Source organism: Eretmochelys imbricata, chromosome 23 (assembly GCF_965152235.1).
Source record: "Eretmochelys imbricata isolate rEreImb1 chromosome 23, rEreImb1.hap1, whole genome shotgun sequence".
Classification (NCBI taxonomy): domain Eukaryota; kingdom Metazoa; phylum Chordata; order Testudines; family Cheloniidae; genus Eretmochelys; species Eretmochelys imbricata.
Window position 1 is genome coordinate 16,114,117 of NC_135594.1, and position 69,135 is coordinate 16,183,251.

The window sequence follows — 69,135 nt, forward strand, 5'->3', positions numbered from 1 at the left end:
TGCCCTGCCTGAGGTATGGCTCACCCGCCCATCTCCCACCGCTGCGGGGAGTCCCACGGGCTAACGGCCCCGCCCCCGTTCTTCATCGCCCTATGAAAGGTGTTCCAGCGCCCCTTCCCGGCTCTCATTTGCATACGATCCGCCCACAGGGCGTGGCTTAGCCTATATTAGCCCGCCCCCTTCAGCTTCCCTTCCCCCCCCCACCCGCGGGCGGCAGCATAGAGCAGGTGGGATACGGCTGGGGCGGGCTGCGGGGAGCCCCTGGGCCGCTTGTGTGTCTGCCCCACACACTGCTTCCTTGGGGGTCCCCCAACCCCCGGTTCCCTCCTTCCCTCCGCCCCCCAACTCCCTCCTCCCCCCCAAACCCCCGGTTCCCTCCTTTCCCCCGTCCCCCAACTCCCTCCTCCCCCCCCAAACCCCCGGTTCCCTCTTTCCCTCCGCCTCCCAACTCCCTCCTCCCCCCCCAAACCCCCGGTTCCCTCCTTTCCCCCGCCCCCCAACTCCCTCCTCCCCCCCAACCCCCGGTTCCCTCCTTCCCTCCGCCTCCCAACTCCCTCCTCCCCCCCCAAACCCCCGGTTCCCTCCTTCCCTCCGCCTCCCAACTCCCTCCTCCCCCCCCAAACCCCCGGTTCCCTCCTTTCCCCCGCCCCCCAACTCCCTCCTCCCCCCCAACCCCCGGTTCCCTCCTTCCCTCCGCCTCCCAACTCCCTCCTCCCCCCCCAAACCCCCGGTTCCCTCCTTCCCTCCGCCTCCCAACTCCCTCCTCCCCCCCCAACCCCCGGTTCCCTCCTTCCCTCCGCCTCCCAACTCCCTCCTCCCCCCCCAAACCCCCGGTTCCCTCCTTTCCCCCGCCCCCCAACTCCCTCCTCCCCCCCCAAACCCCCGGTTCCCTCCTTCCCCCGCCCCCCAACTCCCTCCTCCCCCCCAAACCCCCGGTTCCCTCCTTCCCTCCGCCTCCCAACTCCCTCCTCCCCCCCAACCCCCCGGTTCCCTCCTTTCCCCCGCCCCCCAACTCCCTCCTCCCCCCCAACCCCCCGGTTCCCTCCTTTCCCCCGCCCCCCAACTCCCTCCTCCCCCCCAAACCCCCGGTTCCCTCCTTCCCTCCGCCTCCCAACTCCCTCCTCCCCCCCCAAACCCCCGGTTCCCTCCTTCCCCCCGCCCCCCAACTCCCTCCTCCCCCCCAAACCCCCGGTTCCCTCCTTTCCCCCGCCCCCCAACTCCCTCCTTCCCCCCCAAAGCCCCGGTTCCCTCCTTCCCCCCCGCCCCCCAACTCCCTCCTTCCCCCCCAAACCCCCGGTTCCCTCCTTTCCCCCGCCCCCCAACTGCCTCCCCCCCAAACCCCCAGTTCTCTCCTTTCCCCCGCCCCCCAACTCCCTCCTCCCCCCCCAAACCCCCGGTTCCCTCCTTTCCCCCGCCCCCCAACTCCCTCCTCCCCCCCCCAAACCCCCGACTCCCTCCTTCCCCCCGACTCCCTCCTCTTCCTGCCCCAACTCCCCCCGCCCCCATTCCAGGCCCCGCCCTCGCCACACGGTGCCGCCCCCGTGGCCACGTGACTGGCCGTTCCCGGCCCCCCCCCCGCCCGGTTTCCGGTTCCGGTTCGAGCCCCGCGCGCCGCCCGGGCTGCGGCCGCTGCTGCTGCGCCACGAGCGGGGCCCGCGGGATGGAGCCGCCGGCCCGGGGGGGGCCCGGGAGCCGCCCAGCGGTGAGGGGGGGCGCGGCCGGGGGGGTGTCCCGGGGGAGGGGGCTGCAGGAGTTGGGGGGCCGGGGAGAGGGGGCTGTAGGGGGTGAGGAGGTTGTTGGGGGGCTGTGGGCTGGGGGGGGAGTCAGGGGGCCTTGGGACGGGGTGTCCCGGGGGAGGGGGCTGGGGGTTGGGGGGGGAGGACTGTAGGGGGTGAGGAGGGAGTCGGGGGGCTGTGGGGGGGGCTGTGGGGTGAGGAGGGAGTGGGGGGGCCATGGGACGGGGTGTCCTGGCGGAGGGGGCTGGGGGGGGAGGACTGCAGGGGGTGAGGAGGGGAGTCGGGGGGCTGTGGGGGGGGCTGTGGGGTGAGAGGGAGTGGGGGGGCCATGGGACGGGGTGTCCTGGCGGAGGGGGCTGGGGGGGGAGGACTGCAGGGGGTGAGGAGGGACTCGGGGGGCCTTGGGACGGGGTGTCCCGGGGGAGGCAGCTGCAGGAGTTGGGGGGCTGGGGAGGGGGAACTGTAGGGGGTAAGGAGGTTGTTGGGGGGCTGTGAGAGGGGGCTGTGGGCGGGGCCTTGGGACGGGGTGTCCCGGGGGAGGGGGCTGCAGGAGTTGGTAGGCCGGGGGGAGGGGGCTTCAGGGGGTGAGGAGGGAGTTGGGGGCTGTGGGGTGAGGAGGGAGGGGGGGGCCCTGGGACGGGGTGTCCTGGGGGGAGGGGGTTGTAGGCAATGGGGGTGAAGAGGGAATTGGGGGACTATAGCATGGGCAGGGGGAGGAGTCCTGAGCAGGGAGTTGGGGGGCCTAGGTGTCAGGGGCGGGGGACAGAGGGAGTTGGGGGTCTGGGGTGAGGGGGGCCCCAGGGGAGTGTGGATGGGGGCTGGAGGCCTGTGGCAGGGAGGAGGGAGTTGGGGGGCTGTGGTATGGGGGGTGCAGGAGGGGTTGGGGGAGCTGGGCAGGGGCGTGACTGGGGGAGGGGTACCAGGAGACTGTGGGGGGCTGGGAGGGGAGTTGGGGGGGGCAGGAGCAGTGTGGGAGGTTAATTGCAGTGGAAGGGTCTCGGGGGGTGCTGGGAAAGGGGGCCCAGGCCTGAGGACGTGGGGAGACTAGCTGGGGGGCCAGGCCCAAGGAAGGGGGGGTTGGGAAAGTGGGATGTCTGGGGAAGGGTTGGAGGGCAGAGGGGCTTTGGGGGCTGGCTCCGTGAGGCCCTAGGATGAGGTGGGGTGGAGCCCAGATGACCAGGGGGCGGGGGGAGCTGGTAAGTGGGGTGTCCAATAGGGGAGGTGTTGAGAGAGTTGGCTGGTGGTGGGGGGTGGGGCCGAGGAGCTGGGTGTGTGAGAAACCCGGAGCAATTGGGGGGCACTGGGTGAGGGCCACTGGCTGGTGGGGGCAGGTCTGAGGGAGTGGGGGGCAGTGGGAGGTGGTGTCTGCAGAGACGCTGCAGGGGTGCTGGGAGGGAGAGGAGTAGGGGAGTGTCAAGGGGGCAGGCATTGGGGAGCTCTGGGGTGATGGGGCTGTTGGCTGGGAGGGTCACCGGGGTTTGGGGTGCTGCAGAGGGAGAGGACTTGGAGAGGGGAGTAGGGGCACCAGGCAGTTGGGGGGCTGGGGAAATGGAGGCTGATGTGAAGGGTGAGGGGGTGGCAGAGGATTGGGGGTAGAGGCTGTGCCTTCTGGGGGAGGCATTGGGGTGGGAGTGGGGTGCACTGGAAAGGGAGGGGTTTGGGGACAGAGGGAAGTGGGAAAGGCCCTGGGGGAGCGAAGGGGAGGAGTGGGACGGAAGTGGGGCTGAAGAGGAATGTGGGGGGGGCTGGGCAGGGAGCCCTGTGGCCAGGTTTGTGGGGGGCAGCTGGGGGTCCCTGCCCCTAGGCATGAATCTCTCTCCAGGCGTGATGTTGGATCGGGGCCCGGGTCTTTGTGGGCAAACAGGGAGTGGGGGGGGGGGGCCCGTGGGGCGGCGATGGGGACAGCTGGAGGGGAAAGGTGTGGGAGTGGTACCGATGCCCGGAGGGCTCGGGCTGGTGGGAAGCCACGTCAGGGACGCAGGCGGGTGGGCACGCACGGGTGATCTGGGTCGGGGCCGGGGGATCTGGGCTCAACCCGGCTCCGGGGATGGCGTGTGGGCACCGGCTCGGCGGCGCTTGGCCCCGAACCTGGCTCCGGGCTGGCGTCCGCTGCCCTCCCCCAGCCGGGCCTTGGCGTTGCTGCCCAACCTGGTGCCGTGTTTATCTTCCTCCTGAGCGGAGCAAGGCCGGGGCTGGGGGGCAGGAAGTGCCAACCCGGGCTACCTAGTCTTAGGGCAGGGAAAACTCCCCGACGCAGTCGGTAGGTGTTGTCCCGTGCCCTGATGGCGTCTGTTCCCCCGACTTCAGCTGAATCGCTCCCAAACTGAGCTCCGAAGGGCCCCAAAACATGGGCGCTTCGCCTCTCCCCCGTTAGCTTGGCACAACTGGGGCCATGCAGCACCCAGGCGCCCGACCATCGTATGGTGTCTCTGTGCCAAACCGTGATGTCGCAGCGACTTGCTGGGTTCCTGCCGCAATCTAGCATCTGCCGCTCCCGCGGGGAGATCGGGGGTGCCCCATACTTGCCCGTCGCCGGGTGGGTCCCCCACAAGGCTGGCGGTGACCCCGACATTCCTGGCTCTGCCCAGGCAGCTCAGAGCCGCGATATCGCAGCTCTGGGGTGCCGGCCGCTATGAATCAGGCCTTGTTTCGGGGGTTTGCCCGTTGCCCTAAAAAAAACCCATCGTCGCCTGGCTTATGGCAGCGCTCCGGGTCCCTGGCTGGGGGCCAGACAGCCTGTGTGTCAGGGCTGTGCATGGCCCGACTGAAATTGGGGGTTCCCCGTTCTTGGGGGGGGCTGGAAAGACTCAATCTAGAGAGAGAGCAGAGCGGGGGGTGGGGCAGGAGAGGCGGGACACGGAGACCTGGGGAAGCCTCCAGAGTGCAAAATAATCTTGCTCCTAACTCCTTAACGCTCGGATTCCTCGGCCGTGAAATGCCGTCCGGCGACACGAGCTGCCCGCGCGCTTGCTGCCGGCCCGTTTCCCGCGAGCCCCTTGGGCTGCCGAAGGGCCCCCGCTGTGCGGAAGAGCCCGCCCCTGGCAGGTGTCCACGGCCGGAGCTCGGTGGTTTTCAGCTGTAACTCGGCTCGTGACGTTGGGCTGGTTTTTGTGCCCGACACGCTCTGTGCGTTCTCCTCTCGGCTGGGAGAGGCTGTCGCGGCTGGGGCTGGAGCTGCCAGTTTGCCTGTTGTTTAGGTCTCACGTGGTGCGGGGTGGGGGGGGGAGGCCCCCCTGTCGGAAAGGGAAAACAAGGGGGCTGAAACGCGTGAGCTGGCAGGATGTCTCTGGGCCTGGGCTGCCGCCATCTGAAATGGCGTTAAACGGACACGCAGAATTGGCTGGCTTCCCGGTTGGTGGCAGTTCAGCAGCCCCCACAGGCACGGCTCGCCTGGCACAGAGCCGCAGCTGGGGAAGAGCCGCACCGCGCCCCGCGCCCTGCCGGGTGATGCGGTGCAGCCACCTCTGGGCAGGGGCCAGCTGGGGAAGAGCCACGCAGTGACGCCATGTGTGGGTGGCTTGCGTGGTGCTGAGAGGCGGGCCAGGTCTGGAGTGCGGGCCCTGTTGGGAACAGCGCACGTGCGGCTGCATTGGGTAGGGCTTGACCTGTGCTGAGATGCAACCGTTTCTGGGCAGGGGCAGCTGCAGAACAGCCAAACATGATGCCGCATAGCGACAGCTCTCCCGGCACTGCAATGCGGCCAGCTCTGGGGCAGGGGGCAGCTGGGGGAACAGCTGCACATAACGCCTGCTCTCCCCGGTGCTGAGATGCGGCCAGCTCTGGGGCAGGGGGCAGCTGGGGAACAGCCACACGTAACGCCGATAATGCCTGCTCTCCCAGTGCTAAGATGCGGCCAGCTCTGTGGCGTGGGACGGCTGGGGAACAGCTGCCTGTAACGTCGCATAACGCCGGCTCTCCCGGTGCTGAGATGCGGGCCACCTCTGGGGTGGTGGGGCGGCTGGGAACCACCGTGCTGCCGAGTGCTGACTTCGGAGAGTGCTCCCTTATCTGATGGGGGCAGTGTTGGGCGTGCCAGAGACGGGCTGTAACTGCTCACGCTGGAATGCGGCCAGGCGTTGGAGCAGGAGCGCGGGGCCGGGCTTCCCACTGACCTTGCGGGCCTGAAAGCTGAGCCGCCGTATTGGGCCTTATCTCCTCCTCCCTTCCCGAGAGCCCTGGCAGGGTCCCGGGGCTGCAGGATCCAGCCTGGTTGGAGACGCCCACGTCGCTCGCCCCTCCGCCGAGGAGCAAGGCATGCTGGGCCCGGGCCTGCGGAAGGATCCAGGATCAAAGCCTGAGCAGCGTGAGTCATGCTCCCCGTGGGTGCTGGCTCCCGGCCGCTCCCTGTGCCCGGAAGGAGGGGGTGGTGGAAGGACAGGCCTTCAGTCTGGGCGCCCTGAGCCTGAAGCCGGAGCCCTCCCAATGGCCCTAGCGCTTTGCTCACAACTCGGCGCCTGGCGAGGTGTTATGGGCGGCTGTTCCTGGCTGCGCCACCCAAGAGGTGGCTGCATCTTGGTGCTGGGAGAGTCATCCCCAGGTGGCGTTATGTGCGGTTGTTCCCCAGGTGCCTGCCCCAGAGGTGGCTGCATTTCAGTGCTGGGCAAGTTATCACTGTCGATGGTCGGTACTGTTGTTTGTGTGTCCAGTTGTCAGGGTGATGTGATTTCTTAAGCTGGAGCCTCATTACTCCCAACCTTTATTCTGGGATGATAACCCTTCAAGGAGGGTCACGTGAATTAAGTGTCCCAGTAGCTGGACTCCTAGAGTCTATTCAAACTGTGGGAGTGGGGTCTGGTGATTAGAATGGGGGGCTGGGAATCAGGACTCCTGGGTTCTCTCCCTGGCTCTGGGAGGGCAGTGGGGGCTAGTGGTCAGAGCTAGCCCAAGCCCTGGGAGCGGGGTGTTAGTACTGGTAAACAGGCTTGGCCTGAAATGTAGAAGCTGTTCCTGGACACAGAGCGTTGTCCACCCGAGCCCTGGGCGGAGGGGTGGGGGCACAAGGCCAGTGGGGAAACCTGACCCCCATCCAGCTGTGCTGACTCCCCCGTCTCTGTCCCCGCAGTAGCCGCTCTGCCACCGCTCCCCCAGCTCAGCGCCATGTCGGAGGGCTGGGTGGACTGCCCCACCCTGGGGCCCGGATGAAGCGCCGCGAGGCCTACCGCCGATCCGGGGCCACCTGTGGACGGACGGACACCTACTATCAGGGGTACGGATGCTGCCTCCTCCCTTGGGGGCAGGGGGAGGGGCTGGGCAGCCCCCGCCGCAGAGGGTCGGGACGAGGATCGTGTTCTGCAGAGCCACAGTGACAGCCGGTGTGGATGCGGCATGGGGAGGGGACACTGAGGCACAGGAGGGCCTCAGCTGGTCAGAGCCAGAACTCTGGGCTCCCCTGGGATTCAGGCACTACCCCCTGCAGCCCCCTCGCTCCCTGGATCTTCTCCCCCCCCTTCCCTGGCCTGGCATCTGGGATTCAGGGGCCTCCAGCCTCGTCACGCAAGGGTGCTGGCCCTGACCCCTGCCGGCCCTGGTGCTCCTGTGGGAGAGGAGCTGCCTGTTCCAGCCATGCAGCCCCCTCTGAAGACAGGGTGCGTCTGTCTGCAGCTGGAGATAACTCTGCTCTGCCCGCCCCCACAGGAAACCGGCTCCGCTGGATGGAGTCTATTTACCTTCTCCAAAGCCAGCTGGGTTATAAAGAGCAGCTTTTGCTGTGGGCCAGGACTCCTGGGTTCTCTCCCTGGTTCTGGGAGGGGAGTGGGTGTCGAGTGGGTTAGAGCAGGGGGGGCTGGGAGCCAAGACACCTGGGTTCTATTCCTAGCTCCGGGAGGAGAGTGGGGTATGGTGGCTCAGAGCAGGGGGGCTGGGAGCCAGGACACCTGGGTTCTCTCCCTTGCCCTGGGACAGGAGTGGGGTGTGGTGACTCAGAGCAGGGTGGGCTGGGAGTCAGGACTCCTGGGTTCTCTCCTCAGTCTCCCCCCTGAGTTGTCTGCGTGTGGATCAGGGTGTGCGTCTCCCTCCCAGCCCCCGAGTCCGTTGCTGACATGTGTCCTTTTTCAGTTAAAACCCGCATGTTAGGAAATGAAACCGTCCCCCCTCTGTCCCCTCCCCCGCCCGCCCTCAAGGCATCTCGTTGGTTGTGCGGTTCTCCCTCCAGCCACCAGAGCCTCGGCGTAGCCACCCTGGCTGGGCCGAAAGGCAACGTAGCGCTGCCCACCCCGGTGGAGTGCGTCTCTTCTCCCCACCCCCCCGGGTCTGCTCTTGTGTTGCATTGTTAGCCGGGTCACAGTAGTGTCTAGAAACTTGGGGGGGGCTCCCTGTATCCCACAGCATGTCTAGTCCTAAACAGCCTAGGAGGGCAGGACTTTGCTGAAGGATAGACCCCCCAGCGGCTGCAGCCTTGGCTTAGGGCCCTCCCCCGTCCCTGCACGCCGCCTGGCCGTGACCATGGTCCAGGGCGTCTCTCCGCCTCCCGGCCCCTGGCATCCGTGAGGCTCTCAGCTGGCTAGAGCCTTCCAGGGCAGCCCAGCCGGGGCCCTCGCCGGCCTGGCTTCCTTGCGGCTTGGGCCATGCACGGCGCGTCCGGGAAATCCGCGCCGGAACCGCTCCCCGCTCCCTGCCAGCCCGGTGGCGAAATCATCCTGGCTCTGCCGAGAACCAGGGGCTGGGAGCTGAGGCGTGGCCAATCCGGGTTATAAACTGACTAGTCCAAAGTGCAAGGCCGTGCCGCCGGTGGGGTTAGGAACGAGATGTTCTGCTCTGAGCCGGCATGGCTCAGCTGAGGAGTGATGGCGGAGGCGACAGGGCTGGGTGGAGCGGTCGGTCGCAGGGGGCATGGGCGAGCCTCGGACGGATCAGGCGCAATGGAGAAATATTAGGCCTCTTGAGTCACGCTTCCAGCTCCAAGGGGAAACACAAGTGGGGGGTCTGGTTGCGTCAGGAGGGAAACGAGTTAGTGAAACGAAAGCCCGTCGTCGGCCCGAGGGGCAGTGCAGGCTGGGAAGGAGAAGGTTCCCGACAGACTGTCGTGAGTGTGGGAGCAGCCAGCTGAGATCTAGGCGGTCTCGGAGGCCGAATTAGCTGCGTAGGGGGCATGTTTTGCCGTGTGTGGGGCAGCTGTAACTGCTCGCCGGCCGCTGTTTCCTTCCGCCGGCCGGTCCTTCCCTCTTAACGCCCCCCGCTCGTGGTTGTCTCCTGGGGAGCCCTGGCCCCCCAGATCCCTGGAGGGGAAGATTATCCAGGCAGCGATCCTCCGAGCTGGTTTTTTGTAGCGCCCTCACACCCTCCCCTCCTGCGGGGTCAGAGAGGAACAGATGGCTCCAAATGGCTGGCTGGCACTTCATTTATCCCCCTGGCTTGTCAGACGGCTGTCCGCACCCTGGCCTGCTCTTCCGCTGTGACGGGGGGAGTCGGATTCAGTAGCCATGAGTCCCCCGTGCCCCACTTCCCAACTCCTTTTAACCTCCTGTCCTTTTCACCTTAAAAGAGAATTCTTCTGCTGTGAAATTCCCAGTCTCCTGTCTGAGCCCTTCCCTTCCTGTAGGGGGCAGCGTCTCCCTCCTCCCCTGTAGCGATTGGCTCCAAAGCAGAGTTGAGATTGCGTCTCGGGTGCTGAGTTATTTCATCCCTGCCAGTGCCCCCTGGATATTACCTTGTGGCCGTGAGTTCCACAGCTAACCCTGCACTGCCTGAAAAAACGGCATTCCGCGAGCGAGCCTGTTTCTCCCGGCTCCCTTTGGCTCCAGGCAGGAGCATCACTTCGCAGGGCTGGGTATTCCCAGCCCCCCAGACCAGGCTGGGGTGCCCTCCCTGACGCCAGCTCTGTCTCTGCCTCCCCCTCCTGCAGCCCCAACGGCGAGAAATTCCGCAGCAAGATCGAGCTCACCAGGTTCCTGGGGCCGTCGCAGGACCTGACCAACTTCGACTTCAAGAACGGTGTGCTCCGTGACCCGCCCCCCAAGGTACCGGGGCGGTGGGGACTGGAGCGCACACAGGAGGGTCGGAATCGCTGTGCCAGGCCTGACCACGAAACTCGGCTGGGTTTCTTGCCAACGCAGGTGCCCCCTCGGCTGACCCGGAGCTGCGTCCCCTTTTTAAATCGATGCCCAAAACAAGTCCAGCAGTTCCTAATTGGCCCGAGACCTCCCCATCCATGATCCTGTTGCTCCCCTCTCCTCTTCCCAGGGCCTGTGCGTTCCTGCCCCTTAGGAACGCCCTGAGGTGATGAATTACCATCCCCTCGTGCTTAGCCGGCACTGAGGGTTGGTGATTGTAGCTGTGCCCGGGGCTCCGGCAGAAACACAGGTCGCCTTGGTCCATCTGGGTGAGACTCACAGGCAGCCGGTGACTCTCAGACCCGGAAAGGGACACGAAGGACTGATTGGAAACCCAGATCGGCCTGAGTGGGCCCAAACGCGCCCCACACACTAATTTCGCAGTCCCCGGCACCTGGCGCCCACGGAAAGCCAAGCCAGGAGGCGGGGTGCGGCGTGTACCTCACCCCGCCAGTCCCCATGTGCCCGCTGGCATCCGGCAACACCTCTTTTAGACCCGTTTTCCCTCCCACCTGCGGCCGGGGTTCATTACGTCTCACCCAGCGAGTGAGTTGTCATTAAGGTCCCCTGCGTGCCACACTGCATGTCCCGGTGGATCGGCTCCGGCCACGGGCGGTTGGCTTCTTGCACCAAAACTCCCTCCAAAGCGGCAACGGTAAACCAGGCCTTTCGCGCTCATGCGGTTGGCTCACGTGTCGCAAGCTGCTGATTGTGCAAGCATCCGCCCTTGGGCCAGCTGCTCCCAGTGCTGGCCGGACCGGAGGACGTGCTGCACGGCCTGCTGGGAACGTTGGGGCCTACTCGGGTTCCGTGCCGGCGTGGCTGCCATTCCTGCTAGTGAAAAACGTTTCCCGGGGGCTAGTGGTTAGAGCAGGGGGCTGGGAGCCAGGATTCCTGGGTTCTCTCCCCGGCTCGGGAGGGGAGTGGGGTCCAGCACATAATGCATGGTTGGGTCCGGGATCGCAGGGCCGTGCTCCGTTTCCCTCAGAGAGAAGAATTCGGGGGAGGGGGGGAATCACATGGGGCCTGTTGGGGAAGGCCTGGCCAACCTCCGCATGCCACGTTGCCGGGGGCCGGGACCCCACCTGCAGCCCCACTCATCTTGCACCCCATGCAGGTGAAGAAGGCCCAGAAGAGGCGCCTCTCACTGTCGGAGCCAGAACTCCCAACCCCCCTGAGCAGCTGCCCCCCAAACAGCGACCCGTGAAGCCGGAGCCCCCGGAGCAGCCGCCCCCGGAGCAGCGGCCTCAGCCCCTCCCAGAGCGACGCCCCCGGAAGCGTCCGGCGCCCCCACTGGAACCGCAGGAGTCTGCACAGGATGGCGTAGTGCGTGAGTTTCTCCCAGCCCCCCTGGGGTGCCCCGTCCCCTGAGCCCTTGGGTCACAATGCAAACCGGCTATGGGGAGGTGCAGAGAGCCCAGCTAGATGCTGGGTTCTGTCCCTAGCTCTGGGAGGGCAGTGGAGCCTAGTGCTTGGAGCAGCGCTAGGGCTGTGAGCCAGGACTCCTGGGTTCTGTTCGTCCATGGAGACGTCCCAGCATCCACCGGTCTCTCTCCCCGGCAGATGAGCTGCCTGGCAGGGCCCCCTGTCTTCCATCCCAGCCTAGCCGGGTCCCTGCCCCCCCGTGGGTGGCTGTGAGCTCCCCACCAACCTGGGGTGTCCCAGGCGTGGGTCCCTCAGCAGCCCCCCTTCTGCCTTCCAGATGCTGCGCCAGCTGCCAGAACTGCTTCCCCGGGGTGATGCTGCCCAGCCAGAGACGCTGCCGCTGGCTGTGCCCGGACTGCCGAGGTGGGTGAGCGGGGTGGGTAGCACCTGGCGGCTGGGGCCGATGGCTAGACCCCCTCCTGCTCGGGGTCCTGCTGCTCCTTTGCCCAGCTCCCTAGTCCCGCCGAGAAGGAGCCGGGCTGCGAACCCAGGTGTCCTGTCCAGACTCCGCCCCAGAGACAGCTGCATCTCAGCGCCGGGCGAGCTGTCCCCCGTGTGGCGTGGTCTCTGTGGCCCAGTTGCCCCCCCCCCCCCCCCCCCCCGAGGTGGCTGCATCCCGGGAGACTAACCTGTCTCGGGCCCAGCTGCCCTGGGGCCGCGACCTGTTGTATGGCGCGTCAGCCACTGGTGCCAACGCTGCTTGTTTCTTTCAGCCCAGAGGAGAGACTTCAACAGGGAGCAGCGGTACTTCAAGGTAAGAGCCAGGCCTGGGGCCAGGGACTTCTGGGTCACTGTGTGCAGGGGTTGGGGGTGGGTTGAGGGCCAGGACTCCTGGGTTCTCTCCTGTTCTGGGAGGGAGTGGGGTCTGGTGGGGTAGAGCAGGGTGGGCTGGGAGCCAGGACTCCTGGGTTCTCTCCCCGGCTCTGGGAGAGGAGTGGGGGTCTAGTGGTTAGAGCAAGGGGAGCTGGGAGCCAGGACTCCTGGGTTCTCTCCCTGGCTCTGGGAGGGGAGTGGGGGTGTAGTGGTTAGAGCAGGGTGGGCTGGGAGCCAGGACTCCTGGGTTCTCTCCCCGGCTCTGGGAGGGGAGTGGGGTCCAGTGGCTAGAGCAGGTGGGGCTGGGAGTCGGGCCTCCGGGGGGCTGGGGCTGTTTCCCTGGTCCCCTCCTTGCGGGGGCGGGCGAGGGGCCGTGGACTGCGCCGGCTGAAGGCCCTGCCCCTCTTGCAGCGGGTGGGCTGCGGGGCCTGCCAGGCCTGCCAGATCCCCGAGGACTGCGGCATCTGCACCGTGTGCGCCGTGCGGGCCGAGGACCCCCAGCTCCGGATCGGCAGGAAATGCCTCCTGCGCCGCTGCTGAAAATCGTCAAGAAGGTACCGGCCGGCGCCCCCCCGCCCCCCTCCCCCGGCCAGCCGGCGCCCCTCACTCCCGCCCCGCAGCCCCGGTCGGCGCCCCTCACTCCCGCCCTCTCCCCTCTCCCCGCGCAGGGCTTCGGCTGCGGCGCCTGCCAGGGCTGCCAGGCCACCGAGGACTTGCGGCAGCTACTGAAGCCCGGCCTGAAGCGGCAATGGAAATGCCTGAAACGCCGCTGCCTCAAGAAGAAGGTGGGGGGGCAGCTGGGCTGGGGGGGGGGCTGCGGAACCCTCCCCCCGCGTGGGGCGGGGCCCCAGCCTGGGGGGCTGCTCCCGACTCCCCCTCCCCAGGGCTTTGGGGGAAGAGGAGGGGCAGGGTGGGGCCCCTGACCCCCGCATGTTTGGGAAGGCTCTGCTGCCCCTTTCAAGGGGTGCCACGGTGAGGGGGAGAGCGCCCCCCAGCACCCAGCCCCTCAGCGCCCGGCCCCGACTGCCAGGGGAGATCATCCCCCGCCCACCCCCCCGTCCGCCCAGCACGGTGCCCCCCAGCGCCCGGCCCCGACTGCCAGGGGAGATCGTCCCCCACCCAGCCCCCCCATCCCCCCAGCATGGCGCCCCCCAGCACCCAGCCCCGACTGCCAGGGGAGATCGTCCCCCGCCCAGCCCCCCGTCCCCCCAGCATGGCGCCCCCCAGCGCCCGGCCCCGACTGCCAGGGGAGATTGTCCCCCGCCCAGCCCCCCGTCCCCCCAGCATGGCGCCCCCAGCGCCCGGCCCCGACTGCCAGGGGAGATCGTCCCCTGCCCAGCCCCCCGTCCCCCCAGCATGGTGCCCCCCAGCGCCCGTCCCCGACTGCCAGGGGAGATCGTCCCCCGCCCAGCCCCCCGTCCCCCCAGCATGGCGCCCCCGACTGCCAGGGGAGATCGTCCCCCACCCAGTCCCCCCCGTCCCCCCAGCACGGCGCCCCCCCAGCACGGCGCCCCCCCAGCGCCCGGCCCCGACTGCCAGGGGAGATCGTCCCCCACCCAGCCCCCCGTCCCCCCAGCACGGCGCCCCCCCAGCGCCCGGCCCCGACTGCCAGGGGAGGTTGTCCCCTGCCCAGACCCCCTTCCCCCAGCACAGCGCCCCCCAGCGCCCGTCCCCGACTGCCAGGGGAGATCGTCCCCTGCCCAGCCCCCCCACCCCCAGCACAGCCCCTCATCCCCCCAGCGCCCGGCACCGACTCCCAGGGGAGATTGTCCCCTGCCCAGCCCCCCCCCGCCCCCAGTACAGCCCCCCATCCCCCCAGTGCCCGGCCCCGACTCCCAGGGGAGATTGTCCCCCGCCCAGCCCCCCTTCCCCCCAGCACGGCGCCCCCCAGTGCCCGGCCCCGACTCCCAGGGGAGAGCGCCCGCAGCATGGCACCCCCTAGTACCGCAGCTGGGGCTAATGATCTTCTGGTGTGGAACAGAAATCGGTGGTGGCGAAGAAGGCAGGGTACGGCCCCCGGAAACTGACCGTCGTAAGTACCCACCCTGCTCTTTGGAGACCCCGCTGCACAGCTTCCCAGCATCCCCTGCGGCCTGGGCGGTGGTGGGGGGCGGGCATGGTTTCCCAGCATGCCCTGCCACCTGTGATGGGGGAGGCATGGTTTCCCAGCATGCCCTGCAGGTGGCATGATGGGGCAGGTCCGCTTGTTTCCCATTGGGGTGGAGGCATCATTTCCCAACGTGCCCTGTGGGCCATGTGTGGTGGGGGGAGGCGCGGCTGGGGCCTGGTTGTGGGGTCTGGCCTGGCCACGCCACCCCGCCCCGTGGCAGCTAACGGCCTCTCACCCTCTGTCTGCCCGGCGGGCGGCAGGACGGGCCCTCCCGAAACCGCCCCTTGGCCCCGCCTGACGCTGGCAGGGGCAGTCGGCCGCTGCTGCAGTGCGGGGCTCAAACCCCCCTTTGTCTGCATGGGGATCCCTGCCCGCTGGGGAGCTCGCTGCCCCAGTCCAGTGATTAGAGCAGGGCGGGCTGGGAGCCAGGACTCCTGGGTTCTCTCCTGGTTGTGGCCAGGGGTGGAATGTAATGGCAGCGCCGGGGTCTGGGTGACTGTGCATCTCTCTCTCACTCCTTCCTGTCCCTTCTTCGTTCTTTCTTTCCTTGTCGCTTCCCTGCCCTCAGGACGGGCCCCCCGCCAAGCCCCAGCTCGCCCAAGGGAGGCGCCGCAGGAGGCTGCCAGCGGCTGGGCCCAGCGCTGTGAGTGGGTGCGAGCGGCAGGGAGCGCTTCTGGGAGATCGAGCCGCCCCCGCAGGGGTTGGGGGCGGGGCTGGGAGTCAGGACCCCTGGGTTCTCTCCCGGCTCTGGGAGGGGAGCGGGGTCTAATGGTTAGAGCAGCAAGGGCTGGGAGCCAGGACTCCTGGGTTCTCTCCCGGCTCTGGGAGGGGAGCGGGGGCTAGTGGTTAGAGCAGCAAGGGCTGGGAGCCAGGACTCCTGGGTTCTCTCCGGGCTCTGGGAGGGGAGCGGGGTCTAGTGGTTAGAGCAGGGGACGGGGCGGGATTGGGTATCTGGTTCTCCACTTGCCTCGGCCTGCGGGGCCCCCATGGAGCGGGGGGCCCGTGGCGGCTCTGCTCTGGCTCTGTCCTCCTGCCAGCCTGTCCGCGCTGCCGCGTCCTGCGAGCGTCTCTTCTCTTCCTTCTCTGTCTCCGCCAGGATGGCCTGGCCCCTAAACCTCGGCGCCGTAAGAGGTTAACCCCTGCTGCCGCAGCCACAGTGAGTGCGGTGCCAACCCCCCCTCCCCCTCCCGAGAGAACCCTGGTGTCCTTGTTCCCAGCCCCTGCCCCCCAGAGCTGGGCAGAGAACCCAGGAGTCCTGGCTCCCAGCCCCACAACGTTCCCCACTCCTAGAGTCTGCTTTGGAAGGGCCTGGTGCACGCAGAGTTAACCCTAGAGATGGAGGAAGGGGGGACACAGGTCCTGCTCTGGGCAGGGACTTTGGCACTCCTCCCCTGCCATGCCAGGACTCCTGGGTTCTCTCCCCAGCTCTGTGAGGGGAGTGGCTCTAGTGGTTAGAGCAAGGGGGGCAGGGAGCCAGGACTCCTGGGTTCTCTCCTCGCTATGAGGTCTCTGGCTGGTCCTTTCCCCTTGGCAGTAGGGGTGACCAAGGCTGTGTCTGGCGTGCTGGGGGGCACTCTGCATTCCATCGGGGGAGGGAAAGGGGGGGAACAGGAACCCCAATGTTCAGTGTCCAGCCTTGTCCCCCGTCCTAGCACTATGGGGCCTGAGCTCATCTGGGTCCCATAGGGGCTGGGCAGGGCCAGGGGCTGGGCGAGCTGTGTGGCCCCTGGAGCTGCCAGCTGGCCCCTCTCCGCCGTGGGGTAGCTGTGTGCCCCCTCCTGTCCTGCCAAGGGGGCCTGAGCTGGGCCGTGGTGGTGACACAGGGGACTCCTGGAAGCCAGTGCAGCCGGATGGGTGACAAGCCAGGGAGCGGCGATCCAGCCCCATCCTCTAGTACCCACCCAGCTCAGGTTGGGTGATGGACCCAGGTGTCCGGGTCACCCTCCCCCACCCTGAATTCTGGGAGAAGAGGAGAGACCCAGGTGTCTGGGTGGTCCTCCCCAGACCAGACTCCAGAGGAGGAGGGCCCCAGACATCCTGGCCGCTGTTCCCCTCCTCTCCTTCCAGGCCTTGCATGTGTTCTGCAGACGGGACACCGGCGTCCGGGTGACCCTTCCACCTCTCCCCCGGCCCCTCACCCTGTCTTCCCTTTGCTCCCTCCAGAAATGGAAGCCGTCGCTGGAGCGAGACCCCGGTGGCCTTTCGGGCTCCCGGCGCAGGGTGAGTGAGAGACGGGGCCGGAACCAGCTCAGAACTGCCCGGCACAGTGGGAGCCCCATGGGCTGGGGTGGGGCAAAGGCCGGGGCTGAGACAGTGAGGGGAGTGCGGTTGAGGGATTAGAGCTGGGGGGCTGGGAGCCAGGACTCCTGGGTTCTCTCCCCAGCTCTGGGAGGGGAGTGGGGACTGGTGGGTTAGAGCAGGGGGCTGGGAGCCAGGATTCCTGGGTTCTCCCCAGGTCCGAGGGGAGTGGAGTCTAGTGGTTAGAGCTGGGCCTACCGCATAGAACTGTAGAGTCTGGCTGGCCCCGAGCCCCCTCATTCCCATAAGCCGGTGTCAGTTGCCCCCTGAAGCTGTAAATCCGGGTTCACCCAGCCTGTGTTGCAGGGCTCTGTGGGGCAGGGGGCTGGGCAGCAGGGCGGCGCTTAGGGAGGAGGGATTGGAATGGGGCAGGGCTGCATCGGCTCTGGGGCCGGGGGTAACCCCTCTCCTCTCTCCGCCACCCCAGAAACAGCTGGGTAAAGTGAAGGAGAAGAAGAAAGCCGGGCCGGCCGCCGAAACACCCGAGTGCCAGGACCCGGAGCAGTGTGGTGAGTGATACTCTCTGTGGCGTGGGGTGGGGTCCAGCAGGGGGTGCTGTGGCACGGCCAGGCCAGAGCTGTAGAGATACCTAGCGGGGTGACTGCACGGGGGGCTCTGGGAGTCACAACTCGTGGGTTCTCTCCATGTCTCCGGGTGGGCAGTGGGGTGTAGTGGTTAGAGCTGGGAGCCAGGACTCCTGGGTTCCACCCCTGGCTAGGAAAAGCCTGGCTGGTGGTTCTGTGGCTGACACTTCCCCCAGGGCTCCCCACCCAGCCCGCGCACTGCTCCGTTTCAGGGAGTGTCTTGCCTGCGTCTCATGCCCACCGTGCCCCTCCCTCTCCGTGGGGCTTGGCCGTGGGCCGCGGAGCGCCGCCCTGTTGTCACCCGGCCCTGCCCTGGTGCCCCGCTGCCCCGGGGAGGCAGGCCTGCTGGGCTGGATCTGCTTACGTTTCCCTGACGCCGGGCACAGCGCCCCTTGTCCACCTGCCAGCCCCCGCTGCTGGCCGGCTCTGCCAGGGCCCCCGCCTCGCTCGCCGCCTGGGCCACCCCGACTCCGGTTCCCTTGGGCCTCCTGGGAGAGCTGGGCGGGTCTGGCCCGATGTCCCAGGCCGCCTCGAATACTAGGGCGGGAAGGGACGTCGGCGGGTCCAGCCCTGGCGCTGAGATGGGACCAAGTGGACCTAGATTCTCCGTGTCAGGGGCTCGTGCGACCTCTTCTTAAACCCCTGCGCGGGCGCGGATCCCTGGGTCCGGCGGGGGCTGTCCTGGGGCTCTGCTCAGCTGACGGGGAGCTCCTGGCGACGCTGGGTCCCGGGAGCCAAACTCGGGTAGGAGCGGAGAGGGATTTTGCCTCTGGATCCGGCCATGGGGCAGCCCCTGCTGCGGTCCTGTGGCCTGTTCCCGTGCCCGCAGTTCGAGGAGGAAGGGGGTCGATCGGGGAGGGGTCACAGGGAGGGAGGCCTGGAGCACCAGCTGTTGAGCTGAACAAAAGAAGTGGGGGGCTGGCTCGCTGAGTCGGCACGTCTCCACCCCGCGAGGCTCTGCCTGGGTGCCGGGGAGTCGGCGCCCCAGCCCCCGGTGACGGGTCGGGGCTGGATTCGGGGAGCGGAGTTGGAAGCGGGAGATGAGTCGCCTCTAACGTGTGCCTTGCGTGGGCAGGAGGCGCTAGATACCCGAAGGCAGAAGCGAGACCCACGAGGTCACGCTGTCTGAGTCCGGGGGGCCGCACCGGGCCCCCCGCCTGGGGATCGGCCGGCCCTCGCTCTGAGTCCGGGGGGCCGCACCAGGCCCCCCGCCTGGGGATCGGCCGGCCCTCGCTCTGAGTCCGGGGGGCCGGGCTGGGGTCGGCCGGCCCTCGCTCTGAGTCCGGGGGGCCGGGCCCCCCCGCCTGGGGTCGGCCGGCCCTCGCTCTGAGTCCGGGGGGCCACACCAGGCCCCCCGCCTGGGGATCGGCCGGCCCTCGCTCTGAGTCCGGGGGGCCGCACCAGGCCCCCCGCCTGGGGATCGGCCGGCCCTCGCTCTGAGTCCGGGGGGCCGCACTGGGCCCCCCGCCTGGGGTCGGCCGGCCCTCGCTCTGAGTCCGGGGGGCCGCACCGGGCCCCCCGCCTGGGGTCGGCCGGCCCTCGCTCTGAGTCCGGGGGGGCCGCACCGGGCCCCCCGCCTGGGGTCGGCCGGCCCTCGCTCTGAGTCCGGGGGGCCGCACCGGGCCCCCCGCCTGGGGTCGGCCGGCCCTCGCTCTGAGTCCGGGGGGCCGCACCGGGCCCCCCGCCTGGGGTCGGCCGGCCCTCGCTCTGAGTCCGGGGGGCCGCACTGGGCCCCCCGCCTGGGGTCGGCCGGCCCTCGCTCTGAGTCCGGCCCCCCCGGGCCCCCCCGCCTGGGGTCGGCCGGCCCTCGCTCTGAATGCCCAGGGCCCCCTCAGTGCCCCCCAACCCACGCCGTGCGCCCCCTTTGGCAGGCCGGCGGTGTCCCGGGGGCGGGGAGGGGGCCTGTGCGCGGCCAGCCCCCCCGCGCTCTGACCCGGCGCCTCTCTCCCCGCCCGGCAGCTCTGCTCCAAGAGCCGGCGGAACCGCAAGTGCGGCGAGTGCGAGGCCTGTCTGCTGAAAGCCGACTGCGGCCGCTGCGACTTCTGCCGGGACAAGCCCAAGTTTGGCGGGGAGAACCTCAAGCGCCAGAAGTGCCGCTGGAGACAGTGCCTGCTCTTCGCAATGGTGGGTGCCCCGCCCGCCCGGCTTGCGGGGTCTGGCTGCTCCGGGGGGGCAGGGCCGCGGGGCGAGCGCTGAGCTGGAAGGGACCGGAGGGGGCTCGCCCCGGCTGGCGTGGCTCTTGTGGGCTCTGGGCTGGGGCTCCCGTCCTGTCCGGCTGTGGGCGTTGGAGCAGGCCCTGGGGAGGGGAGCGGAGCCAGAGCCCGTTGATGTGGGGCACGCCCCTCCCCTCGCCCAGGCTCTGTGCCCCACATCAGGGCAGCGTCTGCCCTCCCGGCCCTGAGGTCCCCGGCACTTCGTGCTGCCCGCCTCCAGCCCTCTCGTCTTGTGGCGCGGAGTTCGGCAGCCGCCCCCACCCGCGGGGAGCGGGTTCTGGGCCGGCAGAGCGTGGCTTTGTCCCTGGTGGATTCGTTTGCCTCCCGGGAGGGTGCTTGGGGCCCAGAGTTGCCGGGGGCTTAGGCGCCGAGCTCCCTGGGATGTCAATGGGAGTTGGGTGCGGGTCTTAGCGGCCGGTGGGTTCTTCACCTGCCATTGTCAGGGCCGTTCGTCTGGGCCTGGGACGGAGTCGGAGTCAGAGCCACTGTCCAGAAGGGGCTTGTGAAACCGGACGCCTGGGTTCTCTCCCCAGCTCTGGGAGGGGAGCGGGGGTCTAGTGGTTAGAGCAGGAGGGCTGGGAGCCAGGACTCCTGGGTTCTTTTTCTCTGCCTTTTTGTAAATCTGGACCCTTGATGCCAACATCATGACCAGGTGTCTGCGTCCCGCCGCACCTTCTGCACCCTCCCTGTGCAGCCGAACTCCCCCCCCCTGCACCCCGCTTTCCAGGGCAGGGGGGAGGGGCCCTCCCAGCCGGGGGAGCGGTGTGTGCAGGCTGGGGGTGCGTGGCCTTTGTCGCTGGCTGGGGAGGAGGCAGCGGGCTCCGGGGGAGGGGCAGGAGTGCAGGGGCCCAGAGGCCGTGGCAATGGGCAGGACCGGGCCGACTCTCGCTCTCCCTGTCTCTCTCTCTCTCTCTCTCTCTCTTTTTCTTTCTCTCTCTCTCTCTCTCTCCCGCTCGCCGCCTGCCCGGCTCCGGCTCTGTCTCTCCCCTCTCTTTCCCTTCCCCAGAAGCGGCTGCTGCCGGCGGTGTGGAGCCGGGCGGGGCAGGCGGAGGAGGGGGCGGGGGCGCTGGCCCCCCGGAAGGCCTGGAGGCGCAGGATCGGCCGCAGCCGCCAGCCGGCCCGGATCAAGCAGGTGGGGCGGCGGGTCAAGGGGAGCGGCCAGCAGCGCTGGGTTCGGGGCAGTGCCCTGCCGCAGGTAACTACCTCCCCCTGCCCCGCCCCCCTGGCGGCCCGCCCCCCTGCCCTGCCCTGCCCGCCCCGGCTGTGGGGAGCCCCCCACGCGGCGCTCCCTCTGGGGCAAAGAGACTCGCGCTTCTCTCTTTCTTCCTGCGCTCCGCCTTTCCCGCTCGTCTTTCCGGCCCGGTTACCGCTCAGCCTTGCGGGAGGGGAACCCAGGACTCCTGGGTTCTCTCCCTGACTTGGGAAAGGGAGTGGGATCCAGTGGGTTTGGGAGGGGTGGGTGGGCTGGGAACCAGGACTCCTGGGTTCTCTGCCCGGCTCTGGGAGTGGAGTGGGGTCTAGTGGTTAGAGCAGAGGGGCTGGGAGCTGGGACTCCTGGGTTCTCTCCCTGGCTTGCCCTGTGACTTTTGGGCAAGACCCTCCCCCTCTGTGTGCTTGTCCCCATCAGTGACTTGGGGTGGTGACAGCGTGTGCATCAGGGCGAACCGGGACGTTGGCTGCACTGCTAGGCGGGGAATTTCGCTTCTCCCCATAGGCTGCCTGCATTCGGCTCACTCTGGGAGAGGCGTGGGGTCTAGTGGTTAGAGCGGAGGCGGGGCTGGGAACCTAGGACTCCTAGGTTCTCTCCCAGGCTCTTGGAGAGGAGTGGGGGGGTCTGGTGGTTAGAGCAGGGGGGTAGTGCGGGGGCTGGGAGTCAGGACTCCTGGCTTCCTCTCCCTGGCTCTGGGAGGGGAGTGGCATCTAGTGTTAGAGCGGGGGAGGCTGGGAGTCAGGACTCCTGGGTTCTCTCCCTGGCTCTGCAGTGGCGTGGGGGGTGGCTGTCCGTGGGGGGCTCTGTGCTGCCCCCTGACGCTGTGCTCTGCCCCGCAGGAGAAGGAGCGCCCGCCGGGCGGGGAGCTGCGGTTCCTGGCGGAGAAAGGGGTCACTGAGGCGCCCGGGCAGCTGGTGCTGCTGAAGGACCGGCCGGGCAGGGACTTTGTCCTGCTCCGCGACGCCCCCCCGAGCTTCCCCCTCCTGCTGCAGCCGTGAAGGAGGAGCCGGCCACACCCCCACCCCCTGGCCGCCTGGAGGTGAGAGGGGGCAGCCGGGCCGTCCCCCCATTCCCCCCGGGGGCCTGGGTGTCCCCTTCAAGTGGCGCCCAGCTCGGGGCCAGTCCCTCCCCTTGGGGTGACCCAGGGGTCCTGGTGGCCTGCCCCGTGCTGGGGTGAGGGCTGGAACCTGGGCCTGCATCCCCCCGGCGCCCCCCGCTGAATCTGCGGGCTCAGTCCTCTCTTCCCCCAGCAGGAGCCGGCCCCCACCCTGCTCATCTCCGCCCCGCCCCTGGTGAAGCAGGAGCCTGGATGGGACCTTGCACCGGTAAGAGCCACCCCAGCTCCCGAGAGCCCTCTTCCCTCCCAGTGCTGAGGATAGAACCCAGGAGTCTGGGCTCCCAGCCCCCCCCTGCTCTGACCACTAGCCCCCACTCCCCTCCCAGACCCAGAGAGAGGAGCCAGGACTCCCCCGCTCTAGCCACTAGCCCCCACTCCCCTCCCAGAGCCGGAGAGAAAACCCAGTCCTGGCTCCCAGCCCATGTTTCCCTGGGAGCTGCCCTGGGCAGGATTTGGGGTGCCCCCAATGCTCACCCATCTTCCTTGCAGGTGCCAGCAGGGGTGCCCCTGCGGATGGAGGGCCGGGGGCTGGCCAGGGAAGTGGTGGTTCTGGACCCAGCTGAGAAGGACGAGGAGGAGGAGGAGCGCACCCCGGTGGTGAGTGGGGGGTGCTGGGTGCAGGCATGTGATGGGAAGGAAGGGTGCTGGGTGGGGGGGCCTGTTCCCTGAGGGCCATGAGAGAGTGGGGTGAGCGGGGGCCTGTGCTGGGGTTGTTGGGGGTGGGGGGGCTGGCACTGGGGGGCAGGGGCGGTATTGGGGGCATGTTGGCAGTGCTGGGGGGCTGGTGCTGGGAGACAAGCAGTATTGGGGGAGGGGGCAGTTCTGGGGGTGTCTGGCCCTGGGGGGCAGGGGGGCAGTGTTGAGGGGTGCATGGGGGCAGTTCTGGGGGGGTGTGGCGCTGGAGGGCAGGGGGCAGTGTTGAGGGGTGCATGGGGGCAGTTCTGGGGGGGTCTGGCACTGGGGGGCAGGGGGCAGTGTTGAGGGGTGCATGGGGGCAGTTCTGGGGGGGTGTGGCGCTGGAGGGCAGGGGGCAGTGTTGAGGGGGGCATGGGGGCAGTTCTGGGGGGGTGTGGCGCTGGGTGGCAGGGGGCAGTGTTGTGGGGGGGCATGGGGGCAGTTCTGGGGGTGTCTGGCCCTGGGGGGCAGGGGGCAGTGTTGTGGGGTGCATGGGGGCAGTTCTGGGGGTTTCTGGCCCTGGGGGGCAGGGGGCAGTGTTGAGGGGGGCATGGGCGCAGTTCTGGGGGTGTCTGGCCCTGGGGGGCAGGGGGCAGTGTTGAGGGGTGCATGGGGGCAGTTCTGGGGGTGTCTGGCCCTGGGGGGCAGGGGGCAGTGGTGAGGGGGGCATGGGGGCAGTTCTGGGGGTGTCTGGCACTGGGGGGCAGGGGGCAGTGTTGAGGGGGGCATGGGGGCAGTTCTGGGGGCGTCTGGCCCTGGGGGGGCAGGGGCAGTGTTGAGGGGGGCATGGGGGCAGATCTGGGGGGTGTCTGGCCCTGGGGGGCAGGGGGCAGTGTTGTGGGGGGCATGGGGGCAGTCCTGGGGGTGTCTGGCCCTGGGGGGCAGGGGGCAGTGTTGTGGGGGGCATGGGGGCAGTTCTGGGGGGTTCTGGCCCTGGGGGGCAGGGGGGCAGTGTTGAGGGGGGCATGGGGGCAGTTCTGGGGGTGTCTGGCCCTGGGGGGCAGGGGGCAGTGTTGAGGGGGGCATGGGGGCAGTCCTGGGGGTGTCTGGCCCTGGGGGGCAGGGGGCAGTGTTGTGGGGGGCATGGGGGCAGTTCTGGGGGCGTCCGGCGCTGGGGGCACCGGGGTGGCACCCGGCAGCCCCCCCTCACCCCCCGTCCCCCCTGTGCCCGCAGATCATGGAGATCTACAGCCTGGGGGCGCTGGCGGGGCGGGCGCCCCTGGACCCGGTGCTGCGGGAGTTCCTGGCCGAGCTGCAGGAGATCCCGCTGCCGGCCCACTGGGAGGTGCAGCCGCCCCTGGGGGGGCCCGACCTGCGGCTGGTCCAGCGCTCGGCCCGCTCCACCATGGCCGCCACCGTCATCCACATCCGCCCCGGCCTCTTCTTCCAGGTGGTGGCGCGCCAGCTGCCCGTGCCCCCCGAGCACGAGGTCTACGCCAGCCACCCCGCCCGCCTCACCACGGTGGACGAGGTGGTGGAGCTGATCTGCGACCTGGAGGCCTATCGCCTCTGCCCCGGCTGGCCGGCCGGCTGGCACGCCGGGCAGCGCTCCCAGGCCTGCGACGTGCTGGTCTACTCGGGCTCCTGCCCCCAGTGCCGCCTGAACCCCTGGCCCTCGGGCAGCGCCGGCCCCTAGGCGCCCCCGCGCCCCCAGAGCTTCTATTTTTGACACTGGAATCGGCTGGACCCTGCCGGGTGTGGGGGGGGGAGAGGGTCAGAGGTGGGCACGGCCGGGGGGGTGCTCGGCACCAGTTTCTTTTCGTTTGTTTGTCCGGTCTCCCCCCCCCACCCCAGCCGGGGGAGGGCTGAAGGGACATTTCCCTCCCTCCCTCCCTCCCCCCCCCCCACTGTGGTCACATGAGCGGCTCTAGCCAATGAGGAGCTCTGTCCCCCACGTCGATTTCTTCTGTGCCCCCCCCAGGCGGGGCAGAGGGCTCCTTCCTCCTGAGCCCCCCGACCCCTTCTGCAGTGACTTGGGGGGCATGGATTTCAGATGTCATCTTAATTGCTTTAAAACCGCCCCCCGCCCCCCATTGGCCTGGGTCTTCCCCCACCCTTTGTGGGGGGCAGACGCATGCTGGCTTCTCTCCCCCCAAGTGATTGCTTCATCTCCAGCATGGGGGGGGGGTCGATCCCCTTTCTTTCTTCCCCGTCCCCAGTTTAGGTTCCTGTTTTAAAACTTGAATTCTTTGTTGGTGGCGATTTTTCTGCTGCAGGTGAGAGGGGACAGCCCCCGGGGGGGGGGGAGGTTAGAGGACATTGGTTGCTCTGAGGGGGGGGTAGAGCTGGCCCCATGCTCCCCCCCCCCCCTTCCCCCCTGGCAGTCCGAGGCTAGTGCTAATTTCAGGGAGTTTCTGCCGAAGCCATAGCTGCATCCTTGGTGGGGGACGTCTCCCCCTCCCCCCCACAGTGGCCGGGGGGGCAGGGTGTGAAGCACAGATCCCCGCCCCCCCACCCCCTGTCAGGGTTAGTTCTGTTCCTCCTCTTCCCGCCCCCCCCGCACAGAAAGAAAAAATGCGAAAAAAAATTCACCCCCCCCCCCCCTCAGAAACTTGTCTCTATTTTTTTTATGTATTAAAAGTTTTAATGAGTAGATGAGGGCTGGGTCCTGCCTCTGCTTCCCTTGGGGGGGGGGGGGGAACGACACCCCCTCCGGGGGCACGAAACCGTTACCCCTGGGTGGGGAGGGGGGCCATCTACCCTGGTGTCCTTCCTGGCACCCATCAGAGGGGTCCTAAAACTGAGCATAGCTCAGCGTGGCTATAGGTTGGGCGAGGGGCAGGGTAGGAGGAGTACAAGCCCTATGGGGAAACTGAGGCAGGTGCGTGGATAGGACTGCCCCATGATCAGGCAGCCAGTGACAGCCTGGGAGAGAACCCAGGCATCCTGGCTCCCAGTCTCTTCTTCTTCCTTCCCCCCTCCTCCCCAACTCTAACCACCAGACCCCACTCCCTTCCCAGAACCGGGGAGAGAACCCAGGAGACCTGGCTCCCAGCCCCCACCTGATTCAAATGCCCCTTCCCCTGGATGTGGTGCCCCAGTGCCTTGTTTGGCCGGCACTCTTGGTTCAGGGGTTCAGTGTTTATTGGGGGGGGTGGCACAGCCCCTGTGAGGCCAAGATGGGGCTGGGATCATCTGGCCCCCAGGGTGGCTTTTGCGGTGGGGCCTGGGGATCCTTCAGGGCCTTTGCTGTCTAGCCCCCTTGAGCCAATATCCCATCCCCATGCGAGTCTCCCAGCCCACCTGCCATGCCCTGCCCCTCTGCCAGCCCCCCCCGCCCCCCGGCCACTGCCCCTCTGCCAGCCCCACCCCTTTTCCTGCTTCCTGGCCCTGCCCCCTCCATCTGCCATCCCTCCCTGTACTTATCTATCCTCCTATCCTGGTGCACCCCAATATCTATCCTCAGCTGCTGCCCCCGTCTATCCCTCCATCCCATATCTCCCCCGCCCAGCTGCCCCTGCGGCTGGCTCTGGACACTAGCATCCCCTGCCATGCAACCTCCAATCCTTCCCCCTGCAGTGAATCAGCCACTCGACCCTCCCGGAGAAGAGCAGAGAGCGAGTTGGGGGAAGAAGGGGCCAGCGGGCCGGTGCCCTGGCCCTGCCTGTGGCCAGCTGGATGGTTGCGGCTGGCCCTGGTGGAGAGGGCAGGCGTGGCAGAGAGGGGTGGGTGGCATGGGACCAATGTTGGGGCGACTGGGAGGGGTGTATTGGTTTGGGGCGGTGGGCTGGGAGCCAGGACTCCTGGGTTCTCCCTGCTCTGGAAGGGGAGTGGGGTCTAGTGGTTAGAACAGGGGGGGTTGGGAGCCAGGACAGATGAGCGGCTGGCTAGAAGCAAGGGCTGGAAGGGGTGGCATGACGGTGGGGGTGGGCCCCCACCCCCACACCCCTGCCCCTCTTACTGCTGCAGGGGATTCCACAGCCCTTGGTGGCCCCTGGCGCCTGCCCGTCCTGCCCCCAGGACACGCTGTTGATCTGGAAGAGCCCATAGGCCGTGCTGCACCAGGCAGACCCCGGCGGGCGGGGAGGGTGAGGCCCCTTCCCAGCCGACCCCCACTACGGGCTGGATCCACAGCACCCCTGCTCAGCAGCTGCCTAATCCTGGAGGCGCCTAACTCCCCTGGGCCCCCGCCCTTCACTCCACCTCCCCAGGTCTAGATTGAGCCGGGAGCGCGTGCGCTGGGGGCAGCCTTGTGCCTAGTGGTTAGAGTACGTGGCTGGCATGCAGGAAATCCAGGGTCGTTCCCCCCCACGCCTGCTGCAGAGAAGGGATTTCAAACGGGGGAGCCACCCTGGCTGCTGAGTCAGGTGGGGTGGCCTCCGTCTTTTGTATAGCAGAGGGGGCCCCGGGGCAGGGGGAGAGGGCTCTGGGTCCCCCCCGAGCAGCTGGCTGGGAGTGAGTCGGCCCTTTAATTCTCTGCGTGGGAGCCCTTTGGGGAACCGGCCCCGCCAGCCGTGGGTCGATGAGGGGAAGGGGGGGGTCAATGGGATGGTGAGGGGGCTGGGACTCTCCACTAATAATCGGCCCCCCATCTCCTGGCGAAGCCCTCCAGCCCGTACTGCCGGAGGATCCACACCAGCTGGCACCGGGGAACGACGACACCCCGGCAGCCGGGGGGGCTCCGCGGCCAGCAGGACCAGGGGAAGTGGGAGCCCGAGGGGGTCAGAGCAGCTGCTGCGGGGCCCCCCCTTTCATCCCGGCTCTGGGGCAGGGAGTCCAGGCCTCCTCCCCCCCGCACACCCTGCAGCTGCCCAGGTGTGTCTGTTCCCGTCAGCCGCTGCCGCCCCCCGCGGTAATTCAGGTTGCGTCAGGGACTCCTGGTTAAAGGCCGCCTGTTCCCAAGGCCGCCGAAATCCGCCATTTTCGGCGGAGCCCTTTGAAATGTGGGGCCCCTCAGGAGGGCGCGGGGCCGGGCCAGTGACCCTGGTTTGGGAGCAGTTGCGTGCCGGGCGCCGGTGATCTCGCCCGCCCCGAAAGAGCCGTTTCCCCCAAAGTTTCTCGGTGCGTTGGTTTTGTGCTCGTTTTTAACACGGTGGCTGGGCCCGGGCCGGAAAGGGGCTAGCGGGTTTCCACACCCTCTAGAAGCCAAATGATTACTCGGCTTGACTTGAAATTTGGTGTGGCTCACAGGGGTGTTGGCGAGCCAAATTTGGGGTTGTTAGGCTCAGGGGTTCTTGAGTTACAGCCCCCCCCAACCCAAAACTGGTTTCTCCGACCAGCAGCGTGTCTTTCCCTGTTCCACAAGGCAGGAGAGCCGATGGCAAAATCCCGATGTTAGCACAGAGTCAGGGTTGGTTGGGGGTTGGTCATGCCCTTGCAGGACAGCTGCGTGGAGCATAACACAAATCTCTGCAAGCTGGGAAATGCACAGTTAAAGGTTGCCCCTGTCACCTTAACTCTGCCCTCTTTCGGCACACCCTGTTAACACGTGTGCCTTAAGTCTGCCAGCGTCACAGTGGCTGAAACGTACACGCTCACCTCCTTTTACAATCTGTTTGCATTGCCTGGTTGTCAACTGTTTGGATTTTGCTCAATTCCCTGTTCTGCAAGGGGATGACATACCTCCAAGCAACCTCACCTCCGTTAGTGTAGCCACGTAGACATGACCAGGGTTTGGGAAGGGAGTGGGGGCTAGGGGGTTAGAGCAGGACGGGGCAGGGAGCCAGGACTCCTGGGTTCTCTCCCCAGCTCTGGGAAGGGAGTGGGGTCTGGTGGGTTAGAGCAGGGAGAGAGGGCTGGGAGCCAGGACTCCTGGGTTCTCTCCCTGGCTCTGGATGACCTTGGGTAAGTCTTCCACCTGTTCTGTTTCTCCACCTGTCTCCACTGCGAAATGGGGAGATGTCCCTGGATTGTCGTTCCCCACCCGTGCCCTCCCACCTGCCACGCCTGGGGCATGAGCTGGCAATGGGCACCCGCCCCATGCCACCCCCACACCAAGCTGGGGGGAGATAGGCTGGTCTGTGAGGGGGGGAATGTTCCTTTCCTGTTGCCACTGCCAGGGGAATCCGCCCTCTGTCCCCGCTGCGTCCGGTTCTGGTGCCTGCAATTCAAGATCAATCCGGGAGGGGTCAGAGAAGAGCCACGAGAATGATTTGAAGGGCTAGAAACCCTGCCTGAGCGCGAGAGACACCAGCAGCTCCAGCTATTGAGCTGAACAAGGACGGCGAAGGGGTGACTGGATCCCAGCTGTACATACCCCACGTGGGGGACAAATATTTAATAACGGGCTCCCTAGAAAGTCTAACGCGATCCGATGGCTTGAAACCGAAGCTAGACAAATTCCGGCTGGAACTAAGATGTAAATCTTTACCAGTGAGAGGAATTAACCATCAGGCCAAATTCCCAAGGGACGCAATGGATTCTCCAGCCCTGACCATTTTTAAATCAAGCTGGGAAGTTTTTTCCCTCAGAGATCGGCTCTAGCAATGACTTGGGGGCAGGTCCCTGGCCCGGGTAGTACAGGGGATCAGGCGATGCTCACGAGGGTCTGTGCTGGCGTGGGAAGCTGTTAATCCAGAATTCAGCTTCGTTTGTTGCCAGCCAGCATCCGGAAAAGGCAGCGAAGATCAGTTCGGAAATTTCCCCGGTGGCTGGGCCAAACCCAGCCCCGGCTCTTTTCCCAAGCGGTGACGTTGATTCAAAATGATTCCGACGAGGCAGACGCCCCCGGCTGGAAGCAAGCGGCGTTGCCGTGCTCTGCGGTGTGCAGCAAAGTGGCAACTGGACCCTCCCGGCTCGGCGGGGGCCTGATTTGCCGCGGAGGGATGGGGAAAACAGGTGACTTGCAGCGGTTTGAGTGGAATTAACGTCGGGAAAGCCCACGCGGCGGCCCATGCTGAGATTTGTGAGCCGTTCCTCTGACTTCTGTGAGTGGATTTTGTCGGAGGATTCACTTCGTCCCTCGTTGAGCGAGGGAGAGAAACCAGCGTCTGTTCCATAGTTTCGCTTGATGTTTATTTTTATCGAGTTGCATTTCCCCAGTTGCACAAAATTAGGGCATTTAAAGCATTTAAAACTTTTTTGACTGATTTTCAAATTTTCAGTTACGGCAACTTCGGGGGGGGGGGGGGGCGGGGAGGCATGTGCCAGCCACTCGAGGGGCTCAGGGAATAAGTATTTAATTCTCATAGACGTTGAGATCCATAAAGACTCATGCAACCACACAGGCTCCATGTCACAACATATAACTGTCCGTCAACCACCCGCTGGGACGTTCCCCGGCAGCGTTTGTTTCTTGAGTTGCTGAGCTGTGACTTTCGCTTGGGAACGATAAATTGTTACTAGCACTTTGGGCGAGGGCGGTGATTTCGACACACTGACCCATTAAAAATCGAATTCTTCCGAGCTGGTTTATAGACCGCACTTAAATCAGTGGTGGATGCCACCTGTCGCCACTAAGGGAGGCGAGCTGCACACCCAGGGGCTAGGGGCTTCCCCTCTAGGATTGTCCTGGTGTCTCCAAGAATTAAGATTACGCCATGGACTGAAACTTCCAGGAGTGTCCAGCAACCCAAACTGGCAGCCCTGGGTGCTTCTGTACGAGGTGCATTCGTTCACCAGGTACAGGGGTGTGAAATGGCTGATTTGCTCCGTACTGAAGGGCAGAAATGCCGTGGCATCACGGGGAGAAGTTGAGAAATCACCTACTCCTTGTTAGACCAACTCAGGAGACTGAACTGTTGAGGAACAGAGAACTGGTGTGGCCAACAAGGTTCGAGGATGGAAGGCAATTGGCCAGCAGAGATATGCCCCAATCGTCTCAGCAGGCTCCAGGGGATGGTGAAAAACCCTCCATGGTCGCCTCCCTGACCTGGGGCAAGCCAGAGCTGAGCAAGGGAGTGCGGCCCACCAGCCGGGCCTTTAGAAAGAGGATTTTCTGAAGCATCTCAAAGCTCCCATCCCATCACTGATGATTCAGAAGAGAGTGGGAGGGGAAAACCCCCCAGAATGAATCTGGCCTATTGTGCATCTGAGGCGAGGGGACAAGAAACCTTCCTGACCCTGCAGCCCAAGCCCTGAAGCATGAGAGTGGATTGGAAAGGGACAGGGACGAACAGGGGGCTTCCTGGATTCACAAGTTCCCAAGGCCGGACGGACCCCATGCCTACCCCGCCCGCCCCAGGTTGTAGCACGTCCCCCAGCATCAGCGTCAAAGCATGTCTTTTAGAGAGTCGGTGAATTTCATAGCCGCCATGCCCGGAGGGAAGCATTGTGGTCAGCCAATCTGACCTCCGCAGCCCAGAGCCCTGCCCCCCGCAGCCCAGAGCCCTGCCCCGAACTAATTCCCAGAGCAGATCTTTTGGGAAAACCTCCGAGCGGGGCTGGAAAATGGCCCGGGATGGAGAAGCCACCCTGCCCCCTTGGAGAATTGTTTGGTGGTTAATTCCCAGGGGGAACGGGGTAAAAATTTCCACCCCGAATCCCAAACTGAATTTGTCCCGCTTCAACATCCCTTTCCAGTTTGTCCCAGCAGGCAGAGTGAGGTCACCTTCCCCCCTGCCCACCATGTGTGAGATCAGTGCTGGGCCAGCGTGGGAATCGGCCAGCTGTAATATTTTGCATGAAGCCCGTGCGTGCCTCAGTTTCCCATCCGTGGGCTGCACTGTTACCTGGAGGGTGGGTGGGAGAGGGCAGTCAACTCCCTGCAGCAGCCCGGAGATGGAGGTGGGATGGGCCCGGGGCTCTCCCAGGTCAATGACTCCCCCACTCCTCATCTCTATGCACGGTAGTTTGGAGGGTCTTGACAACTCCCAGCGTTTCACAGAGCTCTGCGCTCACACCGGGACGGGAGGGGCGGGGGAGTGAATCCATGAATGGTCTCCCCTGGACGAGCCCGGCCAATGCCCGGCTTGGAGCGATGGAGCCCCAGTGTGGGACAAACATCCTGTTAATTACCCCAAACTCCTGCCGCCACCCATCAGCCGCTGCTCCTCCACCCCCGGCTCCCATCCCCAAGGGCCACGGCTGCTAACGACGCCCAGAACAGCAGGGAACCATTATCGGTAATTAAGACCCTGGGGATGGATCAAAGAGGGGAGTATGGGGTACCCTGGGGGAGGGACATCCTGCCTTCCTGTCTCTGTCAATCATAGAATCATAGAATCATAGAATATCAGGGTTGGAAGGGACCCCTGAAGGTCATCTAGTCCAACCCCCTGCTCGAAGCAGGACCAATTCCCAGTTAAATAATCCCAGCCAGGGCTTTGTCAAGCCTGACCTTAAAAACTTCCAAGGAAGGAGATTCCACCAAGCCTCCTACTGCCTGTCTGCTCCCATGGGTCTCGCGCCTGGTGCTTTAGCTTCTGCCTGCTTTCTTTGGCCGAAAGTCCGTGGGACAAACCAAGCCGACCCCCATGACAAACCCGTTCCTCGCAGACCTGACAAACTCACTACCCCCAAGTCTGGCAGGATGTTTAGCCACCAAGGCTGTGGGGTTTGGGGTGGGGGTGGGGGAAGACATATGAGATTGTGACGAAGTGGGAATTTTTGTAATTTTTTTGTAGGATGCTTATGTGTGCCTCAGTTTCCCCTGTTCTGTGCAATGGTACCCTGTGTGTGTGTGTGGAGACAGGATCCAGTTTGCTTTCAGGACAGACGAAGAGCCAGTCTGGTGCATTCATGTTGCCGGGCTGCGTGGGTGGACTGATCAGAGCTCTGACGGGTCTGTCTACCCGGCAGGGTTAGCCTAGGGTAGTAGAACTGGAGTGAGCAGATGCTGGGTTTGTTAACCCAGGGCTTGAGCGTCTACACTCAGTGGTAAGCCCAGGAGTTGTGGAATCCCGGGTCCCAGGCTGCAGTTCCAGTGTTCACACTACCTTATGCCGGCCTGCGTCCAACCACCCTTATCCCAGCCCCCTCCCCAAATGTAGCTGCGTTCGCCCTGTGTTCGTGGTGCAGGGTGGGGACACTTGACCATCCCCCAGACTCAACAGGCCAACAAAGGAAGTTGGGACTGTGGGCTGCTTTTGGCGGATTTCCCAGCAGGGCTGCATCTACACCACAAATCAATGGGGCTTGAACCCTGTCTCCCGGCTTGACTCACCTCCCGTGGAATCCTGGGACTCTGGGCTGATGGACAGCGGTGTCCCCTCAGTTCTCCACCCTGCGGTGCCTTTCACACCGCTTCCCTGTGAGAGCCACCGCTCCTGGTCTGCTCACACGCAGCCTCCAATGTGTAAATCCCCCTCCCCAGCGATACTGCCAGCCACCAGGGAATTACGCTGCAGAGTGACACCGGCAAATTCCTAGTCCCTAACACTGTATGTCTTTCACTGCCCAGCCCCCTCTTGGAGAACACCAGCTCATCGAAAGACCGTCATTTCATTAACAGAAAACGAGCTGCACGAGGAGTCCTCCAGACACTTCCACCCAAACACACACAGGTTTAGAGAAAAAATGTTTATTAACTCCAGAATGATGGATTTTAAGCTGATTACAAGTAATGAGGCATAAAAATCAGTATTGGTTACAAAAAAATAAAAGGTAAAAATGCAAAGAAATCCCGAACTTAACAAGCGACGTGAACTTAAAGCGAAAGGGTCTCTCTCACCACGTGATCTTTTGCAGGCTTACTGGCTGCATCTTTCAGCCAGGATCACGCCCCAGTCCAGTGTCTTTTAACTCAATGCCGTGAGTAGAGATGAAGGGCAAGAGAATTTTTGGCCTCCGTTCCTTAATTTTATCCTTTTCCTCTTTGAGGATCATGTCCAGCTGGGGTTAAGCGGACAGCCTGTCTCTGGGATAGGAACTTCCAGCAGTTCTTTTAAATTTCTTGCTCACGCCTTTCTTCCCGCCAAAGAATAGCCGCTTAACCAGGCGATAGTCCATTTGATTACGTTGACACCTGGCTGAGACGTCAGTCTGCCTTTTGTCTCTGAGGATCCGGTTTGTGCCTGCTTTTCTAAACTTGGAACACAGCTCAGCAATGGCATATAGTGGAATCGTACAACTTTACATACAATGTTGCCATGCATATTTTACCAGGACAATAATGTGCAGTAGATTATGAGTTTTTGAATGATACCGGCACAAAGCATACTTGGTACAAAATTTATCATAGTCTTGAAAAAAGAATGAACATCAGAGTACAGACTGTCACGCTGGGTTAGCGCCATTTGTGTGTAGACAGAAAGGGGTGAGGTTTGCTCTTGACTTTGAGCCCTGGGCTTTCCCTGCAGTGTAGACATTCCCTAAGGAACTGGTTGAAACCAACTTGGTCCAACGAGGCGCCTAGAATAGTGGTTTTCAACCATTCGCAGGCCATGTCTAAGATTTCCAAATGGGTCCACACCTCCATTTGAAATTTTGTAGGTGTCTGCATATTAAAAAAGGTTGAAGAACCCCTGGGCTAGACAGACAATGCCTGCTCCAGCGACTCATGGATTGGTGCTCTCTGTGGGAGAGCTAAGCCAAGACCCCCAGCATGAGGACATGGGGCTGGAAGGTGTGAGGCGGTGGAGCCGTGGGCCTGCCCTAAAGGAAGAGTGAGACCCCCCTCCTTTGTGGTCTGGGACATGGAAGGGCTTCCCCCGAGAGACTGTCCCAAAGCTGGTCCTGATCCTGGCAGGAAGCTCTGACCTGGTTAAGACACATAAGCACTGTGAGACGTATGTGCAGGTTATATCTAGAGTGTAATGGATTAATATTGACAGTCGCATCCCTCACCGTCTTGGCTAATAGCCATCACTGGACCTATCTTGCACGGACGTCTTTCGTTCTGCTTCAAGCCCGGTTCTTCTCTTGGCTTCCACAACATCCCTTGGCGGTGAGTTCCACAGGTTAACTGCATCCACACAGTCAAAACTGCAGGGACAAGGGACATCACCATGGGTGGGAGCTAGTCCTGGCTACGAATAACAACAAAAGTTTGTGGTCAGTGTCACAGAGTGTCAGGAAAGGCTCCAGTCCCTGAGGAAAAGCCCCTGGCGAGGGAGCTTTGGTGAACGGGCTGGCCGGGTCCACAAGAACCAGGATCTAACTGCTTGACCTTCAGGGGAAAGGGGGAAACCGACTGTATTAGCTAGGGCAGTAACTACTGAGAAGGATGGACTCGTGTTCTAGGATTCTTGTTTTGTTTTGTATCTGTTCCCTCTTCTTGCTCGTGGAATCCTTGTTCCGTCTTCAATGAGCCATCGTTGGTCTTATTAGAAGTGCTCACGGGTGGTGTCCAGGAGCTGGGGGAGTTATGGGAAAACTGGTAAACTGAGGCATGCTGCACCTTTCTGGGGGAAGTGGAATTTCTGTGAGTTGCCAGCGTCCAGAGACTGGATAGCAGAGAGAGGGGAGTGATTCAGCGGACTTGGTGACTGGCTGCCATGAGATGGTCCGTGGGGAGACCCCCTCAGATGACAGAAGTCCCGTGGACCTTGGGGAGGCTGGTTGGGCATTAATGACTGTTTTCCCAGTCGCGGTCTCCCGGGGGCTAATTAAGGGCAGCTCTGCCGCCCCCGGGTTCCGGGGTTCATTATCATGGAGGGGCAGCTGTTCCCCTGCAGACGCCAGGGGAAGGCGGGCGCCAGGCGTCCTTGTCTGAGGTGAGGCTGCGTATCAGTGAGTACGCGTGGGGGGAACTGCAGGGGAGAGTCTGGGATTGCAGTGCAGGCTGGATGCGGGGCAGGCGGGGGAGCTGGGGAGTGGGGACCGGGACAGATGGGGGAGCAGGACAGCCGGAAACCCCCCCATGTCCTCTGCATCCGCCTGCCCCTCCCTCCCTCCCTCCCCCTGGGCTCTGGCCCCTGAACAGAAAGACGTTCCCCACCCGTAATAGCTGCTGTCAGTCCCTCACCCAGCTCTGGCCCCTCCATCTCCACCCTCCTGCATCGTCCTATCTAGTCAGGTACTTTGACGGTGCCTGGGGCAGGACTCCGCGTGCCGGTGGGTCCCCGCTCAGCACACCCCTGTGTCCAGCATGGAGCGCCGTCTCCGCTCTGTGTCCTTCCCCATGCACGCCGGGATGGGAGCTCTCCTGGCACCCGGAGCTCTGTTCGTCTCGCCCCCTTCCACAGGAGCATTGATTTCCTGGGGAGGCCGCGTCTCCACGGTGTGACGGGCTCCAACCAAGAGCATTTCCTACTGACAAAATAGCCCCTGACAAGTAGCCATGAAAAACGGAGCATTATTCCCCAGGCTTTCCATCGACAGAAGGGGGCTATTTCCTGCTATACCCTTGGGTGACTGCATTGAATGAAGTTGAATTCTCTTTGGGGTCCTTTGCCTTCATCGCCAAGGTTCTGTGTTACCGGGACCCGGGATGACGTGACACCTTTGTAAGGGGATATGATACGTTCGGCCGGAAGCTGAAGCTCGACAAAATCAGCCTGGAAACAAAGGCATAAATTTGTACCGGGGAGCGTAGTTAATGACGGACACAATCTACCGACGGGCGTGGTGGATTCGCCACCATGAACAATTTTTCAGCCGAGACGGCATGTTCTTCTAAAAGATCCACGCTAGACATTAAATGAGGGAAGAGCTCTAGATTTGGCTCTCAGCCTTTCCAGACAACGGTACCCCTTTCAGCGGCCTGATTTGTCTTGCCCACCGCCACGTTTCATCTGCCTTCAAAACGACTTGCTTCCGAAATCAGACAAACCAAAAGCGTCCCAGCGTGCGGTTACTGGGAAATGGCTGACTTCCTCCTTTGTACCATGGAAGGATAAAATAAACCGATCGGAACAGAAAGATTGTACTCACATTTCAGTGGGTAGCAGATCGAGCTGTGTACACAAGTCATTGCCTGTATGAAATTTTAGACTGTGATGACTTCGCTTGTGCTTTCTATGTAGCCGGTTGTAAATTAGGTGACTATGTAGATGAGTTGATGGACCCCCTGGAAGACCTCGGCGTATACCGAGGCACATGTCCCCCTGGTTGAGAACCACTGCCCTCGAGGGTCACCATGAACCAGATGGACAAGAGGGTCACCAGTGCACCAGACAAGACCAGCCTTATGGCCAAGCAGTGTCTTGGGGACTCTCTGAGGCAGGGGTGGCCAACCTGTCGCTCCGGAGCCACGTGCGGCTCTTCAGAGGTTAATACGCGGCTCCTTGTCTAGGCACCGACTCCGGGGCTGGAGCTACAGGCTGCGGGGGGCGGGGGGGGGGCTCACTGCTCAACCCCTGGCTCTGCCCCAGGCCCTGCCCCCACTCCACCCCTTCCTGCCCCCTCCCCTGAGCCTGCCGTGCCCTCGCTCCTCCCCCTCCCCCGCAGAGCCTCCTGCACGCCACGAAACAGCTGATCGGGAGGTGCGGGGAGGGCGGGGAAGGCGCTGATCGGCGGGGCTGGCGGTGGGCAGGCCGGGCTGGGAACGGGGTGGGGGAGCTGACGGGGGGCTGCTGACGTGTTACGGTGGCTCTTTGGCAATGTCCATTGGTAAGTTCTGGCTCCTTCTCAGGCTCAGGCGGGCCACCCCGCTCAAAGGGGACAGGAGTGCAAATTCCGGTTCTGCAAAATAAAACCAGCCCCGGCCTTTTGAAGCTCTGCCCTGCTGCTCGAGTCGTATTTGTGCTCCGCGTCTGTGGTGAGCTTGAAACGGTTGCAGGACAGCCTCCGAGCAGGGCCCTGGGGCGATCGCTGGGAAGCTGCTTTGAACGTGTTTTGTGGTTTTAAGATGTTTTCTCTGTCCTGCTTTCACCTTACGATTAGAATCACTGAACTGTAGGACTGGAAGGGCCCTCGATCTATCCAGTCTCCTGAGGGAGGACGAAATATTAGCTAGACCATGCCTGACAGGGGTTTCTCTCACCTGTTCCACCATCTGCCTTGGTCATTTCTTCCCATGCTTCGTCACTCTGACAGTTCGAAAGTGTCTAACCTAAACCTCCCTTCCTGCAATTCAATAAAGGAGCTGTGTGCTCATCTGGGCAACTCCACAATTATTAGCCTCTGCAAAGAAAGCACGAACCCCTGAGAATCCAAAGGTGCTTTTTTATGATTTTGGCCTAAAAGTTTAGGGTTTTGCCGGCCCCAAACTGAGAAATATGTTGTTGTTTTCTGAGGGAAAGCCCGGGATTTTCCGTAAAGATGGGACAGTTCCCATTTTGTTGAAAAAATAAATAGTTTTCCACCTGGGGGGCGTGGGGGTATTCCATCGGGTGGGAAATTTCTGATTTGTGCTGGAGGAAATTTTTTGAGGGACAGGTTGGGTTGGAGGAGGCAAATCAGGGCCCTTTGTTGGCCATTGAAAATTTCTCATGACCGATGTTGCTTCTCTGTGAGTTGAAAGAAGGGGCCGGGTATAGACATGGTCAGACGGGGTCAGAGCAAACTCCATCTGGTTCAGAATCCATCCCCGACCCAGGCCCATGCCACATGCTGTGGAGGCAGATATAAGAACCTGCAGGAGCAGGTGGGGATCTGCCTCCATGAAAACTCCCTCCTGACCGCTCATAGTGAGAAGTTTCTTACAACCCTGAAGCATGAGGTTTAATATCCCTTCCACAATGTTTAATTAGTCTGAGTGAATCTAACTCTGGAGGCTCCTTTTCCCTATGAAATGTCCAGTCCCTTTTTGAAACTTGCTAGGTTTTAGCCTCAACACCATCCTGTGGCTATGAGTTCCACAGTTCCTGTGTGTGAATTTCCCACTGTAATTTCATGGGCTGTCCCCTTGTTCCTATGCCATGCGACAGGGAAAACAGAATCCCCCAAACTCTTTTCTCTGTCCCATTGTTGTCGTGTTATGCTCCCTCTTACGCTTTAAACAACCCTGATCTTTCCCTTCTCTCTTCACAGGAGAGTTTTCCCATCGCCTGACCTTTCCCCAAGCCCCTGCTCATTCTGCCTTTCCCCTGTGCTGCTGGGGGGGCCCAGGGGTGCAGGCAGTCTCCAGATGCAGGCAAAGGGCTGCGAGCATGTTTCCAAACTGGTACCAAATCCCCTCTTCGCTGGCTCTTGGATGAACTAAGCAGACTGGAATCCTCTAAGGGAGGTTTTCCGGACCTCCTGTGTAGCAGCAGGGCATGAGAGGGTCCCTGGGAAATACTCGGTGCACTCACTGCGTTGTGACTCTCATGAACTTCATCCCCAATCTTGTGGTCTCTGGGGCTTTCCTACAGGCCCCCTCCTGAGTCACAGACTCCAGTCCCTGCTATCGCGGCCGCCATGTCTGGCTTCAACTCCCAGCCACTGGATCGGGTTAGACCGTCCTCTGCTGGAGCCCGTTATTAAATGTTTGTTCCCCATGGCGGTACTTCTCGACTGGGATCAAATCGCCCTTTAACCTTCTCATTGTTAAACTAAATAGCTTGTGCTCCTTAAATCTCTCACTATCAGGCAGGTTTTCCAATCCTTCAGTCATTTCCGTGGCTCTTCTCTGAACCTTCTCCAGGTGATCAATCTCCTTCATAAATTGCAGGCCCCGTTAACACCAGTTAGGCTGTTTTCCAAGTGGAAGGTTATTTCAGAACCTCCCTCCTGTCTCGCCTTGGACTCTATGAATCCCCTCTTCACCCCTTCCTGGGCCTTGCAGAGAACAGAATTTCCTGCATTTCCCTCGGCAAGCCTGTAACACTTGGAGCTCGGTATTATAACAGTGACTAGAATCCAACCTCATGCCTCAGGGCTTCAGTCGGTCACCTGCAGCGGTCAGGAAGGAATACTTTCGTCTAGATGAAATTACTAAAAGGTGGGTGTACAACTGGTCAAAAGATCATAGTCAAGGAGTAGCTATCACGGTTCACGGTCAAACCGGGAGGTTGTATCTAGTGGGGTCCTGCAGGGGTCAGCCCTGGGTCTGGGACTAGTCAATATTTTCATTAACGACTTGGATAATGGAGTGAAGGATGCACTTATGAAAAGTACAGCTGACCCCACGCTGGGAGGGGTTGCGAGCACTGGTGAGGTCTCAGCTGGAGTCCTGTGTCCAGTTCTGGGCACCGCACTTCAAGACAGACGTGATCAAACTGGAGAGAGTCCAGAGGAGAGCAACAGGAATGAGGAAAGGTTTAGAAAACCTGACCTAGGAGGAATGGTTAAAAGCACAGGGCACATTTGTTCCGGCTGTTATAACAAGGCTGGGGAATCAGTTGTTCTCCATGTTTGCTGAAGGCAGGACAAGATATAAAGGGCTTAATCTGCAGCCAGGGAGGTTTAGGTTAGAAGTTAGGAAAAACTTTCTAACGCCGAGGGTATTTAAATTCTGGAATCAGCTTCTGTGATGAAGTGGTACTGTTCTTAATGTTTCCTCTGAAGAGTGTGGGAGTGCCTCAGTTTCCCCTAGGCAGTTCTTAAGTCTCTAGGTGGTGGGGTAAGGGTGTATGATCGTTGCAGAGCCCTGGAGGGCAGGTGTGTGCAGGGGTCTGGACACAGAGAATGGCCGACACCCTGTTTCCTGGCAACTGATGGCCTGGGCCTTTCCCCCCTGCAAGGTGAGAGCTAAAGGGTTGGAGAACAAAGGAATCAGGTGCCCTCTTGGCCCGGGAAAGGGACAAAGCCCAGAGGAGGGGGGGGCTGGAGGGAGTTTCAGTTTGGGGCTGGCTGGGGACGAGGAGTGAAGTGCAGATGTGGTTGTCCGGCTCACTGCCCCCCAAAATGGACCCAGCTGAGGGGTCCTGTTCTCTGCACCTACAAGCTCTGTGTTAGACCATGTTCCTGTCATCTAATAAACCCCTGTTTCCCTGGCTGGCTGAGAGTCACGTCTGACTGCGGAGTTGGGGGGCAGGACCCTCTGGCTTCCCCAAGACCCCGCCTGGGCGGACTCGCTGGGGGAAGCGCACAGGGGGGCAGAGGATGCTGAAGGCTCCGAGGTCAGACCCAGGAAGGTGGAAGCCGGGTGAGCTGTGTGTCCTGAAGACAGTCTGCTCCCAGAAAGGAGATTTCCCCAGAGTCCTGCCTGGCTTCGTGGGGAGCAGTTCCAGAGCATCGCCCAGGGACTCCATGACACCGGGTTCTCGCAAATCCAATGCTGAGCGTGGCAACGAAGAGCCGAGATTTAAGTGATGCTGAGCCAGAGGAAAAGGCATCAAACCGCACTTTTCTAGTGACGGACACGGCATTGTCGCACGGGGCTATTTTGCCGAGTGTTTACGGCAGAGTTGTTGGAGCTGTGTCCATCCCACCCTGTCTATCTTTGCCGATTGTTGTACGCGGTGTTGTTGGAATCACGTCGGTCCCACCGTGTCTATCTTTGCCGATTGTACATGGCATTGTTGGAGCCGTGTCAGTCCCACCTTGCCTGTCTTTGCCAGTTGTTGTACGCGGTGTTGTTGGAGCCGCGTCCTTCCCACCTTGTCTCTCTATCTTTGCCCAAGCAGTGTTCGGCCTTACGTCCAGTTCCTGGCATCTCCCGCACTCCAGGCCGGGGGACTGGACAGGCCCAGAGGATGCTGGCCCCTACATCCATCAAGGAGGGGACACCTAAAGGGTCATTTTACGCCTTGTGTATCCCCCAAAGTCCATTGTCTTTGCCTCAAGAGTCGGGAAGGATTCCTTGGGGGCTGGACATTGTCCCCCCAACCTGCTCCCCATTTAGCTCAAGGGCTGTAAATGTACATTTCTTTCTCTCCGCTGGGCATCCAGCCAGTCGGCCGGGTAAATCCACACTCCGGTGTCTAGGGCAGGCTGGGTTTCCACTCAGCCTCCCCAACACAAGGTAAGACCCTGTTTCCAGCCCACATCTAGGACTCACTGAACCCAACCCGGACATGCCCCATGCAGGGATTTTCAGGACCGGCGTGGCACTGGATTACATATGAGACATAAGAACATAAAAACGTAACCCTAACTCTACCTATACAATGATGGGGTCTGAATTAGCTGTTACCACTCAAGAAAGATCTGGGAGTCCTTGTGGAGAGTTCTCTTAATCATCCACTCAATGTGCCGCGGCGTCAAAAAGGTGACCATCAAGAAATCATCAAGAAAGGGAGAGAGAATAAGACAGAAAATATCCTATCACCTCTATGTACATCCATGGGACGCCCCCACCTTGAACACTGCATGCAGATGTGGCCGCCCCAGATCGAACAAGATATACAGAAATGAGAAAGGGTTCAGAAAAGGGCAACAAAAATGATGAGGGGTATAGAACGGTGTCTGTATGAGGAGAGATTAATGAGACTGGGACTTTTGAGCTTGGAAAAGAGGCGACGAAGGGGGAATATGATAGAGGTCTATAAAATCATGACGGGTGTGGAGAAAGTGAAGAAGGAAGTGTTATTTACTCCTTCTCATAACACAAGAACAAGTTTCAGAGTAACAGCCGTGTTAGTCTGTATTCGCAAAAAGAAAAGGAGGACTTGTGGCACCTTAGAGACTAACCAATTTATTTGAGCATGAGCTTTCGTGAGCTACAGCTCACTTCATCGGATGCATACCGGGGTATGCATCCGATGAAGTGAGCTGTAGCTCACGAAAGCTCATGCTCAAATAAATTGGTTAGTCTCTAAGGTGCCACAAGTACTCCTTTTCTTTTTACAAGAACAAGTGACCACCAAATGAAATGAATAGGTAGCAGGTTTAAAACAAACACACAAAAGTATTTTTTCATGCAACACACTGTCAACCTGTGGAACTCCTTGCCAGAGGCTGTTGTGAAGGCCAATACTATAACGGGGTTCAAAAGGGAGCTAGATAGATTCAAGGAGGATAGGTCCATCAATGGCTATTAGCCAGGCTAGGCAGGGATGGTGTCCTGAGCCTCTGTTTTCCAGAAGCTGGGAATGGGCGCAGGGGATGGATCACTTGACGATTCCCTGTTCTGTTCATTCCCTCTGGGGCACCTGCCATTGGCCACTGTCTGTGGCGGTTCAATGATGAGACAGAACACAGCTTTATGCAAGCAAGCAGGCTGGTCAGCTGAAATGGGCTGCTGCCCCCAGCTTTCCACCTTCCCCTTTTATTATATTTCTCCCCCCTATGCATTACATACTTCTACCGCAAAAAGACACACAAAGGAATGCATGACGTTGATTAATATACTTGTTTACCAACTTTTATCTACTACAATCCTGGTTCTCAGGCCTTGAGCCCAGGCTAAGAAAGCTTCCCACGGTCACTGTCTTTTAATCAACTTCTCATGGTTCATATCTAGTCCTTGTCCTTGGATAGAGCAATGTGTGCATTGCTTCTACAAAGCAGTCATGGTGTGCCCTGACTGTTTCCAGGTGGAATAACTAAACATGAACCCTTCAACTGTCAGAAGGCAGGATAACTGGGCTTGATGGACCTTTGGTCTGACCCAGTCGGGCCGTTCTTATCTTCTTATGTTCTCCGGGAGGGCAGTGGGGTCTGGTGGTTAGAACAGGGGAGCTGGGAGCCAGGACTCCTGGGTTCTTTCCTCTGAGGGGAGTGGGGTCGAACAAAACACACGCGCCCAGCCTCGGAAGGGCCAGGGATGGTGACTCCCTCACACTGTGCTGGTGCAAAGAGCCCAGCCCCTGGTGCCAGCCGGGGGCCGGCCTCTCTTGGCAGCAGGGCAGAAGATCCGAGGCTGGCTCTGCTCTAACACGGGTGACTGGAAGCACTTCGACTCGGGGATCTGTGGCCTAGCATCCCCCTGCTCTGCAGGCCTCCAATTTCCCATGCAATTAGCCGCCTGCGTCTGAATCCCCGCAGACAGGAGCTGGGGCTGACGCGCTTGCCCAGCCCTTCTGTCTGCGGGGCCTGGCTGGCACGGTGGGGATTGGCTCAGGCAGGAGCCCTGGGCGTCGGTGCCAGGGGAGGACTCGTGGATGCCAGGGAAGGGGCCATAAAAGCCCCGGCACTGCCTGGGTGGAAAGCAGTGGGCACCGGCACTGAGAGAGACGCAGACCCTGCCCTTCACCAGGTAGGGCGGGTGCCCTGGGGCAGGAACCGGACACGGGGCCTTTCCCGGGTAGGGACACTGTTTTGGGCCAAGGTATTCGAAGCACCGCAGGCCGGCAGAGGTACTCTGGAAAACGAGACCCACACGCAGCTAAGCAGCGAGTTACTGGCTTTGTCGAAGGTTAGGGGACGCCAAGCGAGCGTCACGGAGGCGGAGAACCCAGCGCACCGGAGCTTTGCCTGGGACGGAGTCCGACCAAGGGGTGCACAGCGAGCCCCAATAAGCAGTGCACAAAAGCAGCTCATGAATATATAAGGTATTTCCCAACAGGGGCTTTTCGCAAACTGGGAAAGGGCCATGCAGGGCAGACAGAACCGGCCTAACGCTGGTTCTTCGTGTCCTACAGTGACCGGGCGGCCTCGAGAAAGCGGAAGTTCCCTAGTGAGGCCGTAACAAAGTCTTCCGCAGTCCCTTACAGACGCCCTCTCCGCACTGACCCCCATCACCTCCTCGCTTGCTAAGCCCATCTCTGCTTGGGGGGCTGGCCAGCCAGTCACTGGGAGCCAGGACTCCTGGGTTCTCTCCCTGGCTCCGGGACGGGAGTGGGATCTAGTGGGTTGGAGCAGCGGGGGCTGGGAGCCAGGACTCCTGGGTTCTCAGGGGCGAATCCCTCCATGCTTTGCCCATAAAGGGCTCCCAGCCCATCCCAGTCCTTCTCTCTCTCTCTCAGCCGGAGGCAATTTTCCTTCCTTCTCTTCAGCTATCCCCCTTTCTAATCCCTGCCCTGCTCGGAGGATCCCCTCATCCTGTTACCCTGTCCCCCTCGGTACCTCTCAGCCCCGGCCCCTTCTGCTAGTTCTTCCCTCCTCTCCCAGGCCTGGGGCTCCTCCCCGAGACCCCCTCCCCAGGCTGTGTGTGTCCAGCTCAGTCTGGGATGGAGGGATCAGTGTTCAGGATCAGGGGGCCCCCCCAAGCTGTCTGGACCATCCCCCTCTCTTATCTGCTCCGACTGTGCACCCCCAATCATTGCACCTGGCCCTTGGGGCTCTCAGCCACCAACCCCCACCAGGTGTCCCCATCCCTTCGAGGGGCCAGGCTGGGACTGTGTCCCTCCACACTTTATGGGGATGTGTATTATGGTACCGCTTGGAGGCTGCACATGAAATCAGGGTCGGGGGGTGACACTGAGCGCTGCCCAGATCAGAGCCCCCCTTGTACCGGGTGCTGCCCAGACCCCAACCAAGATCAGGGCCCCCCATTGTGCCAGGCACTACCCAGACCCTGACAGAGATCAGGGCCCCCCGTCGGGCCGGGCACTGTCCAGACCCCAACCAAGAGCAGGGCACCCTGTTGTGCTGGGTGCTGCCCAGACCCCGACAGAGATCAGGGCCCCATCGTGCCGGGTGCTGCCCAGACACACACTGAGAGACCGGCTCTGCCCTGGAGAGCTCCCAGTCTAAATGCACCAGGGGAAGCAGAGCCCTAGAGTTGTGAAGTAACTTGCCCAGCGTTACCCAGCCGGTCAGTAGCGGAGCTGCGAATAGAACCCAGGAGTCCTGAGTGCCCGTCCTGCTGTCTGCCCACGCCACATTCCCACGCTGCCTCCAGGTCCCTCTATCTCATCTCCCTGCCCCAGGCATCTTTGCAGCTCCCTGCAGCTCAGTAGCGCCTGCAGGTTTAAATCACCGCCCCCTCTTTCCAAAGGGAACGCCGTGAACCCCGCTTTCCTCACCAACGCCCTTCGCCTGCCAACGTCCCTAAAGAGTGTTTGGATGTTGGCTTATTCTTTGCTTCGTAGCCTAAACTGTTGTGTGGCGTTATGTGTGGCTGTTCCCCAACTGCTCCGCCCCAGAGGTGGCTGCATCTCCGTGCCAGGCCAGCCCTCCCCGAACACCAGACCCTTGACGCTAGGAGCAGTGCCATCCCCACCCTGGGCTGAGGGCACTGGCAGAGGGGCAGGCTCTCACCCACGCTCCCTCCCCACAGATCTGTGCCCCCCCATGGCCGGGCCAAACCGGACAGTGGTGACTGACTTCCTCCTTGTGGGCTTCCCCTCCCGCCGAGACCTAAGTCTGCTGCTCTTCTCGCTGGCATTGCCCGTCGTCCTGCTGGGCCTGGCAGGGAACCTGGGCCTGGCGGTTCTGATCCGGGCCGACCGCTCCCTCCACACCCCCATGTACTACTTTCTCAGCCACTTGGCGCTGCTGGACCTCTGCTCCTGTTGCGCCGTGGGCCCCGTCATGCTGTGGGGCCTGCTGGCCGGCTGGGCCGCCCTCCCTGGCCCGGCCTGCGCCCTCCAGATGTTTCTCTTCGCCACCGCGGGGGACGCGGAGTGCTGCCTGCTGGCCGCCATGGCCTACGACCGCTGTGCCGCCGTCTGCCGCCCGCTGCACTACCAGGCCGCCGTGCCACCCCGCCTCTGCCGCGGGCTGGTGCTGGGCTCCTACGCGGCCGGGGCGGCCAGTGCGGCCGTGCACTCCGGCCTGGCCTTCCGCCTTCCCTTCTGCCGCAGCCGCGCCCTCGACCGCTTCTTCTGCGACATCCCACCCGTGCTGGAGCTGGCCTGTGCCGACACCAGCCTCAGCCAGGCCCTGCTGCTGGCCATCTGCGGTGCCATCCAGAGCGTCACCCTGCTGGCCATCCTGGCCTCCTACGGGCTCATCCTCGGGGCCGTGGGGCGGGCGGGCTTGCGCCGGGCTGCCCCCACCTGCGGCTCCCACCTGGCAGCTGTGGCCGTGCTCTACGGGACCCTCATCTTCATGTACCTGCGGCCCGAAGGCAGCTACGCCGCACAGGGTGACAAGATGGCTGCTGCCTTCTACACCGTGGTCATCCCCACCCTCAACCCCGCCATCTACAGCCTGCGCAACGCTGACGTCAAGGGGGCCCTGGCGAGGCGGCTCCTGGGCGGGCGCCGCGTCTGGGGGGGGCTGAGGAAGGGGCTGGAGGAGGGGTGACCGAGGGAAGGGGAGATGGGGCAAGATGGCTGCTTAGAGTCGGCACCGGCATTGGTGTAGTCCCTCAGTGTAGATGTAACCTACTCCGAAGGGTGGGCGTAGGTAATACACCTCCCAAGGAGGCGGTAGCTAAGTCTTACGGAGTAATTCTTCCATCGACTCAGTGCTGTGTACACTGGGGGTTAGCTGGATTTAGCTACATCTCTCTGGGGAGTGGAGTTTTCACACCCTGGAGCGACATGGGTTGGTCGACCAACTTCTTAGCATATAAGTATAAGAACGGCCAGACTGGGTCAGATCAAAGCACCATCCAGCCCAGTCTCCTGTCTACCGACACGGGTGTCCCAGAGGGAATGAACAGACCAAGGAATCATCAAGTGATCCATCCCCTGTCGCCCGTTCCCAGCTTCTGGCAAACAGAGGCTCAGGACACCGTCCCTGCCCCTCCTGGCTAGGATGGACCTATCCTCCATGAACGTATCTAGTTCCTTTTTGAATCCTGGTATAGTCTTGGCCCCGGCAACATCCTCAGGCAAAGATTGCTGCAGCCAGTGGCCCCGTCCTGTCGCGGCACTTCATGGCCCAGTCATAAATATAAAGGGAAGGGGAACCACCTTTCTGTGCACAGGGCTAGAAAATCCCTCCTGGCCAGAGGCAAAACCCTTTTACCTGTAAAGGCTTAAAAAGCTCAGGTAACCCGGCTGGCACCTGACCCAAAATGACTAATGAGGGGACAAGATACTTTCAAATCTGGAGGGTGGGGGGAAGGCTTTTGTCTGTCTGTGTGATACCTTTGCCAGGAACAGATCAAGGATGCAAGCCCTCCAACTCCTGTAAAGTCAGTAAGTAATCTAGCTCAACAATGCATTAGGTTTTCTTTGTTTTGGCTTGTGAAATTCGCTGTGCTGGAGGGAATGTGTAGTCCTGCATTTCCGTCTTTTTGTAACTTAAGGTTTTACCTAGAGGGAATCTCTGTGTTTTGAATCTGACTGCCTGTGAGATTATCTTCCATTCTGATCTTACGGAGTTGTTCTCAGAGTAACAGCCGTGTTAGTCTGTATTCGCAAAAAGAAAAGGAGGACTTGCGGCACCTTAGAGACTAACCAATTTATTTGAGCCTAAGCTTTCGTGAGCTACAGCTCACTTCTCTTATCTTTTTTTGTTCTTTCTAATAAAGTTCTGTTTTTTAAGAATCTGACTGGGTTTTTTGGGTCTTAAAAATCCAAGGCTGGTTTGTGCTCATCTTGTTTATTCTCAAGCCTCCCCGGGAAAGGGGGTGTAAGGGCTTGGGGCAGGGGTGGTGCAAGGATGTTTTGCACCCTAGGCGAAACTTCCACCTTGCACCCCCCTGCGGGGAGCCCTGTGGCGGCTACCCGCCCCCCTCCACCCTGAGGTGCCCCCCCGCGGCAGCTCCCCCCCCCTGCTCTGAGGCACCCCCCTGCGGCAGCTCCCTGCCGCCCCCTCTCTCCCTCCCTCCCCTCAGCCCAGGGAGCCGTGCAGCAGCTCCCCGCCCCAGCTCACCTCTGCTCCGCCTCCTCCCTGAGCACGCCGCCGCTTCTCCCACCTCCCAGGCTGGGAGCCAATCAGCTGCATCCATCAGCTGTTTGGCGCGCAAGCCTGGGAGGGAGAGAAGCAGAGCGGGGCTCAGGGGAGGAGGCGGAGCAGAGGTGAGCTGGGGCGGGGAGCAGTTCCCCTGTGTGCCACCCCCCCCGTTGCTTGCTGCAGGCAGCCCTCCCCGCGCCCCCCTGCCCCAGCTCACCTCCACTCCACCGCCTCCCCGGAGCGTACTTTTGGCCGCCCCCAACCACTTGGCACCCTAGGCGACCGCCTAGTTCACCTAGTGGTTGCACCAGCCCTGATATTTTGGGGAAATAGGAACTCCAAGTGGTCCTTTCCATGTTCTTTGTCTAAATCACTTGGTGGTGGCAGCATACTGTTCAAAGTCAAGACGAAACTTGTGCCATTGGAAAGTTTTTAACCTAAGCTGGTAAAAATAAGCTTAGGGGGGTTTTCATGTGGGTCCCCACATCTGTACCGCAGAGTTCAGAGTGGGGAGGGAACCCTGACAGCCCCTTAAATGCTCGGTCTCTAGGAAGGGGGCTCTGGACAGGACACGGCCCAGCCTCACCTTCTCCTAACCCTTTGGAATCAGATGTTCTCTTCCACACTTTGCTGGGGGGGCAAGTCCCCCTGGAATTGGACAAGAGGATCTGGGGTTGCACCTCAACCTCTGTGCACCATAATCGGGGGGGCCTAAATGACTCCAAGCATCTCACAGAGCTCTGGGCTCGCACCCAGGGCCGAATCTCTGAACTCCTTCCCTTGGGCAATGCCCAGCTTAGAGAGATCATGGGACAAACATCCTGTTAATGATCACAAACTGCCACCACAACTCATCAGCGGCTCTGCTTCCTCCCCCCAGCTCCCAACCCCAAGGAACCCAGTGCCTAATGATGCCCAGAGCGGTGTGGATTCAAGATCAGTAATGAACACCCTGGGGGATGAGTTGAAGACAGGAGCACAGGGAGACCCAGGAGGGGAAGGGTATGCCTGTGCCGTGGATTGCTTTGTTAGATGGGTAAACAGGGGACTCTTGAATAGATTGGAGATTGGTTCTAGTTCCCCTGTACTTGGCCCTGGTGCGACCATAGTCTATAAGTACCAACATGGGGAATAAATATTTAATAACAGGCTCTTCAGTCCAGCAGAGGACGGTCTAACCCAATCCAATGGCTGGACAGTGAAACTGGACATGTTCAGACAGGAAATAAGTGGTACATTTTTAACGATGAGGGAAATTAACCATCGGGACAATTGGCCAAGGGTCATGGTGGATTTTCCATTCCGGACAATTTTTCAATCAAGCTGGGGTGTTTCTCTAGGAGAGCTGCTCTAGGAATTGTCTCGGGGCCATTCTCTGGCCTGTGTGACGGGGGGGTCCCAGTAGATGATCCCAGTTTGGAGTCACTGGATAATCTCGAAACTCTCCCAACTCCAAAGACTCCAGAGCTGTCCTAGGGCCTGGGTTGTACAGGTTGGTTCAGATTGGATGATCCCAATGGGCTCTTCTGGCTTTGGTATCTATTTTAACAGCAGGTGGCAAGGGTGGCCAACCCTCCAGGATTGCCCCGGAGTCTCCAATAATTAAAGATGGATCTTTAATTAAAAATGATGTCATGTGATGAAACCTCCAGGAATACGGTCAACCAAGATTTGCAACCATATAGGTAGCTGGTTTTCTCCTAGCTACCTTGCTTCCTGGACGCACGTAGCCTGATCTTGTGGGAGTCATTCCCCCGCCACATGGGGCTGGATTTACTCCCCATCCCCTGCCATATGGGGCTGAATTTACTCCCCCTCCCCCACCATCTAGGCCTCCAGATTTAGGATTTTTAACCCCTGCAGATGGAAAAGGAGCCAATCATGTGAGGGGAGGGGGGCTTTATTGTAAATTTCCTGGCAGAGAAAATAAATCCAACAGCCTCCCCCAGATATTAAAAGAACTCCCCCGCCAACAAAATGGTTCCTTCCAGGGGCAGTAAAAGCACCAAAGCTCACAATGACCAGGATGAACTATTTCACTATGGGAGGGGGGGCAGAAATATTCACTTCTTAAATTCGATAAATTTTCCTTGGTCTCTGGGAAAAAAATGACAATTTTTGCAGTACAGATGGTGCCAGCCAAAATGAGCATGGAACCTTCCAAAATGGCAGTTATGGCAGTTGGCTAGGCCCCTCCCCCCCAGATGGAATGGGACCTTCCAAAGAGGCAATTATGGCTGTTGGCCCCGCCCCTCCCTCCAGTGAGAATGGAACCTTCCAAAGTGGCAGTTATGGCCTCTGACCAGGCCCCTCCCCCATCCCCAACTGCCCTTCAGGTCCCGGGCGGGGGGCTTCGCAGCCCTGACCAGGGGGCACATTCACCCCTCCACGTGTGGTGGGAAGGGGGCTGATGGGATCTGTCTGGCCTGTCTCCATTGGAGCGGGCGGAGGGGGGATGGGTTAGGGAGCAGTTTGGGGGGGATCCCCCTTTTGGCAGGACAATGGAGCACAATCGCCCCCGGGGGCTGCCGTTTAAACCTCTTTCATTCATTAATTGTGGGAAACGGCTCCTTCCCCACCGGCGTCGCTCCCACCCCTGTCCCCGAGAAAGCAGCCTGGGAGAGAGGAGAATCAGCAGGCTTTACGGGGGACACAACGGCCGCCATGGCCGCCATGATTAAATTGCTGCAATTCAACACCTAGGAAACTCATTGACAGGGATGAAGATCAGCCCGTTCTCAGCCGCAAAGCGCGGATCCTTGTCCTGAATCTTCACCGGCTCCTTCTGTCCCGCACCTCATGCCCTGACACACAACGGCAGCTACCAAACACGGGGCTCGTCCTGCGTCCAACATCCTGATGCACAACGGCAGCTACTGCCCATGGTGCCCGTCTCTCACTTTTTGATTTATTTGCGTTACCATCACATGTAGGAGCCCCAGTCCTGGGCCAGGAACCCACAGCACTAAGTGCTGGACAGACAGAACAAAAAGACAGTCCTTGCCCCAAGAACTACAGTCTCAGTCTAAGACAAGAGACGACAGGTGGATCCAGACAGACGGATGGGGGGAGCCCAAGTAAACACCAAGGCAGCTATAAGATTTTTGTAGGCATCACTGCAAGGGGATTCCAGGAGAGACTGGAAGGGCAACGAGGTGGCCTGTTCAGATATTAGTGGGGGGCTCCCCCCAAGTGTGAGGGGTAGTGCACCCCAAATCCTTCCACGCCTTTGCACACCCAAGAGTCAGGAGTCAGGTCCTGCAGCAGAGTCAATCTCTGGGCAACCTAGTGAGCAGAGCTGGCCGGTAGGAGGCTTCCTGCTTGGTCAGAAGAGTCAACAGACCAGCTCTAAAGACCAGCAGCAGTTCAGTGTCTGCTCAAACCATTCGCCCTTGGCTGTGATAGACCCTGCTTGTTCCCAGCCCTGCTCCTACCTTGGATCCAGCCCAGCAGCTGGTCGTGCCTCATTGTCAAAACCTGCTTCTGGCCATCGGCTCCAGTTGGGGACTTCCAGCGACAGCTCTGACCCTCAGCTCCTATTCCTGGCTATTAACTCCTGCTCCAACCATTAGGCATGACTGCCCACTCCCGGTCTCTGACACCCACATTCTCCCACTTAACAGCAGCTTCCCCACACGAGGGCTTGATTCCCCACCACTTTGCTCCAGACAGACTCCCTTCACACTGGAGGAATGCTGTTGTTAACCAGCCCCCAGCCAGGTATCCACCACTCAGAGAGACTCCTGGATCTCCTGCTATCATTCTCTGTCACGCCCCAAGAGCCAACACACCACTCCCAACCCGCCCTCAGTTCTCTCCAGGGCCCCCTTCACTTTGCCATTCCTCAGCCTGTAGATCCACGGGTTCAGCATTGAGGCCACCACCATGAAGACCACAGCTAAGGCCACAGAACCCCATGTAGTAGGGGCTTTGTGACCCCCCCCCCCATGGTCCCAAAGTACACGGAGACTGTGGCCAGGTGGGAGCTGCAAGTGGAAAAGGCTTTGTGCTTGCATTGGACAGACAGGACCCTGAGTATGGCTCCAATAATGCAGGCATAGGAGAGCAGGATACAGGCCAAAGGGATGAGGCTCACGCTGGCACCTTTGGTGAGGATCAGCGGGTGCTGCATGGAGGTGTCAGAGCAGGAGAGTGCCAGCAGCTCCTGGATGTTGCAGAAGAAGTGAGGGACCTCCCAGGAGGGCAGAAGGATAGATGGGCCATGAGCAGGGAGTGGAGGCTGGTGATCAGCCAGGAGACACCCACCAGGTACCAGCACTGGTCACGGCTCATAAGCACGGCGTAGCTCAGCAGATGGCAGATGACCACGTGGTGGTCTTAGGTCATGGAGGCCAGCAGGAGGCTGTCAGTGTTGCCGAAGGTGATGAAGAAATGCATCTGGTCCAGGCAGCTGGTGTAGGAGATGGCCCTGCTCCTGGATGCCAGGGTCCCCAGCGCCCTCAGAACCACAGCCAAGATCACACAGGTGTCCGCCAGGGAAAGGTGGGCAAGGAAGAAGTCCATGGGGGCACAGTGCAGGCAGGAGTCAGAGTGGATCAGCAGGGCAATATGCAGGTTCCCTGCAGCATAAGCGGGCACATGGAGAGGAAGAGGAGGTGCCAAAGCTCCGGGAGGTCTAAGAGACCCAGCAGCATGAACCCGGAGATGCTGGTCTTGTCCCCCCGCTTCATGGCTCCAGGGTCCCCGCAGAGAGGAGATTTGAACCATGAAGTGGCCCAGCAATGCCAAGGTGGAACACTCCGCTGGGAATGGGCTCCAAGGGTGATGGAGACTCACGATGAACCAAGCCGAAGGTCATAGAATCATAGAATCATAGAATCATAGAATATCAGGGTTGGAAGGGACCCCAGAAGGTCATCTAGTCCAACCCCCTGCTCGAAGCAGGACCAATTCCCAGTTAAATCATCCCAGCCAGGGCTTTGTCAAGCATGACCTTAAAAACCTCTAAGGAAGGAGATTCTACCACCTCCCTAGGTAACGCATTCCAGTGTTTCACCACCCTCATAGTAAAAAAGTTTTTCCTAATATCCAATCTAAACCTCCCCCACTGCAACTTGAGACCATTACTCCTCATTCTGTCATCTGCTACCATTGAGAACAGTCTAGAACCATCCTCTTTGGAACCCCCTTTCAGGTAGTTGAAAGCAGCTATCAAATCCCCCCTCATTCTTCTCTTCTGCAGACTAAACAATCCCAGCTCCCTCAGCCTCTCCTCATAAGTCATGTGTTCTAGACCCCTAATCATTTTTGTTGCCCTTCGCTGGACTCTCTCCAATTTATCCACATCCTTCTTGTAGTGTGGGGCCCAAAACTGGACACAGTACTCCAGATGAGGCCTCACCAATGTTGAATAGAGGGGAACAATCACGTTACACATTCTACACCCAGAAGGGGACAATTCTGACCCATCTTGCCTCACTTCCTGCACACTTTAGGCCAGACGCCCGGAGCCTTTCCTACATCCAGCCAAGAGCTGAGGAGTGAGCTAAAGTTTCTCTCTTAGAAAGAGACTTCCAGTCTCAATGTGATGGACTCCAAGTGATGGAGAAGTCATCACGCCCCTCAGCAAGCTGTTCCTATGGTTAACCCCCCTCCCTCTTAAATATTGGAAAATTATTACCCAAGAGACAGTCAGAAAGGGGGAGTTCCTTTCTAAGAAACACTCTCCAGCTAAAGAGACAGGGAACAATGAAATTAAATGAAAATGAAAACCTTACTTAAGTAACTCTAAGAACCTCTTGATGCCAACTGCCAAGAGTTCACTGTTAACTCCCAAGAGGCCTATCAAACTCATTACACCTAGCACTGCTTTCATAGCATTTATTCATCAATAATGTGATGTGAAGGCTTCAGTAAAAGCTGGGCTCATGGTGGTCATACCAGCATATCTACGTACAGAGGCCATGTAAAAAGTGAAATGCATTTAATGAAAGACAGTCTGAAGCGTGAAAGGGTTGACAAACATGTCTGGTTTGCCTCGGTCTCTAGCCGACATGGAGCCTCTGTGTCTTGCTAGATTTGAGCTCCAGGGTGGGATTTATCTCCTGGGTGGACTCACTGATAGGAGAAAAGCTTCAAGCATGGAATGAACCCTTTCCCACACTCAGCACATTGATAGGGTCTCTCTCGTGCATGGACTCTCTGATGGATGATAAGGGGCAACCTTATCTATAGTCATGGGTTACTTTAACTCAGCGGTTCTCAAACTTATTTGATCAGGTCCCCCCTTCTTTGTGTCTGTAGTCATTTATGCACTTCCCCCAAGTATATATACCACTACCGAACTCTGAAGACAGAGCAGAGAGCAGCGGCTGCTGGCCGGCTGCCCAGCTCTGAAGGCAGCAGCAGCGCAGAGGAAAGGGAAACCGTGTGAAAAGTTATATTTGTCAGCATCACTTTTTACAGCAGACTTAGTGCCCGATGGCCACCCTTACTTCTACGCAGTTGCTGCCACCCTGAGGCTGACAGCCAGAGCCCCGCTGCCTGCAGGTGATGGGGGAGGGCAGGTGAGAAGGAGAGCCCAAGCCCACGATGCGTCCCAGTGGGGAGGGGGGAAGGAAACCCTAAGCCCAAGCCACCTCCCAGTGAAGGATTGGCTGGAGGGGGGGAAGGAAAGCCCAAGCCCTGGTGATGGGGCTCCAGCTGTCACCTTTATCCTGCCTTTTGGGTGTGCACGGCCCTTCTGCATGAGCCCCAGCCACCCGGGGCTGACAGCCAGAGCTCATCAAATAAAAAAAGGGCACACGGCTCACACCTCCCTTGACACATTCCCACACCTCCCTTGGTAGGCCTGTCCCAGAGTTTGAGAACTGCTGCTTTAACTAATTACCCACCTGCGGGGGAGGGTTTGCACCTGCTTTAATCTTGGAGCATTCAGCCCCAAGATTCACAACCGTAGAGAGGATGTCGATAGTCCACAGCGGTCTTTCTGTAATCAGGAGTTTTATCAGTCAGTCAGTCAGAAGACACTGTAGGGGGCGTATTGTGATTTGGATGGCTGTAGTGGAACCCCCCCCCCTTTGCATTCTTCATGTTATTCCTTGCAGAAAAGCCCAAAGTGTGTATTCCTCATCTTCATCCTCACCGCCACCATCAGCACCAGCCGTCGTCATCCTGGTGTCTCCCAAGGCACAAAGGCCGGAACACCGCTTCTATACTGTGCTCGCTGGAGTTTGCACACATTTATGAAGGTTTTTGACCCCTTTTTCTTTTTTGAGCTTCCCCACCCCACGACTTTTGGGCTGCTCCATTTTTCATAGGCTACTAATTTGTTGGTTCCTCTTATACCCACTGACATTTATGTCACTCAATCACCATAACAACTTGTGCTTTGCAGATTGCTGCTGGCCCCCTGAGTCTGCAAAAATTCCCCAAATACTCTAACCATCTTTAGTGGGTACATTGCAATATAAGTTTCCTAAATATCAGCCGTTGAACACTTACTGAATGCAGTATTCTACCTTATGACATCCTGTGATCTCGGGTCATTGCTATTTTGCGACAACTTATGATCTAGGGTCACTAATTGGCAGTGCTTAACTTGTAATGAAAGAGGTGCCAGGGCTCAAGCAATTTTTTTACATTAATAACTGTTGCAGCAAGTGCCAAGGCACTGCGGTTCAGTTCTGGCAAGCCCTGGCAAAAATTAAGCCCTGCTTACTGGGTAGTAGCTTGTCACATCTTTAGGATTTAAGCCTTGTTTCTCTAAGCTAAATATCTTACAAACCTAAGGCCTGTAAGCCCTGTGTTACAGCATGAATTAATACTTGGATTTCACCTCTATGCTCTAAATACACCTGATGTCTTTTATCCTTGGTTACCATGTTCTGACCTCTCCCATATTCAGGGGATTGTTGGGGTCTCTCTTCATGGAGGATAGGTCCGTCATTGACTATTAGCCAAGATGGTTAGGGATGCAAGGCCATGTTCCAGGTGTCCCTAAACCTCTGACTACCAGAAGCTGGGACTGGATGACAAAGAATGGATTACTTGATCATTTCCCTGTTCTATTCATTCCCTCTGAAGCATCTGGCACTGGCTATTGTCAGAAGACAGGAAACTGGGCTAGATGGACCATTGATTTGATCAGGCTCAGTGGAAACTCCCAAAAAGTGTGGGGACCACTGGTGACTGAATTGTTGCTCTGCCCCTGCACTGCCCCTTCTCCCTGAGGCCCCCCCTTCTCTCCCAGGCCCCACCCTCACGCTACCCATTGCCCCTGAGGACCCGCCCTCGCACTGCCCTTTTCCTCAAGGCCCCACCCTCACATTGCCCCTTCCCCTGAGAACCCACTTCCGTGCCACCTCTTCTCCCCAACCCCCCCCCCCAGCTCACTCTTCTCTGCCCCCTCGCCCCGCATTGCTCACCCTTACCTCCGGTAAAAAGTGATGGGGCTATGCCTCCTGGGCCTCCCTTGTTCCAGTGCCCCAAGGTCTGAACCACTATGGTCTTCCTTATATTCTTATGTTCCTCTGTGGACTCTCTGGGTATGTCTACACTACGGAATAAGGTCGAATTTATAGAAGTTGGTTTTTTAGAAATCGGTTTTATATATTCGAGTGTGTGTGTCCCCACAGAAAATGCTCTAAGTGCATTAAGTGCATTAACTCGGCGGAGCGCTTCCACAGGACCGAGGCTAGAGTCGACTTCCGGAGCGTTGCACTGTGGGTGGCTATCCCACAGTTCCCACAGTCTCCGCTGCCCATTGGAATTCTGGGTTGAGATCCCAATGCCTGATGGGGCTAAAACATTGTCGCGGGTGGTTCTGGGTACATATCGTCAGGCCCCCGTTCCCTCCCTCCCTCCGTGAAAGCAAGGGCAGACAATCGTTTCACGCCTTTTTTCCTGAGTTACCTGTGCAGACGTCATACCACGGCAAGCATGGAGCCCGCTCAGGTAACCGTCACCCTATGTCTCCTGGTGCTGGCAGACGCGGTATGGCTTTGCTACACAGTAGCAGCAACCCCTTGCCTTCTGGTAGCAGACGGTGCAGTACGACTGGTAGTCGTCCTCGTTGTGTCCGAGGTGCTCCTGGCCACGTCGGCTGGGAGCGCCTGGGCAGACATGGGCACAGGGACTAAATTTGGAGTGACTTGACCAGGTCATTCTCTTTAGTCCTGCAGTCAGTCCTATTGAACCGTCTTATGGTGAGCAGGCAGGCGATACAGATTGCTAGCAGTCGTACAGTACCATCTTCTGCCGGGCAGGCAAGAGATGAGGATTGCTAGCAGTCGTATTGTACCATCTTCTGCCAGGCAGGCAAGAGATGAGGATGGCTAGCAGTCGTACTGTACCATCTTCTGCCGAGCAGCCATGAGATGTGGATGGCATGCAGTCCTTCTGCACCGTCTGCTGCCAGCCAAAGATGTAAAAGATAGATGGAGTGGATCAAAACAAGAAATAGACCAGATTTGTTTTGTACTCATTTGCCTCCTCCTCTGTCTAGGGGACTCATTCCTCTAGGTCACACTGCAGTCACTCACAGAGAAGGTGCAGCGAGGTAAATCTAGCCAGGTATCAATCAGAGGCCAGGCTAACCTCCTTGTTCCAATAAGAACAATAACTTAGGTGCACCATTTCTTATTGGAACCCTCCGTGAAGTCCTGCCTGAAATACTCCTTGATGTAAAGACACCCCCTTTGTTGATTTTAGCTCCCTGAAGCCAACCCTGTAAGCCGTGTCGTCAGTCGCCCCTCCCTCCGTCAGAGCAACGGCAGACAATCGTTCCGCGCCTTTTTTCTGTGCGGACGCCATACCAAGGCAAGCATGGAGGCCGCTCAGCTCACTTTGGCAATTAGGAGCACATTAAACACCACACGCATTATCCAGCAGTATATGCAGCACCAGAACCTGGCAAAGCGATACCGGGCGAGGAGGCGACATCAGCGCGGTCACGTGAGTGATCAGGACATGGACACAGATTTCTCTGAAAGCATGGGCCCTGCCAATGCAGGCATCATGGTGCTAATGGGGCAGGTTCATGCTGTGGAACGCTGATTCTGGGCTCGGGAAACAAGCACAGACTGGTGGGACCGCATAGTGTTGCAGGTCTGGGACGATTCCCAGTGGCTGTGAAACTTTCGCATGCGTAAGGGCACTTTCATGGAACTTTGTGACTTGCTTTCCCCTGCCCTGAGGCGCATGAATACCAAGATGAGAGCAGCCCTCACAGTTGAGAAGCGAGTGGCGATAGCCCTGTGGAAGCTTGCAACGCCAGACAGCTACCGGTCAGTTGGGAATCAATTTGGAGTGGGCAAATCTACTGTGGGGGCTGCTGTGATGCAAGTAGCCCACGCAATCAAAGATCTGCTGATATCAAGGGTAGTGACCCTGGGAAATGTGCAGGTCATAGTGGATGGCTTTGCTGCAATGGGATTCCCTAACTGTGGTGGGGCCGTAGACGGAACCCATATCCCTATCTTGGCACCGGAGCACCAAGCCGCCGAGTACATAAACCGCAAGGGGTACTTTTCAATAGTGCTGCAAGCTCTGGTGGATCACAAGGGACGTTTCACCAACATCAGCGTGGGATGGCCGGGAAAGGTACATGACGCTTGCATCTTCAGGAACTCTGGTCTGTTTCAAAAGCTGCAGGAAGGGACTTTATTCCCAGACCAGAAAATAACTGTTGGGGATGTTGAAATGCCTATATGTATCCTTGGGGACCCAGCCTACCCCTTAATGCCATGGCTCATGAAGCCGTACACAGGCAGCCTGGACAGTAGTCAGGAGCTGTTCAACTACAGGCTGAGCAAGTGCAGAATGGTGGTAGAATGTGCATTTGGACGTTTAAAGGCGCGCTGGCGCAGTTTACTGACTCGCTTAGACCTCAGCGAAACCAATATTCCCACTGTTATTACTGCTTGCTGTGTGCTCCACAATATCTGTGAGAGTAAGGGGGAGACGTTTATGGCGGGGTGGGAGGTTAGGCAAATCGCCTGGCTGCTGGTTACGTGCAGCCAGACACCAGGGCGGTTAGAAGAGCACAGGAGGGCGTGGTACGCATCAGAGAAGCTTTGAAAACCAGTTTCATGACTGGCCAGGCTACGGTGTGAAAGTTCTGTTTGTTTCTCCTTGATGAAACCCCCCGCCCCTTGGTTCACTCTACTTCCCTGTAAGCTAACCACCTGCCCCTCCTCCCTTCGATCACCGCTTGCAGAGGCAATAAAGTCATTGTTGCTTCACATTCATGCATTCTTTATTCATTCATCACACAAATAGGGGGATGACTACCAAGGTAGCCCAGGAGGGGTGGTGGAGGAGGGAAGGAAAATGCCACACAGCACTTTAAGCACAGCACTTTAAAAGTTTACAACTTTAAAATTTATGAATGACAGCCTTCTTTTTTTTGGGCAATCCTCTGTGGTGGAGTGGCTGGTTGGGTGGAGGCCCCCCCACCGCGTTCTTGGGCGTCTGGGTGTGGAGGCTATGGAACTTGGGGAGGAGGGCGGTTGGTTACAGAGGGGCTGCAGTGGCAGTCTGTGCTCCAGCTGCCTTTGCTGCAGCTCAACCATACACTGGAGCATACTGGTTTGGTCCTCCAGCAGCCTCAGCATTGAATCGTGCCTCCTCTCATCACGCTGCCACCACATTTGAGCTTCAGCCCTCTCTTCAGCCCGCCACTTACTCTCTTCAGCCCGCCACTTACTCTCTTCAGCCCGCCACCTCTCTTCCCGGTCATTTTGTGCTTTCCTGCACTCTGACATTATTTGCCTCAACGCATTCGTCTGTGCTCTGTCAGTGTGGGAGGACAGCATGAGCTCGGAGAACATTTCATCGCGAGTACGTTTTTTTTTCTTTCTAAGCTTCACTAGCCTCTGGGAAGGAGAAGATCCTGTGATCATTGAAACACATGCAGCTGGTGGAGAAAAAAAAAGGGACAGCGGTATTTAAAAAGACACATTTTATAAAACAGTGGCTACACTCTTTCAGGGTAAACCTTGCTGTTAACATTACATACATAGCACATGTGCTTTCGTTACAAGGTCGCATTTTGCCTCCCCCCACCGCGTGGCTACCCCCTCAACCTTCCCCCCTCCCTGTGGCTAACAGCGGGGAACATTTCTGTTTAGCCACAGGCAAACAGCCCAGCAGGAATGGGCTCCTCTGAGTGTCCCCTGAAGAAAAGCACTCTATTTCAACCAGGTGACCATGAATTATATCTCACTCTCCTGAGGATAACACAGAGAGATAAAGAACGGATGTTGTTTGAATGCCAGCAAACATACACTGCAATGCTTTGTTCTACAATGATTCCCGAGTACGTATTACTGGCCTGGAGTGGTAAAGTGCCCTACCATGAAGGACGCAATAAGGCTGCCCTCCCCAGAAACCTTTTGCAAAGGCTTTAGGAGTACATCTAGGAGAACCGCGAATGCCAGGGCAAAGTAATCCTTTCACATGCTTGCTTTTAAACCATGTACAGTATTTTAAAAGGTACACTCACCAGAGGTCCCTTCTCCGCCTGCCGGGTCCAGGAAGCAGCCTTGGGTGGGTTCGGGGGGTACTGGCTCCAGGTCCAGGGTGAGAAACAGTTCCTGGCTGTCGGGAAAACTGGTTTCTCCGCTTGCTTGCTGTGAGCTATCTACAACCTCATCATCATCATCATCTTCTTCATCCCCAAAACCTGCTTCCGTATTGCCTCCATCTCCATTGAAGGAGTCAAACAACACGGCTGGGGTAGTGGTGGCTGAACCCCCTAAAATGGCATGCAGCTCATCATAGAAGCGGCATGTTTGGGGCTCTGACCCGGAGCGGCCGTTCGCCTCTCTGGTTTTCTGGTAGGCTTGCCTCAGCTCCTTCAGTTTCACGTGGCACTGCTTCGGGTCCCTGTTATGGCCTCTGTCCTTCATGCCCTGGGAGATTTTGACAAAGGTTTTGGCATTTCGAAAACTGGAACGGAGTTCTGATAGCACGGGTTCCTCTCCCCAAACAGCGATCAGATCCCGTACCTCCCGTTTGGTCCATGCTGGAGCTCTTTTGCGATTCTGGGACTCCATCATGGTCACCTGTGCTGATGAGCTCTGCATGGTCACCTGCAGCTTGCCACGCTGGCCAAACAGGAAATGAGATTTAAAAGTTCGCGGTTCTTTTCCTGTCTACCTGGCCAGTGCATCTGAGTTGAGAGTGCTGTCCAGAGCGGTCACAATGGAGCACTCTGGGATAGCTCCTGGAGGCCAATACCATCGAATTGTGTCCACAGTACCCCAAATTCGAGCCGGCAAGGTCGATTTAAGTGCTAATCCACTTGTCAGGGGTGGAGTAAGGAAATCGATTTTAAGAGCCCTTTAAGTCGAAATAAAGGGCTTCATTGTGTGGACGGGTGCAGGTTTACATCGATTTAATGCTGCTAAATTCGACCTAAAGTCCTAGTGTAGACCAGGGCTCTGATGGATGATGAGGTCTGAAGTCTCCCAGGATCCTCTCCCACACTCACCACACTGATGGGGTCTCCTGTGTGGATTCTTAGGTGCTTAGTGGGCGTTGAATTCCCACCAAATCTTTTCCCACATTCACAGCCCTCAGGGGCACTCCCCTGAGTTGATTCTCTGATGGACACTAAGCTTTGAGTTCCCATTGAATCCTCTCCCACATTCAGGATATCTATAGGGTTTCTCTCATGGTATGTAATCAAGTCTGAGCTCCAGCCAAACATTTCCCCGCATTTAGGACACTGACAGGGTCTTTCTCCTTCTCCTGGCTGCTCCCTCTGCTGTTTCTAGGCTCTGATTTAAGCTTTTCTGACCCTCTGTGCTGGGGCCAGGTTTAAGACACAGAAGGATTTTGAGGATTTCTCACTCTCTTGTTTTGGGGAGTAGATTTACTTCCTCTCCTTTTTTTGGGTGGGGCACTCTGCTGCCTTTCTGAGCTGGGCTGTCTCTTGCTGTCTCTCCTGCCATCTGAACTATGGGAAACCAGAGTAGGCCTTGGCAGTACGATAACACACCAGATATTGGCTTGGCTAACCAAGTAAGCCCGTTTCCGACCAGAGAGGATGGTACAATAACATCCAGAGTTCTCAAGTATCTATGTAAACAAATTCCCAAGAGATTGTACAGGAATACACCAAGCCCTCGTAAGATAAGGATGGGATGGCAGGATAATGGATGAGGATGGTTTATTTGAACTAGTAGGTATAAGGGTGGTAACAAACAACAACTGGAGTGTAATACGGAACTCGTTTGTATTGATGTATAGAAGAAGAAGTCATAGGAGGGGCATCTTTGTAGCAGCCAAGGGGACAGCATCCTGTTATGGTGAGCGAGCCTTTACTTTGTCACAGACATACATATGTTAGTGGCCCTGGCCAGGGCATTGGACAGGGTGCTAGGACTGTGCTTTGCTGACAATAAACATGGCCGAGTGCCTTTGCCACCGACCCGAGCCTGTGGTTTCTTTATGAATAACATTGAGGTCTGCTGAACCGGCACACAGCACTCTCTGCTAATCCAGGTAACACTGGAGCTCCGAGAATAGCAGCACTGGCAGCCTTAACAATTCTGCTGCGTCTTCAATGCTCTGTAGCATGAACCACACTTGTCTTTATGGAATTTCATCTTGTTGATTTCAGACCAATTCTCTAATTTGGCGAGGTCTTTTTGAATCCTAATTCTGTCCTTGGAAGTGCTTTCAACCCCTCCCAGCTTGGTGTCACCTGCACATTTTATAAGCATCCACTCCAGTCTGTGATCCAAGTCATTAATGAACATATTGGATATCTCTGAACCCAGGACTGACCCCACTAGAGACTATGAGCTGCCAATGTGATGTGGCTGTGAAGAAGGCTAATGCAGTCCTACTGTGTCAGGCAAGATATTTCTGGTAGAGACAAGAGAGCATTAGTGAGACACACCCCTGGAATACTGTGTGCAGTGCTGGGCTCCCATGTTTATGAAAGATGAACTCAAACTGGAATAGGTGCAGAGAAGGGTTACTAGGATGATCTGAGGAATGGAAGACCTACCCTACGAGAGAAGACTCAAAGAGCCTGGCTTGTTTAGCCTAACCAAACGAAGACCGGGGGGGAGATGTGATTGCTCTCTGTAAATACATCAGCGGGATAAATACCAGGGAGGGAAAGTTGTTAATTAAGTTAAGGGCCAATGTGGGCACAAGAACAAATGGATATAAATTGGCCAGCAACAAGTTTAGGCTTGAAATTAGATGAAGGTTTCTAACCATCAGAGGAGTGAAGTTCTGGAACAGTGGGGGCAAAAAAACCAAACTGGTTTCAAGACTGAGCTTGATAAGTTGATGGATAGGATGGTATGATGAGACTGCCTATGATGGCCTGTAGCCCATCTGCGACTGCTTGCAGCAAATATGTCCAATGGCTGGTGATGGGACACTAGATGGGGAGGGCTCTGAGTTACCACAGTAAATTCTTTCCCAGGTGCCTGGCTTGTGGGTCTTTCTCACATGCTCAGGGTCTAACTGATCACCGTATTTGGGGTCAGGAAGGAATATTCCCCTAGGTCAGATTGGCAGAGACCCTGGGGGTTTTTGCCTTCCTCTGCAGCATGGGTCATGGGTCACTTGCAGGTTTAAACTAATGTAAATGGTGGATTCTCTGTAACTTGAAGTCTTTAAATCATGATTTGAGGATGTCAGTGACTCAGATGGAGGGTAGGGATCTATTACGGGAGTGGGTGAGGTTCTGTGGTCTGTGAAGTGCAGGTCAGACTAGATGATCATGATGGTCCCTTCTGACCTTAAAGTCTATGAGTCTTGATACGCCCTCCCAGTTGGATAGCGAACCATTGATGGCTACTCTTTGAGTACGTTCTTTCAACCAGTTGTGCACCAGCCTTATAGTAATTTCCTCTGGCCCGCATGTCCTGGGGGACTGTGTCAAAAGCCTTACTAAGGCTTATGTGTCCCAGGTGGTTTGGTTTCTTGGGGAAGCGATGAGAATGGTGCCATGAAAAAGGAGCCATCTTGCATGACTGAATCAGTGAATGAATGAATCAATTGTGCCCCATTGCCCTGTTGAAAGGGATTTCCAGTGATTGTGTCTGAATCCTCTCTCCAGTGATCATGGACCTTCCAAAGTGGCAGTTATGGCAGTTGGCCAGACCCCTCCCCACCAATGACAATGGGACCTTCCAAAGTGACAGTTATGACTCTTTGACATTTCGTCTCCCGTCTCCTGTCGTCCCCCCCCAGTGAAATGGTTCATTCCATCAGTTGCGAGCTTTGGAGCTTCTCGCTCCCTTGGAAGGGACCATTTCACAAGCAGGAGGGTGCAGGGGTTGAGATATCTTGGTGAATGCATTGTGTTACGAATTACACCTGAGAGGACACGCACACAACTGCTGCGAATTACACCTGGTAGGACACGCACACAAATGCTACGAATTACTTTTTAGCAAAGCATGTTGCCTTCGTGCATCAGAAACTTTAGCCAATAAACAAACCCTTGTCTTATCTACCACCTATCCCTGCTTGGTGCATTCCTCGTGCTAAACCAGTATGTTAATTACACAGCATGGTCCTAAAGCCATGCATCAGTAAATCAGGATGGGAGGCCTCACATCAAGGCCAAGAGACTGGGAGTTAGAGACTGACAAAAACCAGATACTGGGAGTCAAGGCAGGCTGGAGACAAGGAGGATTTTCACAGGGATTCAGTATCTAAGGATCACTCCTCCTGGTGTATGATGTGCTGGCATTTAAACAATGCTGGGCCCCAAACCAAAATGGAGTCACATGTGCTAACTTTTCCTTAACAGTCTTCCCTTTCTTTTTGTACGTCAGTAAGCTATATTGGGGCTGAGTAACCGCGCTGCAGGGTTAGCAACTGCCAACAGCACCTACTGCAGCATTGTAGGCATACAAAAAATAACGCAAAAACAATAACAGTCAAAAAAAGTAAATACAAAATACGCCGTCCCCAAGTCCCCACATCCGGTAGCCATGAGGTGAGCCAGTCCCAGACCTCCTGGAATCCAGCACTGGTAGTGTTGAGGCTGATGTGGTGGAATAGGGCTGCCTGTTGCTTGAGGACGTGGATGTCAGTTTCCACCCTATGGTGCTGATTTACAAATACACAACAGCTTGAGTTGACCAGAGCACAAACCCTGCCCTGATTTGCAAGGAGATAATCCAGGGCTAGGCGGTTTTGCAATGTAGTTTGGGATAGCTGGGTGACTTCAATTTGAAGAGCATCTGCAGTAGCATTTGCCATTAGTTCCAAAGCAGCTGAAATGTTAACTATAGCTTTTTCCAGCTCACTTACTCCCAACCATGGCAGAAACCAGCGCACAAAGGAGTGAAAGCCTCTGGGCTGTTGAGAAAGGGGGTTTAAAGGAATACTTCGTCGGTCCCACCATACTAGATTGCGGATCTCTCCCCGGGTCAGGTTCTGGTGAACTGTCACGGCGGGTACTATAGCCCCTAAGGTACATGGACCACACCATCCTGCTGGGAGAACCTTATAGGCTGTAAAAAGAAAAGGAGTACTTGTGGCACCTTAGAGACTAACAAATTTATTTGAGCATGAGCTTTCGTGAGCCACAGCTCACTCCATCAGATGCATACCGTGGAAACTGCAGCAGACTTTATATATACACAGAGTGTGATTACATAACCAATACTAGCCAGACCCCTCGGGGACCAGCCACGGGGTCCTGGAGTAGGTAGAGGGGCCTCCTGCACCAGAGCTGATTTGGGTGGTGTCCTTGCACCCCACAAAATTCCCTACAAAAACTGTAATTTCTATGCCCTTACGTCGTGACACACATAAAGCATAATTACCCTGGGCCACCATATCAATAGACCATATTTGGATTGTAACATTCCAGTTAAATGTAGTGTTTGCCCATAGCTTAGGTTGGAGTGTTCGATTAAGGGGGATAGGTACCCCTACCAACAGGACCCCTGACCTAAATATGTGGGGGTATGAATACAAATCCAACACTGCGTTCGATTTACACCCTGTTTGATAGCGCGGGTTAAATTCAAGAAGCTATTGCCCTCCCATCCTTGTACTGGACTTGGGAATAGGGAGAGGAACCCCCCAGGCAAACCATACCAATGTCGGCATCCTCCTTTATACCATACAAAAAACACTACCCCCAATGTAAGTCCAATAAACAGGAACACAAAAAGTCCTGGTGGGCTGTGAAGGTCCCAGTAGCTGGAAAGCTTAGTCCATGGGTTGGTCGTGGTGTTCATTCGTGAAGTGGCTCGTCCAATGGCTTGTCAGGGTCAGGTGGGGGTCCCAGCGCCAACTTAGCGTAGCTATGATGGAGCCAGGAACCTTCACCTGCAAAGGAGTGGTGGCAGATGGTGGGAGTAATGTTCGTGGCTGTAAGGCGTTTTTGGTATTTATACTTGCCTACCAGCACAGGTTCCAGCCTCTGGAATAAACCCACCCCACCACTTTACTTCACATTCCCAAGAATACATCCCGCAACTTCCTCCCTGCCAATGTACAATGCTCCGTCTTTGCCATCAAGGCCAATTCTCAGTGTCTTTTGCAGTCAGGAATCCTTGGATTTTGGTGGTTTTAGCAGAGCAGGCGTTTCTTCTTTTTTCTTGGAACAGTCATGGTTTTGCATTATACAGGGGAGAGGTTACTAGCACGTCATCCTGCCGTGCTTTGGTTTCTTTAGCAAATACTGAATGCAGGTTAGCTCTGTCAGTGGACAAGGGGGAGGTGACTAGCACTTCACCTTGTTTTTTTTCCTGCTGTCCAAAAGGAGGAAAGAAAAAAAACCCAGGAGGGACAGGCTGATCAGTAGTCGAAGTGAAGTCATCTCGAGGTGGAGGGGTCTTTTTGCAGTAAGAAGCATGGGTCCAGGCAGTCAGTTCTTGGCACTTCACAGTGATGTTGGTAGTTAGCAGGACTTAATAAGGGCCTTTCCAGCATGGGGCCAGAGTAGTCTTTTGTTGATGGACCTTTATGTAGACCCAGTTACCTGGTTTTAACAAATGGCAGGTTTGCTCAGGATTCTTGAAGCAGGACTTCTTTCACCTGTAAATACAGAGACCTAACACATTTCATTAATGTCTGGCAGTGTGTTGCAGATCTCACAGCTGCTTGGGCACATTCATGCCCCCCTCTTTCTTGGCTGTTAGCCAAATCCTAGCTGTGAGTAGTGTCCTTGGGCAGGCCAGTGTCTTCTCTTTGGACCGAGCCTGCCAGCTACAGCGTTGAATTAGCTCGTCCTCCGTTTTATTTCTTTTCCCCTTCTTGGCTTTTATTAACCTGCAAAGGAAATTTTCACTTTTTACTTATACACCTTTGTTTAAAAAGGAACACATGTACATTGCCCATTATACAGCACTTTAGTCTTATTGTTTAATGTATGCCACAAACACCCTTCTAGGAAAATGAGTTTATTACAGAGCTTTGGAGCAACAAGCCAGGACAAGCACACCCACTTTTGAGGAGTCCACTTGGTACAACCTCTGGTGTCCAATAGCTTTCCTCCCTCCCCAGCCCTCTGGCTAGAAATGTGAGGTAGCCAGAAGGATTTCATGTATAATATGGGGAGTGGGTTAACCTTTCATGTCCTTGCTTCCAAAGACTGTTGGTGTGCAAATTTTAACAACAATTTTTTCAATTAAAAGATCTGGCCAATGAAATTTTTTTTTTTTTACTTAAGCAAATGTATTAAACTTTAATATATCACATTTTTTTGATATTATCCAAACACTTTGTATTCCAAGTTGAATAAAACAAGTATCTGCATTTTGATTTAACCCTTCTATTTAGTTTTAAACTAAACTGTCCTATGAAAAATTAAACACAGCAATTCTGGCCACAAGACAAACAGCACAAGACAGGACATAGAACACAGAACAGAATTCCTATTGTGCCAGTAAATTCATGAGATGTTGAATTGCTTTTCAGCTGGCATCAATTTTCTCTGATTTTCTGAAAGACAAAAAAAAAACACAGATCTACCCCTTTTGGGCAGTCAGTCATTGCTTAAAATATTTCCTTTTTATACAAATACCTTTGTTAATTGCAGGCAAAACAGAGGAATTACCCATATTTTCTTGTATTTGTTTTATAGGCAGCCCAGGTTTCAGTGTCCTCTACCTTATCAGTTAGGTAATTTACATTAAAACAAATGCTTTCCGGCTTGCTTTTGGATCCACAGGTTAAAGATTCTTACTTTAAAAAGGGCACAATAAACTTTACCAGACTTTTGATTGCCTTTTACTTTTAACTCCTGCAGTCAAACACACAGCGACCTGAAAAGGAAGACACCACCTATTGTAGCCCCTTGAAGCCTAATAAGATATTAATTAAGTAGCACTGTATAATTGCCTTTCTTTGGAAAAGGGCCCATTTTTTTCCAAAATGGCTGCAAAGAAACCAAGAATTCTTTTTCTTTCCAGTATTTCACAAAGTTCAACTGCTTAATTCTTTCCAGCAACTAAAGAGTTAACTTCTTACTTTCCTTTCTTAAATCACTTGCTTATTTCCCAAAACGACACCCAATTAACTTAGATTTTACCATTCCAAGTATTATTCCGGGATTTACGTTTTCCATTCCTGTAATTATTTACTCCTCTTTTTTCACTATGACCTCCAAGTTTCCAACCTGTTTTCCAATCTCTCTATCTGTTGCCTGCCCGCTTGGGCCCGATCCTGTTTTTTTTCTCTGAACTGTCCCTTCCATGAGCACCAGCTTTGTTTCACTACCAAATTAACAAGGAGGGTGGGCTTCTTAACTAGCTCCCAGCCCTCTTGGTCTCTTTTCTTAAATATTTTCACTCACAAGGGCTACCCGAGTCCTCCCCCCATGAGGCTTGTCACCTGGACAGAAAGCAAGGCTAATTGGCAAGCAAGGAGGTGACGGGCATAAGTCAGAAAGCCGAGGGTAAGCCGGAGGAGGGGCAGAAGCAGGCATAGCACAGAGAGGGGCTGGAGACCCCTGAGATGAATAAGAAAAGGAGGAGGAAAGAGGACGTCCTTTCGCATGCGCTTAAGCCCAGTTGTCCCATACATACCAATAATCCATCTGGGCTGGAGCTTTGTTTTCCAGCCTTTTCCTAAGCACTCTTAATTTTTCCCCAGCAAAGGAACCATCCGGTGGCCAGTCAAAAGGTGTTTGAGTTGTTAGTGCTGGCCACTCAACCTTGCACAAGATTACAGCTTTTTTTTTACCTAACCCAGGGGTGCCAGAAATATTCCCCCAATTCTCGAGAATTTCAGCCAAAGGGGTCCCCTTACTTACACTCTGCCCAGAACCCACAGTGGGCTACCAAAAGGACACCAAATGTGCCACCTTATCGCCTAAGCAACGGCTCACAGCCCCCCTCCTCGGAGTTCTCAAAGGTGAACTCACCCTGTGCTGGCTGGAGCTGTCCGAGAGGAGGAATGTAGTCTCGCTTGTTGGGGCGAGCCTAGAGTCCCTTCGTGGTTGCCAAAACTGTTACGAATTACACCTGGGAGGACACACGCACCAATGCTGCGAATTACACCTGGGAGGACACGCACACCAATGCTGCGAATTACACCTGGGAGGACACGCACACCAATGCTGCGAATTACACCTGGGAGGACACGCACAGTTCGAATCTAGGCTGAGGCACAGAAACAAAGTCCACAACTGCAGAGTTCTCAAAAGACACTAAGTTTATTACGCTCGAGCGTGGTGCCCCCCTGCTAGCCGGGGGGGACCCTG

General features: G+C 58.7%; 2 protein-coding genes across 2 annotated transcripts; both read left to right on the top strand.

Annotated features, from left to right (window-relative positions):
• Nucleotides 1-6,818: 6,818 nt before the first annotated feature.
• Nucleotides 6,819-24,787, top strand: LOC144279177 (methyl-CpG-binding domain protein 1-like). Its single transcript, XM_077840661.1, is given in 23 exon segments — nucleotides 6,819-6,873; nucleotides 6,876-6,942; nucleotides 9,577-9,787; nucleotides 10,902-10,944; nucleotides 10,947-11,118; nucleotides 11,487-11,572; nucleotides 11,923-11,963; nucleotides 12,434-12,557; nucleotides 12,560-12,576; nucleotides 12,691-12,807; nucleotides 14,004-14,054; nucleotides 14,701-14,775; nucleotides 15,229-15,288; nucleotides 16,296-16,352; nucleotides 16,858-16,887; nucleotides 16,889-16,939; nucleotides 18,974-19,138; nucleotides 20,234-20,422; nucleotides 21,277-21,427; nucleotides 21,430-21,476; nucleotides 21,688-21,762; nucleotides 22,044-22,151; nucleotides 23,404-24,787. Coding segments are annotated over 23 exon segments (2,439 nt in total). The 5' UTR covers nucleotides 6,819-6,833; the 3' UTR covers nucleotides 23,866-24,787.
• A 20,185-nt stretch (nucleotides 24,788-44,972) lies between these two features.
• On the top strand, nucleotides 44,973-45,929 carry LOC144278856 (olfactory receptor 5C1-like). Its single transcript, XM_077840210.1, has one exon. The coding sequence runs from the start codon at nucleotides 44,973-44,975 to the stop codon at nucleotides 45,927-45,929; it is 957 nt and encodes a 318-aa protein (XP_077696336.1).
• Nucleotides 45,930-69,135: the final 23,206 nt, after the last annotated feature.

Bases quoted from the DNA above. Each gene is read 5' to 3' on its own strand.
- LOC144278856 (XM_077840210.1), top strand. From the start codon at position 44,973: ATGGCCGGGCCAAACCGGACAGTGGTGACTGACTTCCTCCTTGTGGGC.